This window comes from Oncorhynchus mykiss, chromosome 10, assembly GCF_057628025.1.
Source record: "Oncorhynchus mykiss isolate SJ-2025 chromosome 10, ASM5762802v1, whole genome shotgun sequence".
Lineage (NCBI taxonomy): Eukaryota > Metazoa > Chordata > Actinopteri > Salmoniformes > Salmonidae > Oncorhynchus > Oncorhynchus mykiss.
The window spans coordinates 35379639-35434598 of NC_143031.1; the positions used below are offsets into that span (position 1 = coordinate 35379639).

At 41.6% G+C, this 54960-nt stretch overlaps 2 protein-coding genes across 2 annotated transcripts; one reads left to right on the plus strand and one right to left on the minus strand.

Annotated features, from left to right (window-relative positions):
• The first annotated feature begins 4784 nt into the window (after nucleotides 1-4784).
• On the plus strand, nucleotides 4785-15746 carry gltpd2b (glycolipid transfer protein domain containing 2b). The gene is made up of 4 exons (XM_021618211.3): nucleotides 4785-5321; nucleotides 9295-9353; nucleotides 9516-9694; nucleotides 9894-15746. The coding sequence occupies exons 1-4, from the start codon at nucleotides 5252-5254 to the stop codon at nucleotides 10519-10521; spliced, it is 936 nt and encodes a 311-aa protein (XP_021473886.3). The 5' UTR covers nucleotides 4785-5251; the 3' UTR covers nucleotides 10522-15746.
• Nucleotides 15090-54648, minus strand: LOC110533731 (sodium/potassium-transporting ATPase subunit beta-2). Its single transcript, XM_021618212.3, has 7 exons — nucleotides 54186-54648; nucleotides 24790-24918; nucleotides 24512-24610; nucleotides 24186-24391; nucleotides 23874-23933; nucleotides 18839-18934; nucleotides 15090-18624 (listed from the first exon to the last, which is right to left on the minus strand). The coding sequence occupies exons 1-7, from the start codon at nucleotides 54274-54276 to the stop codon at nucleotides 18457-18459; spliced, it is 849 nt and encodes a 282-aa protein (XP_021473887.2). The 5' UTR covers nucleotides 54277-54648; the 3' UTR covers nucleotides 15090-18456.
• Nucleotides 54649-54960: the final 312 nt, after the last annotated feature.

A 54960-nucleotide genomic window follows, 5' to 3' on the forward strand; every position in this document is an offset into this window, starting at 1 on the left:
CTTGGCAAGGTCGATGAAGACGGCTGCACAGTACTGTCTTTTATCGATGGCGGTTATGATATCGTTTAGTACCTTGAGTGTGGCTGAGGTGCACCCGTGACCGGCTCGGAAACCAGATTGCACAGCGGAGAAGGTACAGTGGGATTCGAGATGGTCAGTGACCTGTTTGTTGACTTGGCTTTCGAAGACCTTAGATAGGCAGGGCAGGATGGATATAGGTCTGTAACAGTTTGGGTCCAGGGTGTCTCCCCCTTTGAAGAGGGGGATGACTGCGGCAGCTTTCCAATCCTTGGGGATCTCAGACGATATGAAAGAGAGGTTGAACAGGCTGGTAATAGGGGTTGCGACAATGGTGGCGGATAGTTTCAGAAATAGAGGGTCCAGATTGTCAAGCCTAGCTGATTTGTACGGGTCCAGGTTTTGCAGCTTGCAGCTATGCTAGCTTGCTACCGATGACCCGGCTAGCTGTCTGAATCGCTGTGACCCCAACCAACCTCACTACTCACTGGACCCTTTTGATCACTCGACTAAGCATGCCTCTCCTTAATGTCAATATGCCTTGTCCATTGCTGTTCTGGTTAGTGTTTATTGGCTTATTTCACTCTAGTCCTGCTCACTATACCTTCTCCAACCTATTAGTTCCATCACCCACACATGCGATGACATCTCCTGGTTTCAATGATGTTTCTAGAGACAATATCTCTCTCATCATCACTCAATACCTAGGTTTACCTCCACTGTATTCACATCCTACCATACCTTTGTCTGTACATTATACCTTGAAGCTATTTTATCACCCCCAGAAACCTCCTTTTACTCTCTGTTCCAGACTTTCTAGACGACCAATTCTCATTGCTTTTAGCCGTACCCTTATCCTACTCCTCCTCTTTTCCTCTGGTGATGTAGAGGTGAATCCAGGCCCTGCAGTGCCTAGATCCACTCCCATTCCCCAGGCGCTCTCTTTTGATGACTTCTGTAACCGTAATAGCCTTGGTTTCATGCATGTTAACATTAGAAGCCTCGTCCCTAAGTTTGTTTTATTCACTGCTTTAGCACACTCTGCCAACCCGGATGTTCTAGCTGTGTCTGAATCCTGGCTTCATCCCAAACTACAACATTTTCAGACAAGAAAATATGTTTAGTTTAGAATGCTAGGCAATCTAAACTGGAACATGCTTAACACCCCAGCCATCCTACAATCTAAGCTTGATGCCCTCAATTTCACACAAATTATCAATAAACCTACCAGGTACCACCCCAAAGCCGTAAACACGGGCACCCTCATAGATATCAGCCTAACCAACTTGCCCTCTAAATACACCTCTGCTGTCTTCAACCAAGATCTCAGCGATCACTGCCTCATTGCCTGCATCCGTAATGGGTCAGCGGTCAAACGACCTCCACTCATCACTGTCAAACTCTCCCTGAAACACTTCAGCGAGCAGGCCTTTCTAATCGACCTGGCCGGGGTATCCTGGAATGATATTGATCTCATCCCGTCAGTAGAGGATGCCTGGTTATTTTTTTTAATGCCTTCCTAACCATCTTAAATAAGCATGCCCCATTCAAGAAATTTAGAACCAGGAACAGGTATAGCCCTTGGTTCTCTCCAGACCTGACTGCCCTTAACCAACACAAAAACATCCTATGGCGTTCTGCATTAGCATCGAACAGCCCCCGTGATATGCAGCTTTTCAAGGCAGCTAGAAACCATTATACACAAGCAGTTAGAAAAGCCAAGGCTAGCTTTTTCAAGCAGAAATTTGCTTCCTGCAACACTAACTCAAAAAAGTTCTGGGACACTGTAAAGTCCATGGAGAATAAGAACACCTCCTCCCAGCTGCCCACCGCACTGAAGATAGGAAACAGTGTCACCACTGATAAATCCACTATAATGGAGAATTTCAATAAGCATTTTCTACGGCTGGCCATGCTTTCCACCTGGCTACCCCTAACCCGGTCAACAGCACTGCACCCCCCACAGCAACTCGCCCAAGCCTTCCCCATTTCTCCTTCTCCCAAATCCAGTCAGCTGATGTTCTGAAAGAGCTGCAAAATCTGGACCCATACAAATCAGCCGGGCTAGACAATCTGGGCCCTTTCTTTCTAAAATTATCTGCCGAAATTGTTGCCACCCCTATTACTAGCCTGTTCAACCTCTCTTTCGGGTCGTCTGAGATTTCCAAAGATTGGAAAGCAGCTGAGGTCATCCCCCTCTTCAAAGGTGGGGACACTCTTGACCCAAACTGCTACAGACCTATATCTATCCTACCCTGTCTTTCTAAGGTCTTCGAAAGTCAACAAACAGATTACCGACCATTTCGAATCTCACCATACCTTCTCTGCTATGCAATCTGGTTTCAGAGCTGGTCATGGGTGCACCTCAGCCACGCTCAAGGTCCTAAACGATATCTTAACCGCCATCGCTAAGAAACATTACTGTGCAGCCGTAATCATTGGTCTGGCCAAGGCTTTCGACTCTGTCAATCACCACATCCTCATCGGCAGACTCGACAGCCTTGTTTTCTCAAATGATTGCCTCGCCTGGTTCTCCAACTTCTTCTCTGATAGAGTTCAGTGTGTCAAGTTGGAGGGTCTGCTGTCCGGACCTCTGGCAGTCTCTATGGGGGTGCCACAGGGTTCAATTCTTGGACCGACTCTCTTCTCTGTGTACATAATTGATGTCGCTCTTGCTGCTGGTGAGTCTCTGATCCACCTCTACGCAGACGACACCATTCTGTATACTTCTGGCCCTTCTTTGGACAATGTGTTAACAACCCTCCAGGCAAGCTTCAATGCCATACAACTCTCCTTCCGTGGCCTCCAATTGCTCTTAAATACAAGTAAAACTAAATGCATGCTCTTCAATCGATCGCTGCCTGCACCTGCCCGCCCGTCCAACATCACTACTGTGGACGGCTCTGACTTAGAATACGTGGACAACTACAAATACCTAGGTGTCTGGTTAGACTGTAAACTCTCCTTCCAGACCCACATCAAACATCTCCAATCCAAAGTTAAATCTAGAATTGGCTTCCTATTTCGCAAACAAAGCATCCTTCACTCATGCTGCCAAACATACCCTTGTAAAACTGACCATCCTACCAATCCTCGACTTCGACTATGTCATTTACAAAATAGCCTCCAATACCCTACTTAACAAATTGGATGCAGTCTATCACAGTGCCATCCGTTTTGTCACCAAAGCCCCATATACTACCCACCATTGCGACCTGTACACTCTCGTTGGCTGGCCCTCGCTTCATACTCGTCGCCAAACCCACTGGCTCCATGTCATCTACAAGACCCTGCTAGGTAAAGTCCCCCCTTATCTCAGCTCGCTGGTCACCATAGCATCACCCACCTGTAGCACGCGCTCCAGCAGGTATATCTCTCTGGTCACCCCCAATTATTTATTTGGCCGCCTCTCCTTCCAGTTCTCTGCTGCCAATGACTGGAACGAACTACAAAAATCTCTGAAACTGGAAAAAACTTATCTCCCTCACTTTAAGCACTAGCTGTCAGAGCAGCTCACAGATTACTGCACCTGTACATAGCCCACCTATAATTTAGCCCAAACAACTACCTCTTTCCCTACTGTATTTATTTTATTTTATTTATTTATTTTGCTCCTTTGCACATTCTTCCACTGCAAATCTATAATTCCAGTGTTTTACTTGCTATATTGGGGTGGCAGGGTAGCCTAGGGGTTAGAGCGTTGGATTAGTAACTGGAAGGTTGCAAGTTCAAACCCCTGAGCTGGCAAGGTACAAATCTGTCGTTCTGCCCCTGAACAGGCAGTTAACCCACTGTTCCTACCTAGGCCGTCATTGAAAATAAGAATTTGTTCTTAACTAACTTGCCTGGTAAAATAAAAAAAATATTGTATTTACTTTGCCACCATGGCCTTTTTTTTTGCCTTTACCTCCCTTATCTCACCTCATTTGCTCACATCGTATATAGACTTGTTTCTACTGTATTATTGACTGTATGTTTGTTGTACTCCATGTAAAGTGTGTGTTGTTGTTTGTGTAGAACTGCTTTGCTTTATCTTGGTCGCAATTGTAAATGAGAACTTGTTCTCAACTTGCCTACCTGGTTAAATAAAGGTGAAAAAATACTAATAATAAAAAACAAAATGTGCGGTGAAATGTTGTTTTACAGGGTCAGCCATAGTAGTACGGCGCCCCTGGAGAAAACTAGGGTTAAGTGCCTTCGACAGATTTTTCACATTGTCGGCTCAGGTATTCAAAAGAACGACCTTTCGGTTACTGCCCCAATGCTCTAACTGCTAGACTACCTGATTTGCCTTAAAGCAGATGACCATCAAGTCCTACCACCAGCAGTTGAACAGAGTTTGCCACTTATGACCTGATTTTCATATCTGATGGGTTCATTTGCATCTAGTAGCTGACGCCGCGCCAGTAAAGCCGCTGAGCAAATCTCCTGACCGCACACCGTTATTAATTTGGAGGGCCACAGGCCTGCCAATTGCTCATTGCTAACTGGTATGCTCTTAGAAATTTGGCAAGCCTAGAAGTGGGATTGTATTTTTTTACAAGGGGGTGATGAGAGAAGTCTTGTTTGTATAAGATGGTGTGTATGGGTATTGCTTCGAAATGAACAGATTATGAGTTTGGAGAGAGTGAGGGGGTTACTGTCGGTCGGGTTGGTCGGTGGGACAGACTTGCTTGCTTAATCAGCCAGTGGCTGACTGAACACAGCTAATCTCTGGACCCTTCCATTGAGCAACAAGGTTGGAGACTGACACAGAGAGATCAACAGTTTGGTAAACAAAAGAGAGGGAGCCAGGAGAGAAGGACTGGAACAAAGTCAAAGAAGGAGAGAGCGGACAGAGCAGAGCAGGAGCAAGAGAGTTGAATTTGAAATAGAGGAGAGAAAACTGCAACAGCAAACATTTAAGATTAAAAGTTAAAGATTGATAGAATTAGTGTCATGGGTGTGGCCACTTAAAGCAGTGAGGCACAACAGCAGAGACAAAAGCAACTTTTGTCTGGTGGTTAGAGGGGGAGGGTGACAGATTGAGGAAGACAGGGTGGGTCAGAGGTAAAGGGGTCAATAGAAAGACTGAGAAAGACACAGTGGGAGCCGTTCAAGTAGAGAAGGCCAGAGAACTCACTCACGAGGCAGAGGCAACGGTATGGATAGATAGACGCTGGCAGACATAGTAGCTTATTAAGGGGGAGAGGGGACAGAGAGGGCTAGGCTGAGTCACATACAGGCAGTCGGCATGGGGATAAAGGGCAAGGCGGCTTTGGCCATTGTGGTTCTACTGTTCTTCCTCGGCTCCATGTGGCTCCGTGAGTAACATATTTGTCTCAAGCTAACACTGAGGGGAGGCTGTGTGTGTGTTTTAGAGAATGTGTGTTACTGTGACTTGAGCTAGCAGCATGTGACTGTCTTTGAGTGGCTGAGCATGTGGCCTATACAGTAAACATTCCATGTGTTAGCCATATAGTGTAGCTTTGTTGATTTACACATGCCTCATTTGTTTGAATATATAGAATAATATCACACAGTGTCTGCTGACCTGGGAATCTATAGACGTTTGTTTTCCTCTTGTGGTGGTTAGGCTACGGTCCAGGGCCAGCCCTAGCCTTTTGGGAGCTCTAAGTGTGATTTGGTTGGGGGCCCCCCACCTCACGGGCAAAACATTTGAGTGGCCCTCCTAACATTTGGTTTGGTGGTCCCCATCTTGACTGCGGAGATAGATTTGTGTTCTTTTAAAGTACATTTCCTTCAATTTTACACATTTTGCAATGGGGAGTAGACAAGTTGTTGCAGTTTAAAATCAAGTTTTCAGCAATTCTGCACATTTTGTCATGGGGTGAGAGACGTTTAACAATTTTATAAAAACTTTCTTGCAATTCTACTCATTTTGCCATGGGACAGAGAGAATGTCCAGTTCTACAGCAAATTGTCTGCAATTCTACACATTTTGCCAAGAAGTATACCATGTTAATGATGAGCGACTAACAAAATCAATGGAGGTCAGGGCCCCTGGGCACATGCCCTGCGTGCCCATTTGGTTTATGACCATAATAGCTGGTTAGATGAATTTACCAATCTAAAAATTGTAAACTGATTGAGTGACTGTCAGCGACTGACAAAACCAGATAAAAACTGCTGATGCACAAGCAAATTTAAAAATTGCATCTTGTGTATTCTACTATTTTCTCAAAAGTAAGTTTGAGACCCCAACCAAGTTCCTAACTTCAGAAAGTATTCACACCCCTTGACTTTTTCCACATTTTGTTGTGTTACAAAGTGAGATGAAAATTGATTTGAATTGTCATTTTTGACAACGATCTACATAAAATACTCTAATGCCAAAGTGGAAGAATTTTTTTATTTTTATTAATGGAAAAAAAAACAAATGTATCTTGATTAGGTAAGTATTCAACCCCCCGAGTCAATAAATGTTACAATCACCTTTGGCAGTGATCACAGCTGTGAGTCTTTCTGGGTCTCTAAGAGCTTTGTACACTTGAATTGTACAATATTTGCCCATTTTTATAAAAAAATATTCAAGCTGTGTTAAGTTGGTTGTTGATCATTACCATAGATTTTCAAACGGATTTAAGTCAAAACTGTAAGCCACTCAGGAACATTCAATTTCATCTTGGTAAGCAACTCCAGTGTCTATTTTGCCTTGTGTATGAGGTTATTGTCCTGATGAAAGGTGAATTTGTCTCCCTGTGTCTGGAAAGCAGCCTGAACCAAGTTTTCCTCTATGATTTTGCCTGTGCTTAACTCTATTCTGCTTATTTTTATCCAAACAATCACGAGCATACCCATAACATGATGCAGCTACCACCACCCGTGAAAATATTAAGTGCTACTCAGTGACGTAGTGTTGGATTTGCACCAAACATTATGCTTTGATGGCAGGACAATTCTTTGCAGTATTACTTTGGTGCCTTATTGCAAACAGGATGCAGGTTTGAAATAATTAATGTTAGTATTGTGGAGTAACTACAATGTTTTTGATCCATCCTCCGTTCTCTTCTATCACAGCCATTAAACTCTGTAACCGTTTTAAAATCACCATTGGCCTCATGGTAAAATCCCTGAGTGGTTTCCTTCCTCTCTGGCAACTGAATTGGGAAGGGCTCCTGCATCTTTGTAGTGACTGGGTGTATTGCTACACCATTCAAAGTGAAATTAATAACTTCACCATGAGGCTTCCCGGGTGGCGCAGTGGTTAAGGGCTGTGCCACCAGAGACCCTGGGTTCACGCCCAGGCTCTGTCGTAACCGACCGGGAGGTCCGTGGGGCGAAGCACAATTGACATAGTGTCGTTAGGGAGGGTTTGGCCGGTAGGGATATCCTTGTCTCATTGCGCACCAGCGACTCCTGTGGCAGGCTGGGTGCAGTGCACGCTAACCAAGGTTGCCAGGTGCACGGTGTTTCCTCTGACACATTGGTGCGGCTGGCTTCCGGGTTGGATGCGCGCTGTGTTAAGAAGCAGTAAATAAAACAATTTGGTTGGGTTGTGTAGCAAAGGACGCATGACTTTCAACCGTCGTCTCTCCTGAGCCGTACGGGAGTGATGAGACAAGATAGTAGCTACTAACAATTGGATACCACAAAATTGGGGAGAAAAAGGGGGTAAAATGTTTTAAATAAAATAACTTCACCATGCTTAACCTCTTACGGCCACTGAGACGCTAGCGTCTCTCCTAGCCAATAGCCTGGGGAAATGCGTAGCGCCAAATTCAAATAGTACTCGATAAAACTCAAACTTTCATTAAATCACACATGCAGGGTACTCAATTAAAGCTACACTCGTTGTGAATCCAGCCAACATGTCAGATTTTAAAAATGCTTTTCGGCGAAAGCATGAGAAGCTATTATCTGATAGCATGCACCCCCCTGAAATACCTGAAGGACAAAATATTCAATCTCAGCTTCTTTTTTTTTTTACCCATCTACCAATAGGGGCCCTTCCATTGGAAAACCTCCCTGGTCTTTGTGGTTGAATCTGTGTTTGAAATTCACTGCTTGACTGAGGTACAGATAATTGTTTGTGTGTGGTACAGACACTATTATTGCACACAGAGTGAGTCCATGCAATGTGACATGTTAAGCACATTCTTACTCCTGAACTTATTTAGGCTTGCCATAACAAAGGGCTTGAATACTTCTTGACACAAGAAATTTCTAAAAGCAATTCCACTTAGACATGATGGGTTATTGTGTGTAGATCAGTGACACATTCTAAATGTAATCCATTTGAAATTCAGGCTGTAAAGCAACAAAATGTGTAAACAGAAAAGTGGGTGTGACTAGTTTCTGAAGGCACTATATTATACGTTTTTGGGTCGGGGGCCCCCTAGTGGCCGGGTCCCTAAGCGGCCGCTTATGTCGCTTATGCCTGGAGCCGGCCCTGCTGCTCTCTATACCACATACCAACACATCTTGCTACTCTACACCATAATCAGGGCAAGCTTGTCTTCTCTTCTAACTTCATAAAGCACCATACCTTTAGTTGCAGTGAGGAAAACATGCACTCAACAAAGAAAGAGAGGAGGGAACCACAAAGAAACATTCCGTTTACAAGAAGTTGACTGCTGTTTATGCCGCAAGGATGTATGTGAATTCAACATTTGTTATTCACAAGTTTGCAATAATCAATTGTATGATGTATGTTGTTTAGATCAACAGGGTAGCCTATTGTCATGCATCTCCCATTATCATAGATGTCAGTCTCATGATATGAGATGGAATGCATGAGTGATCTAATTAGCCTTTATTACTCCCATTGGGCGCACCTTGCCCCTGAGGTCATGACCGTGTGTGACAGCTTGGTAGAATGTTCTAAAAGAAGGACCATCATATAACATAATGATTATAAATGATGTCTGTCTAACAGAGCCGAGTGAGGTTTTGTCACTATTCTGAAGGATTACATGTTTTGGTTGCACTTTATTTTACAGTAAAAAAAATGACCAGGTATTAACTTAGAAATGACATGATTAATGATCATTATCGTGTAATAACCTAAACATGTACATTAAATGTTTGATTCTTTGGGATTCAAAACATGTACAAATTGGCACAATTTTGTACTAGTTGGTTACAAATGCCAAGTACATGCCAGTGGATACAGTGCAGTAGAATAAGGTGCTGGTAATGTTTCTGAGTGCATTCTTTAGCAGACCATAGCTACCTCTCCTCCCACTTTATTGACATTGAGATGAGTTAACACATTTTCCCCTGATCTTTGAAAACATTGTATCTTAATCTTTGCAGTTTTCTTTCTCTTTACAGAAGGAAGTTTGGATTACCAGTGGGACTCTTGTCTTAAAGGTTACATTCAGATAAACAGTGTAAGTCAACAAGAGATAGAACTATGGTAAAATGCAATTACAACCTTATTCTAAACCTATTTTCACAGCTGGATTTTATTGGAATGAACTTAAGAGGGACCACCAAATTTACTCACATGAACCTCTCCTCTCCCTTTCCCACTCCTCTTCCCCCATGCCCAGCCTCGCCATCTGTCCAATGGCAGTGAGGCTGATAGTGATGAGGACAGGGCCATACTGGAGGTGTGTCCCGGTCAGAAGTTCCAGGTGTCGGAGCTGTTGTCTCACCTGCTGGCTGCGCCGGCACCCACCAACGATGTGCTGCTGCAGCCTTATCTGGCTAGTTGGGACGAGCTTATCAAGTAAGCCCATCAGACAGGACATGCAGACACAGAGACCAGACTCCAGCCAGTCAATACACTCACTGGCTGAATAGAAGGGACATTCACATCCGCTTGAATGAACCAGGCTGAATGAACTCTAAACAGAGATGTGGATTATTTGGGCTCTGTGTGGTTGTTGATTGCTTCTCTCCTCCTCCTGCTCCATCCTCTGTGACAGGTTCATGGAGGCTCTTGGACCGATGGTTGGACTCATATCTCAGGAGATTGAAGCCAAAACTTCCATAATCCGTGACCTGACCCTGCGGGAGGCAGGTAGCAGCGATGAGGGAGAAGTGGGCCTAGCCTTGGGGTTGGTGTCTGGTACCAGAGCGCATAGTGGTGGACAGGAGGAGACAGAGGCCTCAGTGGCAGCACCAAGCAGTACCTACCTGTCTTTGCGCTCTATGATCCACACTGAGTTGAGCCGGGGCCTGGTAGACTTCCAGCAGATGACAGAATCTGGGTGTCGTACTCTGCTCCGGCTGCACCGGGCCCTGTTGTGGCTGCAGGTCTTCCTGGAAAAGCTGGGGGAGGGGCCTGTGGGCGGCCGGCTGCGGAGCCCCTCGGAGCTCTGCCGTGAAGCCTATCAGCACACCCTGGCCCACCACCACTCCTGGTTTGTACGCAGGGCAGCGGAGATAGCCTTCATCGCCATGCCTGAGCGGAGCTTCTTCTACAGGCTGGTGTGTGTGACGAACCAGGAAGAGGCCAGCGTGGTGCTGAACAAGGTGGTCCGGGCCATCGGAGAGGTGTATGACAGAACTCAGGGGGTCCTGGAGGAGCATGGCATGCTGGACCTGCCGTAGGAGAAGAGCGGGGGGGGGGGTTCAGCCACATCTGGACCAGCCACATCTGGACATTACAGTAACACTCTTTTCACACTACTGAGCCGAACCAGGCTGAGCTGAGCTGTACTGCGCTGGCCAGGTTACGCATCCATCATGGTTGGAATTATACTGGTAAGGACAATGTGAAAATAGAATAGCAAAACCAGCACATTACTGTTCGGGTTTGCATAATAGCATGAATTAGGTCTTACAGTCTATCCCCTGGTGCCTTGTTCCATATGCTGTACTATCTTTTATCAGGCTAAAGTTCACATGTGTGCAAGACCAATGAGCTGCTCAATTAATCATGAGTGAGTGCTCTCAACAGAGTTTACCAAAAGGGCCAATTTGTATTAGGGGCCATATGACCAAAGTGCTGGAGAAAACAATCAACTGAAGCTAAATGTCTTCATTGTACAATTGATAAGTCATTGTTATGTCACTGTTTGTCTGTGTGAGATCACGCACTGGACTTGGTCTTGCACAAAACACAAAAACATCTGAACTCATCATGGAGGTCATAGTGTACTACACATGCACATCAGTTTCACTGAACCCTGAATGCTAATAACAGTTCGTGGCAGTCATTTATATGAACATTTGTGACGTAATCACTTCTAAACCACAAGAATTCACCCTCCCTTCGCTTGGACATACATGCTGCGAATGGCATAATGCCACCATTTTAAGAGATGTTTCAATGTAAACTACAATTACTTTTTTACCTACAAATATATATTTTTAATAAACTGTAATTTAAAAGACTAGTTAGATGAACCTCTGTCGTACAGTAATGTTATGGTTAGATACAATATTTATATATTATTCATGAGATTGAGTATGGAGTTCCATAAACATTTTAATGGAAAGAGTCCAAACAAGTATTATGAGGAAATTAACTGGGGGTTAATGAGCACAGGTGGATGCAAGCCCATCCACCTCATGTGTGCAAGACCAATGAGCTGCTCAATTAATCATGAGTGAGTGCTCTCAACAGAGTTTACCAAAAGGGCCAATTTGTATTAGGGGCCATATGACCAAAGTGCTGGAGAAAACAATCAACTGAAGCTAAATGTCTTCATTGTACAATTGATAAGTCATTGTTATGTCACTGTTTGTCTGTGTGAGATCACGCACGGGACTTGTTATGGTGTTGGAAGACCATAGACTGGTTGAAAAACAAGTAACGTATCATGTATTGTTGTAAATTCTGAAGATGTTGCCAATGTAATTCCATAGGTCAGTGATTGTTGTGTTGTTGTATATTGATGTGTAATTCAGCATTGCCATCATTGAATCAAAAGCCAATCACAAGGCAAAGGACTTTGTCCATGACCCACATCGTGATTATGTAATACTTTTATATGGGATCATTTGTGAAGATCTTCTAGGGCTGCTGGACACATCAGATGGACTTTATTCAGGGTTCTCAAAACCACATTTACAATGCAGTGATTCACTGATCTTAGCTACTGTTGTAGTTATGGTTTAAGTACGTATGCATTACTACAAAATTGACACTGCAGAAGTAATATTTTTGAGTCTGGATCTGAGTACCTCCCATACAATTTTGAGAATGGAAATACATTCTAGAACAGGGATGGGTAACTTTGATGGGGGTGGGGGCCACAAAACATCTGAACTCATCATGGGGTGCCGCAGTGGCTCACCGGTCTGCGTGTCGACATCCATTCCCAAACATGCAGTCAGAAACAGCCCTAAACTTTTGGGGGATCCTAGGTCAAATCTTCTTAGGGCGTGTGAGCAAAACAGCTAGAGGAGAGAAAGTTTGTTTTAGAGTTAATTTCCTGCAATTCTACACATTTTGCCATGGGGCAGAGATAAAATTCTGTTTTAAAGCAAATTCCCTGCAATTCTACACATTTTGCCATGGGGCAGAGATAAAATTATTTTTTAAAGCAAATTCCCTGCAATTCTACACATTTTGCCATGGGGCAGAGATAAAATTCTGTTTTAAAGCAAATTCCCTGCAATTCTACACATTTTGTCATAGCGTTTTTTTTATTTTATATATGATAGCTGACTTAGTGACTAACAAAATCCAGTGGGGCCCCCCCAGTTGGTAATTCGACCATGATTACTACAAGTTTAGATAGCTGGCTAGACTAACTTACCAACCTAAAATATGTTCGCTTACATGGGCTAATTGAGTGCATTGAGAGAAACTGATGATTTTATTTGGTTGGAAATTGATGTGTGGGCCCCGTTCTAGACCATCTGATTGGTCCCAGAAACCAATGGTTTGGGCCAGAGACAGAACACACGTGCAAAGTTTTCAAAATTCGTCTGGCTTTGATACTCTGATTGTTTAGAGATTATCCATTAGACTAAGGAATAATTTTTTACTTCTCAAACCCCGGACATGGTCTGTTTCACAAGGGAAGTCTCGCAATGTTGCACCTCTAGGTTTTAGAAACTCTGTGTTTGCAGCCTGACTGAACTATGTAGCGAACTAGTGCAGCGAAAGAATTATGTTAAGATTCATCAGGCAAACGTGTTATTATATCCTGGGCTTTTGATCTTATGTTGCAGTATTACAGTATATCCACCAGAGGTCATAGTGTACTACACATGCACATCAGTTTCACTGAACCCTGAATGCTAATAACAGTTCGTGGCAAAGTCATTTATATGAACATGAATCACTTCTAAACCACAAGAATTTACCCTCCCTTCGCTTGGACATACATGCTGCGAATGGCATAATGCCACCATTTTAAGAGATGTTTCAATGTAAACTACAATGACTTTTTTACCTACAAATATATATTTTTAATAAACTGTAATTTAAAAGACTAGTTAGATGAACCTCTGTCGTACAGTAATGTTATGGTTAGATACAATATTTATATATTATTCATGAGATTGAGTATGGAGTTCCATAAACATTTTAATGGAAAGAGTCCAAACAAGTATTATGAAGAAATTAACTGGGGGTTAATGAGCACAGGTGGATGCAAGCCTAATGTGTGAGAGAGCGAGAAAGCTGGTGCGTGCCTGGTATATCAGCCGCTTGCGTTACACTTGATCACACTATTTAAACCCACAAATGCCTCTAATGCTATGTAATCATTGCTCTCTCTTCCTATTGTCCTCCACTGGATCCCAATCGCAAAAAGGATAGATTGGAGGAGGGAGAGAGAGTCAAATTCTGTTGTAATCTTGTAAAGTGGTCAGAGCAGAGTGAATGCGTCAGAACCACTATGCCATATTAACAATCATAGAACAGATAGTCGGACTCTAGCACATTTACGTATCTTGTACTTCTTATGAAGAAAGTGCAAAAATGTAGTGGTTTTGGTTGATTTGTCTCGAGGTTAATATTATACATTGTAACGCAGGTGATCTACAGTACAGGCCAAAGTCTTCCATGAAGGGTATTTATGCTCGGGGTACTTGGCTAGATGTCAAGTCCAGAGATCAGGCTTGGTAGGTGGCCACAGTCTGCCAGAGGAGAGCAGAAAGCAAGATACATGAGTGTTGAAGTAGCTGCCTAGGGATTGTCATGGTGAATAAAATTACATTTAGATTACATCCATCTGCCTGATGGCACCGCTTGACTCCACCACTCCCTTACTTCCTCTTTCCCCAGAGCCTCACTCTATTGGGCAGATTCAACTTTATACAAAACCAGTTATCAGCCAATCATTTCGTTTGATTACTGTTTACGTTTACAAAACTAACTGTGAAAGTGTTTGTCCATTTGACTTGTGAATTATTCTGTTACAGGTGTCTCCTTTTACTCAAACTGTCAAAAATTAGAATACATAAACTTCCTCTTATGTCAGTGTTGTCATCCTGTAGACTAGAGGGTATTATTTCAGACTGTCTCAGACTGTCTGAATGACTGATTGACTGACTAAAGGATGGATGAGCGTATACAGGCACACTGAAATGTGAAACATAATCTGAGGTGAAATGATCGGAAACAAGGGAACAAAAACAGACCTATCTGGTTGTATCTGTCAATCACATTTATTGATTTCTCAACAAACAAAAAAAATACAATGAACATAAGCAAAAAAAATGATATGCATACATACAATAATATACATCCAGCAAAAAAATTATAGAATTTTCAGCCAATTCATTTTGGGTGAGAGACTATCCCAAAGTGTTTCAAAAGAGTTCTGCCTTAGATACGTTTTTAATAAACTGTCTGATTCAAGATTTTCAGGGACATAACGTTTTTATATTATTTTCCAGGAGGACCTTTAGTGAAAAGCTGTCTTGCTAGTTCACACTAGTTTCCACATGCAGTGGTCACAGGCAAGTATTGTGCTGTTTGGGGATAAATCCTTGGCAGTTACTGTAAATATGAAGCTTTCTATTGAATCAGTGTAACTGATCAAACCAATACCAGAAGAGGATGCCCTTCTTCATCTCATCATCTTGGTGCCCATATAAAGACATGCACTGTTCACCTAAAAGAGTAGCCAGTAGACAATGACTGAGAAAGCGTTTCAACAGGGCAACCATTCAATACTGCAAGGTTGAAAACAAGACAGAGAAAGTAGGGGTCAGACTTAGAAGAAAGAAAATGCTACTTGGCATGTGTTTAATTGTCAAGTTTTCTTCAGTCTCACTCAGAATTCTGAGATTACAGGTCGAAAACCTACCAGGTAGCACCCCTGTCTTAATACAATACAAAGCTAATACATTATTTCCTCTTTTCAACAAAATAACAATACAAATACTTTATCTCTTTTTGAAAACAAAACCGTTATGTTTCTATTGTTCAATCTTGAAGACGCGCATTAGCAAACATAAGTATATCTATATGTGAACGTAATATTTCCATGTTCTTTCTGTCTTCTTCCTCAAGCTCTTTATTATTTTTGTTACTATACATTTGTTGCAGTCTTTCCGAGAATAAAAACATACAGCCACACAGGCAAATAAATATGTTCCAAATGATCACTTAAAAAACGGATATATGGAGATAGTATTACATAACAAGTGACACTGGGGAACAACACGATCTGTCCACCAAGAGGCACTGTTGTCATTTAGTGAAACATGCTCCTTCTATGTGTATCATTATGTAAGAATAGGACTGCTCATGAAATTACATTCACACATCATTCTGAAACATGTTTTAAATGAAATCCTTTCTCTCAGAAAGATCTGTGGTCTGGCAGTTGCAGCACGTTTTTTCCATACTAATAAAATTCTCATGAATACCTTTGGTTGGAGGGAATGTGTCATGACTAATCTTGTATGTAGCAAAGAAAAGCATGACTTTTGCCAACAGGAATATATCCACATATCTGTAAGTGCGTGGCTACACACACCATGGATAGTATACACATTTACTTGTAGATTGAATTGTGAATGGAATGGGCTCATGAGGAAAAATGGCTTGTGGTACAACATGGCAATATGTGGGTCACATGGATAAAACCCTGATAATATTGTAGTGTAAAGTAACTGTGGAACTAAGCACATACCATAGTCTTTCCTAACCTTACATATTTTAACAGAAAGCATGGATGATTCATGTGTGAGAGAGAGAGAGAGAGAGAGAGAGAGAGAGAGAGCAAAAGACAGAGGGTTGACACAAGGTGGAACTACAAAGAGAGGATAAAGAAGGGGACCTGTTTTGGATTATTTTACCAGATTAAGAGATTACAGTGAAATGAAGCGTGACAGACTGAGTGGAGCAGGAATGATAAGGAATACGTAGCACTTGCACTGCTCAAAAACAAGGACTATTGGTAGGCTACATGCAGCATGCATGTTTAGCATGGAGTCAATTTACTTTGTTCAATCACTCCTATATACCTCAACATGTATTATACAGCACATCTATCAAATAAAACATAGTATTACTGTCAGTCTTGATGATGATATTACAGAGGCACCACTTCAATCCAAATGAAGGAGAATGTATTGATATACAATACTGACAGAAAATAATAGGCCCTAAAAGTCAACCCAATCCTTCATTTGAGTGAACAGATGCTAGTGTTCTGAAAGTGTTGCTATGATGTCATAGCAGGATCAGCCAAGGCGAGGTGCCTGGGTTCAGCAGCGCTCGCTCAGATCCAGATTCCTCAACTGAAGGATGGGCTTTTCTTATTATGTGTACCAAATCAAGTCAGCAGCACATCCAGGGTATCTATGCACAGCACATTGACCACCATGCTACAGCAAATTCCTAAACGCTCAATTGTAAATGTTTATAGTTAGAGTACAGCCTCCAACTCCAAGGTTGGTTGGTCTGTTGTACTCCCTTGTTTAAAGCAATGGAATGGCAGAGAATCCTACAAAAATCAAACAAATGACCGGTATTACCAAAACAGCCCTATAGACATTCTGGTCAATGTAATCAGAAATGTTGGAGTCAGTGCATCTCAGTTTGAAGGCTATCACAGCAGTAACAAGCCAGGTACAAAAGTTTAAACAAACATAGAAACAAAAACAAACTCTCTATTTGTCCTTCTCCACAGAACCATAAGCATCTCGTCTTCACAAGAAAAACACAAACCAGCGCAAATCAATACAAAATAAAATAGCATCTTATTTTTTTTACCTTTCCAGAGACATGAAACATATGTGATGTACATGCAAAAAGACCTAACCCTTTTGAGCTGGAGGGACACAGCTGTGAACACAAACCATGTGTGTGCACTGTAAGAACAATGTATATTCATGTTATGGGAGACTGATCCAATTCATGACTGATGTGCAATTCAAGTGTTTATAGCAAAAGAGTCCTGTTTAATGTGAAGAATGAATATGATTTGTCACTCTAATGAATATTGCACATTGCATATGCAACTTCCCAACCTACAGTATAACATTTTTCTTGCAAATTGAATTTTGTTATACAAACAAACACATTCTGTACACACACACATACAAACATACACATACAGTACACACACATACACACACAAACATACATACAAACATACACACACATACACACACAGTACACACACAAACATACATACAAACATACACATACAGTACACACACATACACACACAGTACACACACAAACATACATACAAACATACACATACAGTACACACACACACACGCAAACATACATACATACATACAAACACAGTACACACACACACATACAGTACACACGCACATACAAACATACACATACAGTACACAAACGCACGCACACATACACATACTCAAAGGTGTTGACCTCTATAACTCCCCATGTTGGAGATGCTATCTTCTTATAGCTCACATTTCATTCACACAATGGCTGTGTGGGGGGGGGGGGGGGGGGGCTAAACTGGATGATCACTGCAGAGTGCTGGTGACCAGTGGTTTAACATAACCTAATGAATAATTCCCACATAGCAGAGCAGAGAGCTGGGACACTAGGCCTCCCGCTTTCTTAGGACACGAAAGACAATACACACATGAAAAATGACTGTCTCTGCATTCATCCACCAATATGTTTTTTACATCATATGTTTAGCTGTTGAACTATTCAAGTGCAACAAAATAGACATACTGATATAAGGATATTATATATAAATAGATATACACGTTTTGTATTGGATTTAGTGTATATTCGTATATAAAGGGGCACTCTAGAGGGAGGCAGCAAGGAAGGACCCACAGTAAACTGGTAAGACGTGTTGATAAATAGACTTCAAGTCAAACTAACTTACAGAACAGAATCAGTCCCAAATCTCACACACAAAAACAGAGACAGAATTACCCCCTTTTTACTGCACCAATCTGACATCACTAAACTGGGCATACAATGCCCGACATTGAGGGTGAATGAAAGTTGTAAACATATTCTATTCGTCAAACTGAGGGTGTTAATTCTGTTATCTGTTTCTGTATGTGTGTGTGTACCTGTGCACAGCATGTCAGTGTGAATATTTGTGAGAGAAAGAGAATGTACATCTATTGTTTAGTGTTGATCCTCAGTTTGAAAGACACTTTTCCAGCAAACTTGTCTCTTTCACTCCCAGGAGGAATGTTGTTGGAGATGATCCTGCACTCAATGTTGATGTCTTCGTTGAGGGTGATGTTGAGGAACTTAATGGCAACCAGAGGCTGGGAGTAGTTCACCTGAAACAAGACAATAGATCTGGAAGTTATTGTTACATAAGCTTTCAGCACTGTTTTCCATAAACATTTGATCTATAGATGATTATTACGCAGATGAATGCGTAATAACAATGTAATGACATTGGATCACTAATATGAGTTATTCTAAACATAAAAATAGGATTATAAGGGATGCTTTGTGAGTGTTGCCTGGTTGGTGTCGCAGGATTCTCACCTGAGCTTTCTTGCCATAGTAAGGGTAGTACATGAGGTTGAAGGCACCATTTTCAGGGTAGTACGCCACCTTTCCAATCTTATCAGAGTCTTCTTTCTGCAGGGGCAGAGGATCAAGGCCATTAGTTGGGGAATGTTGGGTCAAAAGTGTGTGGGCGAGCAGGGAAGGACTGCCCAATCTGAAGGAGTGGACGAGCTTTGAAAGGACACCATGACGATTAGAGTAGACTTGATGGAAATGTATCTTTGGCATTTACTGCATGTCTATCTCTATACTGTCCTTGTGGACTTGCAATAGTAAACTACTATTTATTGGCATTTATTTTAGACAGAGTCTACCTGTACATGCTATGCTAGAACGTTATTGTATCTCTCTAGCTTGGAATATAAAAAGTTGAGGGTACCAGTGTATCACTAGTAACTATACAATACACATCTACTACAATACATATCTATCTGTCGCTAAGATCACTACAGTGGCACCCTTACCCACTCATGCCAACTTTGTACCTCTGAGAGTGGAAGGACAGAATGGATGGTAACAGAAAAGAAGAGAACAACAACTTACACATAGGGTATGAAAGGATGAAATTACATTGTATCACGCAACACAGACGAGCAAAGAAAGACACAGACATAAAGGAAGCTAATGGATGACATAGATGAGAACAAGATTTCAAGATGGCGTAGCAGTAGGAATGCAACCCGCAACCCGCCTCACCCAATGTGGTACGGATCTGTTATTTTTACACTTTCGAACTGGAACCACCTTCTGAAGCTAGCCAGCTAACTAGCTACTAGCTAGTAGTCAGTTAGCCACTGCTAGTGGTCATCACCGTTAACTCGGACTGCCAGCCTCAGCCCGGGCAACTCCTGCCAGCCTGCACAGCGCGATATCTACCCAGAGCATATCGGCCTGCTTTTCTGTACCACATCTCCGGATTCCCATCGCAAGCTCTGAAACTTTACTCCGGATTACCGGACCTGCTATCCGAGTGGCTACTCTTGTCTAACGTCTCTGTCCCGAAGCAAGCACCAGTTAGCCTGGAGCTAGCCTCGAACTAGGCCCATCTCCCAGCTAGCTGAAGAGATTCCATCAAGCAATCCCTGGGCTTCAATTACCTCTTGGTAATTGGCCTGGACCATTTGCTGCCAACACGGGCCCCGCTGATCCATCACGACTGGTCTGCCGACGTAACCGTCTGAGGGGGTTTCAGACTCTCCTGTTGTGACGTCCCCCTGAGGCCCATCTGCTAGCCTGCTGCTAGCCCCGGCCTGCTAGCTGTCTGAATCGCCGTGTCTCCAGCTAACCTAGCTACTCACTGGACCCGATGATCACTCGGCTACACATGCCTCTCCCTAATGTCAATATGCCTTGTCTATTGCTGTTTTGGTTAGTGATTTTTGTCTTATTTCACTGTAGAGCCTCCAGCCCTGCTCAATATTCCTTAGCTAGCCCTTATGGTGCCTCTAGAGACAAAACCTCTCTCATCGTCACCTGCTCCTTTTACTCTCTGTTCCGAACGTACTAGATGACCAGTTCTTATAGTCTTTAGCCATACCCTTATCCTACTCCTCCTCTGGTGATGTAGAGATTAATCCAGGCCCTGCAGTGCCTAGATCCACTCCCATTCCCCAGGTGCTCTCATTTGTTGACTTCTGTAACCGTAAAAGCATTGGTTTCATGCATGTTAACATTAGAAGCCTCCTCCCTAAGTTTGTTTTATTCACTGCTTTAGCACACTCCGCCAACCCTGATGTCCTAGCCGTGTCTGAATCCTGGCTTAGTAAGGCCACCAAAAATCCTGAAATTTCCATCGCCAACTATTACACTTTCCGAAAAGATAGAACTGCCAAAGCGTGTGGAGTTGCAATCTACTGAAGAGATAGCTGCAGAGTTCTGTCATGTTATCCAGGTCTGTGCCCAAACAATTCGAGCTTATACTTTTAAAAATCCACCTTTCCAGAAACAAGTCTCTCACGGTTGCCGCTTGTTATAGATCCCCCTCGGCCCCCAGTTGTGCCCTGGACACCATATGTGAATTGATCGCCCCCCATCTATCTTCAGAGTTCGTACTGTTAGGTGACCAAAACTGGGACATGCTTAACACCCCGGCCGTCCTACAATCTAAGCTAGATGCCCTCAATCTCACACAAATCATCGAGGAACCTACCAGGTACAATCCTAAATCCGTAACCATGGGCACCCTCTTAGATATCATCCTGACCAACCTGCCCTCTAAATACACCTCTGCTGTCTTCAACCAGGATTTCAGCAATCACTGCCTCAATGCCTGCGTGCGTACTGGGTCCGCGGTCAAACGACCAACCCTCATCACTGTCAAACGCTCCCTAAAACACTTCAGTGAGCAGGCCTTTCTAATCTACATGGACTGGGTATCCTGGAAGGATATTGACCTCATCCCGTCAGTAGAGGATGCCTGGTTGCTCTTCAAAAGTGCTTTCCTCTCCATCTTAAATAAAGTCCATGGAGAATAAGAGCACCTACTCCCAGCTGCCCACTGCACTGAGGCTAGGAAACACTGTCACCACCGATAAATCTATGACAATTGATAATTTCAATAATCATTTTTCCACGGCTGTCCATGCTTTTCACCTGGCTACCCCTACCTTGGCCAACATCTCAGAACCCCCTGCAGCAACTTGCACAATCCCCCCGTCTTATCTCAGCTCACTGGTCATCATAGCAACACCCACCCGTAGCATGCGCTCCAGCAGGTATATTGCACTGGTCATCCCCAAAGCCAACACTTACTTTGGCCACCTTTCCTTCCAGTTCTCTGCTGCCAATGACTGGAACGAATTGCAAAAATCTCTGAAGCTGGAGTCTTATATCTCCCTCTCTAATTTTAAGCATCAGCTGTCAGAGCAGCTTACCGATCACTGTACCTGTACACAGCCAATCTGTAAATAGCCCACCCAACTACCTCATCCCCATATTATTGCTTACCCTCTTGCTCTTTTGCACCCCAGTATCTCTACTTGCACACCATCATCTGCACATCTATCACTCCAGTATAAATGCTAAATTGTAATTATTTTCACTAGGGCCTATTTATTGCCTTACCTCCAAACTATTCTACATTTGCACACACTGTACATGAATAGAAAAATCTTTATTTTCTTTTGTGTTATTGACTGTACAATTGTTTATGTGTAACTCTATGTTGTTGTTTTTGTCGCACTACTTTGCTTTATCTTGGCCAGGTAACAGTTGTAAATGAGAACTTGCTCTCAACTGGCCTACTTGGTTAAATAAATGTAAAATATATATATATATATATATATATATATATATATATATATATATATATATACACAGTGCCTTGCGAAAGTATTCGGCCCCCTTGAACTTTGCGACCTTTTGCCACATTTCAGGCTTCAAACATAAAGATATAAAACTGTATTTTTTTGTGAAGAATCAACAACAAGTGGGACACAATCATGAAGTGGAACAACATTTATTGGATATTTCAAACTTTTTTAACAAATCAAAAACTGAAAAATTGGGCGTGCAAAATTATTCAGCCCCCTTAAGTTAATACTTTGTAGCGCCACCTTTTGCTGCGATTACAGCTGTAAGTCGCTTGGGGTATGTCTCTATCAGTTTTGCACATCGAGAGACTGAATTTTTTTCCCATTCCTCCTTGCAAAACAGCTCGAGCTCAGTGAGGTTGGATGGAGAGCATTTGTGAACAGCAGTTTTCAGTTCTTTCATCAGATTCTCGATTGGATTCAGGTCTGGACTTTGACTTGGCCATTCTAATACCTGGATATGTTTATTTTTGAACCATTCCATTGTAGATTTTGCTTTATGTTTTGGATCATTGTCTTGTTGGAAGACAAATCTCCGTCCCAGTCTCAGGTCTTTTGCAGACTCCATCAGGTTCTCTTCCAGAATGGTCCTGTATTTGGCTCCATCCATCTTCCCATCAATTTTAACCATCTTCCCTGTCCCTGCTGAAGAAAAGCAGGCCCAAACCATGATGCTGCCACCACCATGTTTGACAGTGGGGATGGTGTGTTCAGCTGTGTTGCTTTTACGCCAAACATAACGTTTTGCATTGTTGCCAAAAGTTCAATTTTGGTTTCATCTGACCAGAGCACCTTCTTCCACATGTTTGGTGTGTCTCCCAGGTGGCTTGTGGCACACTTTAAACAACACTTTTTATGGATATCTTTAAGAAATGGCTTTCTTCTTGCCACTCTTCCATAAAGGCCAGATTTGTGCAATATACGACTGATTGTTGTCCTATGGACAGTCTCCCACCTCAGCTGTAGATCTCTGCAGTTCATCCAGAGTGATCATGGGCCTCTTGGCTGCATCTCTGATCAGTCTTCTCCTTGTATGAGCTGAAAGTTTAGAGGGACGGCCAGGTCTTGGTACATTTGCAGTGGTCTGATACTCCTTCCATTTCAATATTATCGCTTGCACAGTGCTCCTTGGGATGTTTAAAGCTTGGGAAATGTTTTGTATCCAAATCCGGCTTTAAACTTCTTCACAACAGTATCTTGGACCTGCCTGGTGTGTTCCTTGTTCTTCATGATGCTCTCTGCGCTTTTAACGGACCTCTGAGACTATCACAGTGCAGGTGCATTTATACGGAGACTTGATTACACACAGGTGGATTGTATTTATCATCATTAGTCATTTAGGTCAACATTGGATCATTCAGAGATCCTCACTGAACTTCTGGAGAGAGTTTGCTGCACTGAAAGTAAAGGGGCTGAATAATTTTGCACGCCTAATTTTTCAGTTTTTAATTTGTTAAAAAAGTTTGAAATATCCAATAAATGTCGTTCCACTTCATGATTGTGTCTCACTTGTTGTTGATTCTTCACCAAAAAAATACAGTTTTATATCTTTATGTTTGAAGCCTGAAATGTGGCAAAAGGTCGCAAAGTTCAAGGGGGCCGAATACTTTCGCAAGGCACTGTATATATATATTTTTTTAAAGATACAGGATAGGTTAATTCTGAGAGGGGGGGACTGAAAGAGCGAGAGAGAGGCTCACCTTCGCTCCACAAGTGACAAATGGAGCCTGGCCATCCTTTCCTGGCAACATCCCAATGACCTAGAGGGACAGACAGACCTGTGTTATCCTGGCAGTTCCACCACCATCCCCACTTCATTTCTCCTTAAAGCAGATCCATTCAACTGAGAAATGTTGTGATTCTGAAAACAATAAAACAAACAATTCTAAACTTTTCCAAAGTTGTTTGCATTTAATTGGTATGATCTCTTCCAGGCTCCCAACCATTTCCTGCTCCATTCATCTCTCCCTTATGTCTCCAAGCAACACCCCCCCCCCCCGCTTCTACCATACCCGGTTCAGCTTGATGATGATGCATGGCTTGCCCGCCTGGTATCCATAGGTACGGTCATTGAGGCCAGAGCATTCTTGTAGAAGGGATCGGTTGAACTGGCAGGAGCGCTTGGGGATGTTCTTCACATCACCGCTGTCTGCCTGAATAAAATACTGGTCCGGTGTGCACTTGTCATTCTTTTCAGCCTGCAGAGAGTTGTTGTAGACTGGATAGGAGAGAAATACAGTTTAACATGTGGTTTTCCCCAATGGAAATTACATTAGAGAGAGAGAGAGAGGGGCGGGCGGGCGGGCGGGCAGGCAGGCAGGCAGGCAGGCAGGCTCACAGGAGAGGAAGTTGTCCAGGGTTTTGGTATACATGTCCCAGCTCTCAGTGTTGTGGGTGTTGATCTCCATGGTGTCTCCCCTGGGTCTGATCATCATGCCTGGTGAAAAGAGAGAAAGAGGAGCGGGAGGGATTTTAGCCTGTTTACAATACAATGTGTGATTGTCTGGGGTGTTCATGACTATACAGTAGCAATTTAAAAAATGTTGGTTTGTAATGTGAGGTTTAAGTGTATCAAAACCTCTTAAATTGTGGCATTGGTGTATTAGTGTATAATACCTGGTGTGCCAAGCCTGTCTTGCCAGGTGGGTTTGTGGTCATCCAACGTCTGCAGCATGACATACATGGTGAGGCAGAACATGCCTGCTAGGAAGATGTAGAACACTAGGTAGAAGAGCAGGATGAGGCCTGGGAGGGAGACACAGCCAGCACACAGACACAGTATTAATATCACACAAAATAAAATCCAGAAAATCACATTGTAGGATTTTTTATGAATTTATTTGCAAATTATGGTGGAAAATAAGTATTTGGTCACCTACAAACAAGCAAGATTTCTGGCTTTCACAGACCTGTAACCTCTTCTTTAAGAGGTTCGTTACCTGTATTAATGGCACCTGTTTGAACATGTTATGAGTATAAAAGACACCTGTCCACAACCTCAAACAGTCACACTCCAAACTCCACTATGGCCAAGACCAAAGAGCTGTCAAAGGACACCAGAAACAAAATTGTAGACCTGCACCAGGCTGGGAAGACTGAATCTGCAATAGGTAAGCAGCTTGGTTTGAAGAAATCAACTGTGGGAGTAATTATTAGGAAATGGAAGACACACAAGACCACTGATAATCTCCCTCGATCTGGGGCTCCACGCAAGATCTCACCCCGTGGGGTCAAAATGATCACAAGAACGGTGAGAAAAAAATCCCAGAACCACACGGGGGACCTAGTGAATGACCTGCAGAGAGCTGGGACCAAAGTAACAAAGCCTACCATCAGTAACACACTACACCGCCAGGGACTCAAATCCTGCAGTGACAGACATGTCCCCCTGCTTAAGCCAGTACATGTCCAGGCCCGTCTGAAGTTTGCTAGAGAGCATTTGGATGATCCAGAAGAAGATTGGGAGAATGTCATATGGTCAGATGAAACCAAAATAGAACATTTTGGTAAAAACGCAACTCGTCGTGTTTGGAGGACAAAGAATGCTGAGCTGCATCCAAAGAACACCATACCTACTGTGAAGCATGGGGGTGGAAACATCATGCTTTGGGGCTGTTTTTCTGCAAAGGGACCAGGACGACTGATCCGTGTAAAGGAAAGAATTAATGGGGCCATGTATCGTGAGATTTTGAGTGAAAACCTCCTTCCATCAGCAAGGGCATTGAAGATGAAACGTGGCTGGGTCTTTCAGCATGACAATGATCCCAAACACACCGCCCGGGCAACAAAGGAGTGGCTTCGTAAGAAGCATTTCAAGGTCCTGGAGGGGCCTAGCCAGTCTCCAGATCTCAACCCCATAGAAAATCTTTGGAGTTGAAAGTCTGTGTTGCCCAGCAACAGCCCCAAAACATCACTGCTCTAGAGGAGATCTGCATGGAGGAATGGGCCAAAATACCAGCAACAGTGTGTGAAAACCTTGTGAAGACTTACAGAAAACATTTGACCTCTGTCATTGCCAACAAAGGGTATATAACAAAGAATTGAGAAAAACTTTTTTTATTGAGCAAATACTTATTTTCCACCATAATTTGCAAATAAAATCATAAAAAATCCTACAATGTGATTTTCTGGATTTTTTTTCTCATTTTGTCTGTCATAGTTGAAGTGTACCTATGATGAAAATTACAGGCCTCTCTCATATTTTTAAGTGGGAGAACTTGCACAATTGGTGGCTGACTAAATACTTTTTTGCCCCACTGTATGTCCAAAATGGCACCCTATTACCTTTACACTGGGGCCATTACAGAATATGGCCATTCCATATTTTTCATTTATACAGATTAGGGTACCAATTAAGATTTTGCCCTATGTAAAAACAAAGCCTGAAAAGCTGAAAAGTGAAAAGGTCATGTAGAGTAGGTGTTATATTGTCTAAGACCCAAGACAATACTTAGTTTGGCCACTTTCTGTCTTCATCACACTATACCACTCTCTCTTTCTTCATCACTCTATACCACTCTGATAGGTGAGAATTGTCTGTTAATTGAACGATTACAATATTCCGCCCTGAAACATATAATTGTACGGAATTGATTAGAATGTATAAAATCATAATCAATAAATGTGTAGTCCTAGTCAGAATTAGGATAAAACAATGTCTTTATGGTATTTTAAACACAGACTGTCTCAGCTTGGTGCCAACCCGACTAGAGATTTGGGAGAGAACGGGCAGTACGTCTCAAGGACAAGGTCTATCTCTGTCGGCTGGGTAGTGAGACAGGCAGTGTGTGCGTAGCAGGACATGTGTGTGCGTATGTTTGTGTGTATGTGTGTGCGTATGTTTGTGTGTATGTGTGGGCGTGAGAAGTCAGTATAAAATTAATTGTTTTGTATTCTTGACTTTAAAACTTTCTCTTAATAAACTGTACTAACCTTTTGTATAAGCTGAGTCTTTGACTAATTATTATTATACCCATGGTCTTACAAACCTCGGGAATTGGTCAGAGCTATTGATTGATTGTTATTATCATTGGGATTGGAAATTCTCTTATCAAATTGGTCCTTCGAGCCGGATTTCAATACCTGTTTTCTGTCGTCCCATGGGAGCGCCGAAAAACGTGCACGGACGGATCAGAGATCCGTAAGTTAAAGACCTGACCTCTGGAAATTGAGGTTCCATTTCAGGCCGGTGGCAAACTGGTACACGACAGAACACGGTGACGAAATCCAACCAAAATTGAATTCTCAGCTGCAAGATAAGGGCTGTGATCTTTATTCATTCGTTTGGGGTTAAATTCTAAACATACAAAAAATTAGAGCAAGATAAATGTGAGGGAGGATTTTAACTGTAAAACTAACAGCAAGTAAGATTTGTATCGGTATACCGTCCATATAATCTAATGTAGAGAAAGTTTAAGACAAAAGTATCTATGTTAGTGTTGGCGGCACTGGGTCACAGATCTAATTAAGACATTTTGAAGTACAGTATCTAACAGTAAGACCTGAAAGTAAAACTGGTAGAAGTACGGTATCTAACAGTAAGACCTAAAAGTAAAACTGGTTGAAGTACAGTAGCCGGAAAACGTACTATAGAAGGCGAAATAAAGTAAAGTAAGATTTTAAAAAGAAACGGTGACGGGACCCCAGGACAGGATTTATCAACCTTATCGAGAAAGTTACAAGAAGGATATCAGCAGGGGGGGAAAGTATGTGTGTTTGAGACCTAATAACTTATCAAAAGTCATAATAGTAATTATTCCTCAATTCTGAGTAGGAGATAGAGAGAGTGACAAGGGTCAAGAGAGAGAACCAAGGGAGAGAGAGTAAGGAGAAGCCTCGCTGGGGAAACGCTTGGACCTTTAAATTATGACTATTTTCTCCCAACGCGGGAGACTCGGGTTCGTATCTCAGCCTTGGCACCGATAGACTAAAATTCATTCTGATTGTAATGCAAATACTGATATGTTTTTTTCCGGGAGAGATACTGTTAGTTAGTGTAGTGTTTGTTTAGGATATAAACTGAATGTTTTAATAGCTTGTTTAGGTTCAATTGAAAGACTAATCCATTCTAAATAATAGCGGGGCGATTTTGATGGAATGCGTTGTCTTGCCTAAATGATCTGCTGGAATAACGTATTGGGAATGGAGTCGTATTTAAATGACTGAATCATAGAAGAGACAGTTACCCAAGTCTAATGAATTCTACATAATAGCGGAGAGATAATTGCGATAGAGTGGTGCCCACCGAAATGTTTTTCATTCCTATGGATTGACTGACATACGTTATAAATTTAGCGAAGTACATGGTACTTTTACATGTTGGACATTTCATACAAGGGAAGCCGAAAGAGAAGAGAAAGTTGGAAAGTTTGGTTTCACTCTTACGATAGAATTCAAGCAGAACTCAGTCTGAATAGGGGTTAGATTTTTGCCTAGAGGCAGGAATAGGAGAGTTGGTTGCAGTGTTGCAAACTAATTTTCAGGGTAAAGTTGCTAGAGGAAGGTTGATTTGTTGCTAAATGATGTTGTGATAACATTGAGTGATAACGTAAAACTGCGTCATTAAGTAGAATACACAATAACGTTACTCAAATTGATTTGACAGTTGTTCAGGTAGAGACTCTCACTTTTTTCTGTACTTCTGGCAGTACAATATTGATTGAGAGATGTTGATTGATGTTGTAAGTTCTGTTCAAGATCAAACATTCGTGACCAACTTTATTCATTGGGTTTGGCTAGTCGAACCCGTACTACTGCTGCTGCAGTCAGCCAACAATGATTTGCAATTCGCTGAAGTTGCTGCTGCCTGGGCTCGGGCTGAGCGCCTGCTACTGCTATCACTCACAATGCACTTTTGCAGCCAGGCAGTGATGTTGTGACTGAGGGTGTGACAGAGAAAATTGTTTGTGTCATTTAGAGGGGAAATGCGTGCATTATTGCTTTGAGTCACTTTTCAAAAGTTGCTAAAAGTTCCAAATACATTTTTTAAAAGTAGCTGAATTTGTCAGGATAGTCTGAAAAGATGCTAAATCTAGCAACAAAATTGCTAGGTGGGCATCACTGGTTGGTGGGGCTCACTGGGCTATATTTGGCTGTAAGAGAGGGAGGTCTGAATAGTTGAATCGTAAAAGTTTTGTGATAGTTCCCGGTTATTGATTTTTGGTTTGATTGTTTAGGTAACACCAGTGAATTTGAACAGGATGTTAACGTATTCCAAACATTATAATCTGTTTCCATTACGTGGAACCATGTCCGGTCGGTAAAGGGGATTGCAGGTTAGTTCATTTTATTTTAAAGGGACAGTGCACGTTAATCCCAGTTGTGGGTATCTAATGGCAGGATATTCCTATTAAGAATTTTGGGAAACTGTCTGCAGACGGACTGAATGGGTTTCATATATCACCATTGAGGAAATCTAAAACGAATGATTGGAAGGAGTAAAATGGAATGATCATTAGGTTTTGTTGTAGTTAACGTTAGGGTTACTGAATTGGGGTAATTTGACAAAGGTTTTTTTGGGGGAAAAGTAATGCTTCATTGTCTTTCTGTGGAAATGTTTTCCGGGGGTTGTAATCTTGAAGGGAGCGAGTGAGTGAAATAGAGGCATGTTTCTACCAAAATTGAAAAGTCCTGGATATGTTGTGTTCGTTTTTAGCTTTAGGGTTTGTGGAGATTTCCATTTTTCTATAGACACGAAATCTTAAAGGGGTGCACACATGTGGAATATGATACGTTTTATTTGATGAGTTTTAATTAAACACGTGAATTCTTATGATACGGGAATGTTCTGGGAATATATCAATTGAGTAACACGACTGTAAAAGGGTGGTATGACTCTTGACCTCTATCATGGCTTTTTCCTTTGGGGTCTGATCAGCCTCAGGGGAGGGCCATTTGGATAATGATTTAAGGTAATTTGTGATACTGATTTTAAGCTAAATTGAGTAACTGATAATTATTTACGAGTTTATAGTTCCTTGACATAGTTGTAATTTGAACCAATGAGAAGAAAGAAATGGCATAGCCTTGGACTAAGGGCAGACATTCTTGAGTCTCTCTTCCAATGGCCACAAGGGTACAATAAGTTCTCTTGGTGGAGGGTTCCAGAGAAGTAACTGTGATCTGGTCATGTTATTTGAAAATTTAGTTTTATCTTTTGACCAGTTTTATCTTTTGACCAGTTTTATCTTTTGACCAGTAGTAGTATTTTTATATATATATATATATAGCTCCGGGAGAATATTTGGTTAAAAGAATCCCCGGCAGTGGAGGGACTCTTGGCCCCGTATAGTCAACAATTAAAAATTGCTTTCCTCAGTGGAATGCGTCCCGAGACAAGCCGTACCATGAAACAGAACTTGGTAGGGTGGGGGCGAGCCGAGCTAGGAGAGGTGGAGAGATAAGCAGTTCACTAGGTACAGCAAGTCTCAGAGGAGAAAGTGGAATTGAGACAGGACAAATTATGGGGAGCGGGGAAATACACTCTAGTGAGGAAGAGGTTCAAGATTCTGTAAACACTGTCTGTGAAGGTTTCGAATTGGCTCGTATTGATTTGGTATTACAACAGGAACAGAAATCCTATTCATCATCGATAATAAATAGGGGAAGATATGGTCCTTTGAGGTTTGGACAGGACATATTTTAAGCAAACAGGGCAGATACATTGAGATATCAATTGGTCCTTCGAGACGGATTCTAAGAGAATTTCCAATCCCAATGATAATAACAATCAATCAATAGCTCTGACCAACTCCCGAGGTTTGTAAGACCATGGGTATAATAATAATTAGTCAAAGACTCAGCTTATACAAAAGGTTAGTACAGTTTATTCAGAGAACGTTTTAAAGTCAAGAATACAAAACAATTCATTTTATACTGACTTCTCACGCCCACACATTCACACGCACACACACAGACGCACATACACATAAACAGACGCATACACATGTCCTGCTACCCAGCCGCCAGAGCTTTGTGACCTTGTTCTTGACACGTACTCCCTGTTCTCTCCCAATCTCTAGTCAGGTCGGCACCAAGCTCAGACAGTCTGTGGTTATAATACCATAAAGACATATTGTCTTTACCCTAATTCTGACTAGGAGGACACTAGGATGTATTGATTATGATTTTATATATTCCAATCAATTCCATGTTTCAGGGGTCGGAATATTCTAATCATTCAATTAACAGACAATTCTCACCTATCACACTCTCTCTGTCTTCATCACAATATACCACTCTCTCTGTCGTTTCCACCCTATACCACTCTCTCTCTGTCCTTTTCACAATATACCACTCTCTCTGTCTTTATCACACTATACCACTCTCTCTGTCTATCACCCTATACCACTCTCTCTGTCTTTATCACACTATACCACTCTCTCTGTCTTTATCACACTATACCACTCTCTCTGTCTATCACCCTATACCACTCTCTCTGTCTATCACCCTATACCACTCTCTCTGTCTTTATCACACTATACCACTCTCTCTGTCTTTATCACACTATACCACTCTGTCTTTATCACACTATACCACTCTATCTGTCTTTATCACACTATACCACTCTCTCTGTCTTTATCACCCTATACCTCTCTCTCTGTCTATCACCCTATACCACTCTCTCTGTCTTTATCACACTATACCACTCTCTCTGTCTATCACCCTATACCACTCTCTCTGTCTTTATCACACTATACCACTCTCTCTGTCTTTATCACACTATACAACTCTCTCTGTCTTTATCACCCTATACCACTCTCTCTTTCTTTATCACACTATACAACTCTCTTTCTTTATCACACTATACCACTCTCTCTGCCTTTATCACCCTATACCACTCTCTCTGTCTTTATCACCCTATATCTCTCTCTCTGTCTTTATCACCCTATACCACTCTCTCTGTCTTTATCACCCTATACCACTCTCTCTGTCTTTATCACCCTATACCTCTCTCTCTGTCTTTCTCACCCTATACCACTCTCTCTGTCTTTATCACACTATACCACTCTCTCTCTGTCTTTATCACCCTATACCACTCTCTCTCTGTCTTTATCACACTATACCACTCTCTCTGTCTTTATCACCCTATACCACTCTCTCTCTGTCTTTATCACACTATACCACTCTGTCTAAATCACACTATACCACTCTCTCTGTCTTTATCACACTATACCACTCTCTCTGCCTTTATCACCCTATACCACTCTCTCTCTGTCTTTATCACCCTATACCTCTCTCTCTGTCTTTATCACCCTATACCACTCTCTTTCTTTATCACACTACAACACTCTCTCTGTCTTTATCACCCTATACCTCTCTCTGTCTTTCTCACCGTATACCTCTCTCTCTGTCTTTATCACCGTATACCACTCTCTGTCTTTATCACACTATACCACTCTCTCTGTCTTTATCACACTATACCACTCTGTCTTTATCACACTATACCACTCTATCTGTCTTTATCACACTATACCACTCTCTCTGTCTTTATCACCCTATCCCTCTCTCTCTGTCTTTATCACCCTATACCACTCTCTCTTTGTTTATCACACTATACAACTCTCTCTGTCTTTATCACCCTATACCACTCTCTCTCTCTGTCTTTATCACCCTATACCACTCTCTCTTTCTTTATCACACTATACAACTCTCTTTCTTTATCACCCTATACCACTCTCTCTGTCTTTATCACCCTATACCTCTCTCTCTGTCTTTATCACCCTATACCACTCTCTCTGTCTTTATCACCCTATACCACTCTCTCTGTCTTTATCACCCTATACCTCTCTCTCTGTCTTTATCACCCTATACCACTCTCTCTTTCTTTATCACACTATACCACTCTCTCTTTCTTTATCACACTATACCTCTCTCTCTGTCTTTATCACCCTATACCACTCTCTCTTTCTTTATCACCCTATACCACTCTCTCTTTCTTTATCACCCTATACCACTCTCTCCGTCTTTATCACCCTATACCACTCTCTCTGTCTTTATCACCCTATACCACTCTCTCTGTCTTTATCACCCTATACCTCTCTCTCTGTCTTTATCACCCTATACCTCTCTCTCTGTCTTTATCACCCTATACCTCTCTCTCTGTCTTTATCACCCTATACCACTCTCTCTGTCTTTATCACCCTATACCACTCTCTCTGTCTTTATCACCCTATACCTCTCTCTCTGTCTTTATCACCCTATACCACTCTCTCTTTCTTTATCACACTATACCACTCTCTCTGTCTTTATCACCCTATACCTCTCTCTCTGTCTTTATCACCCTATACCTCTCTCTCTGTCTTTATCACCCTATACCACTCTCTCTGTCTTTATCACCCTATACCTCTCTCTCTGTCTTTATCACCCTATACCACTCTCTCTGTCTTTATCACCCTATACCTCTCTCTCTGTCTTTATCACCCTATACCACTCTCTCTTTCTTTATCACACTATACCACTCTCTCTTTCTTTATCACACTATACCTCTCTCTCTGTCTTTATCACACTATACCACTCTCTCTTTCTTTATCACACTATACAACTCTCTTTCTTTATCACACTATACCACTCTCTCTTTCTTTATCACCCTATACCTCTCTCTCTGTCTTTATCACCCTATACCACTCTCTCTCTGTCTTTATCACACTATACCACTCTGTCTAAATCACACTATACAACTCTCTCTGTCTTTATCACCCTATACCACTCTCTCTATCTTTATCACACTACAACACTCTCTCTGTCTTTATCACACTATACCCCTCTCTCTGTCTTTATCACACTATACCACTCTCTCTGTCTTTATCACACTATACAACTCTCTCTGTCTTTATCACCCTATACCACTCTCTCTATCTTTATCACACTACAACACTCGCTCTGTCTTTATCACACTATACCACTCTCTCTCTGTCTTTATCACCGTATACCTCTCTCTCTGTCTTTATCACCGTATACCACTCTCTGTCTTTATCACACTATACCACTCTCTCTGTCTTTATCACCCTATCCCTCTCTCTCTGTCTTTATCACCCTATACCACTCTCTCTTTGTTTATCACACTATACAACTCTCTCTGTCTTTATCACCCTATCCCTCTCTCTCTGTCTTTATCACCCTATACCACTCTCTCTTTCTTTATCACACTATACAACTCTCTTTCTTTATCACACTATACCACTCTCTCTTTCTTTATCACACTATACAACTCTCTTTCTTTATCACACTATACCACTCTCTCTGCCTTTATCACCCTATACCACTCTCTCTGTCTTTATCACCCTATACCACTCTCTCTGTCTTTATCACCCTATACCTCTCTCTCTGTCTTTATCACCCTATACCACTCTCTCTGTCTTTATCACCCTATACCACTCTCTCTTTCTTTATCACACTATACCACTCTCTCTTTCTTTATCACACTATACAACTCTCTTTCTTTATCACACTATACCACTCTCTCTGCCTTTATCACCCTATACCACTCTCTCTGTCTTTATCACCCTATACCTCTCTCTCTGCCTTTATCACCCTATACCACTCTCTCTTTCTTTATCACAATATACCACTCTCTCTGTCTTTATCACACTATACCACTCTCTCTCTGTCTTTATCACCCTATACCTCTCTCTCTGTCTTTCTCACCCTATACCACTCTCTCTGTCTTTATCACAATATACCACTCTCTGTCTTTATCACCCTATACCACTCTCTCTCTGTCTTTATCACACTATACCACTCTGTCTAAATCACACTATACAACTCTCTCTGTCTTTATCACCCTATACCACTCTCTCTATCTTTATCACACTACAACTCTCTCTCTCTGTCTTTATCACACTATACCACTCTGTCTAAATCACACTATACAACTCTCTCTGTCTTTATCACCCTATACCACTCTCTCTCTGTCTTTATCACACTATACCACTCTGTCTAAATCACACTATACAACTCTCTCTGTCTTTATCACACTATACCACTCTCTCTGTCTTTATCACACTATACCACTCTCTCTCTGTCTTTATCACCCTATACCTCTCTCTCTGTCTTTATCACAATATACCACTCTCTGTCTTTATCACCCTATACCACTCTCTCTCTGTCTTTATCACACTATACCACTCTGTCTAAATCACACTATACAACTCTCTCTGTCTTTATCACCCTATACCACTCTCTCTCTGTCTTTATCACACTATACCACTCTGTCTAAATCACACTATACAACTCTATACAACACTCTCTCTGTCTTTATCACACTATACCCCTCTCTCTGTCTTTATCACACTATACCACTCTCTCTATCTTTATCACACTATACAACTCTCTCTGTCTTTATCACCCTATACCACTCTCTCTATCTTTATCACACTACAACACTCGCTCTGTCTTTATCACACTATACCACTCTCTCTCTGTCTTTATCACCGTATACCTCTCTCTCTGTCTTTATCACCGTATACCACTCTCTGTCTTTATCACACTATACCACTCTCTCTGTCTTTATCACACTATACCACTCTGTCTTTATCACACTATACCACTCTGTCTTTATCACACTATACCACTCTCTCTGTCTTTATCACACTATACCACTCTGTCTTTATCACCCTATACCACTCTCTCTTTGTTTATCACACTATACAACTCTCTCTGTCTTTATCACCCTATACCACTCTCTCTTTCTTTATCACACTATACAACTCTCTTTCTTTATCACACTATACCACTCTCTCTGCCTTTATCACCCTATACCACTCTCTCTGTCTTTATCACCCTATACCACTCTCTCTGTCTTTATCACCCTATACCTCTCTCTCTGTCTTTATCACCCTATACCACTCTCTCTGTCTTTATCACCCTATACCACTCTCTCTTTCTTTATCACCCTATACCACTCTCTCTGTCTTTATCACCCTATACCACTCTCTCTTTCTTTATCACACTATACCACTCTCTCTTTCTTTATCACACTATACAACTCTCTTTCTTTATCACACTATACCACTCTCTCTGCCTTTATCACCCTATACCACTCTCTCTGTCTTTATCACCCTATACCTCTCTCTCTGCCTTTATCACCCTATACCACTCTCTCTTTCTTTATCACAATATACCACTCTCTCTGTCTTTATCACCCTATACCACTCTCTCTGTCTTTATCACCCTATACCTCTCTCTCTGTCTTTATCACCCTATACCACTCTCTCTGTCTTTATCACCCTATACCACTCTCTCTTTCTTTATCACACTATACCACTCTCTCTTTCTTTATCACACTATACAACTCTCTTTCTTTATCACACTATACCACTCTCTCTGCCTTTATCACCCTATACCACTCTCTCTGTCTTTATCACCCTATACCTCTCTCTCTGCCTTTATCACCCTATACCACTCTCTCTTTCTTTATCACAATATACCACTCTCTCTGTCTTTATCACACTATACCACTCTCTCTCTGTCTTTATCACACTATACCACTCTGTCTAAATCACACTATACAACTCTCTCTGTCTTTATCACCCTATACCACTCTCTCTATCTTTATCACACTACAACTCTCTCTCTGTCTTTATCACACTATACCACTCTGTCTAAATCACACTATACAACTCTCTCTGTCTTTATCACCCTATACCACTCTCTCTCTGTCTTTATCACACTATACCACTCTGTCTAAATCACACTATACAACTCTCTCTGTCTTTATCACACTATACCACTCTCTCTGTCTTTATCACACTATACCACTCTCTCTCTGTCTTTATCACCCTATACCTCTCTCTCTGTCTTTCTCACCCTATACCACTCTCTCTGTCTTTATCACAATATACCACTCTCTCTGTCTTTATCACCCTATACCACTCTCTCTCTGTCTTTATCACACTATACCACTCTGTCTAAATCACACTATACAACTCTCTCTGTCTTTATCACCCTATACCACTCTCTCTCTGTCTTTATCACACTATACCACTCTGTCTAAATCACACTATACAACTCTCTTTCTTTATCACACTACAACACTCTCTCTGTCTTTATCACACTATACCCCTCTCTCTGTCTTTATCACACTATACCACTCTCTCTGTCTTTATCACACTATACAACTCTCTGTCTTTATCACCCTATACCACTCTCTCTTTCTTTATCACACTATACCACTCTCTCTTTCTTTATCACACTATACCACTCTCTCTGTCTTTATCACCCTATACCACTCTCTCTCTGTCCTTATCACAATATACCACTCTCTCTGCCTTTATCACCCTATACCACTCTCTCTCTGTCTTTATCACCCTATACCTCTCTGTCTTTATCACCCTATACCTCTCTCTCTTTCTTTATCACACTATACCACTCTGTCTAAATCACACTATACAACTCTCTCTGTCTTTATCACACTATACCACTCTGTCTAAATCACACTATACAACTCTCTCTGTCTTTATCACCCTATACCACTCTCTCTATCTTTATCACACTACAACACTCGCTCTGTCTTTATCACCCTATACCTCTCTCTCTGTCTTTATCACCGTATACCACTCTCTCTGTCTTTATCACCCTTTACCACTCTCTCTCTTTATCACACTATACCACTCTCTCTCTCCGTCCTTATCACACTATACCACTCTCTCTGTCTTTATCACACTATACCACTCTCTGTCTTTATCACCCTATACCACTCTCTGTCTTTATCACCGTATACCACTCTCTCTGTCTTTATCACCCTATACCACTCTCTCTTTCTTTATCACACTATACCACTCTCTCTGTCTTTATCACACTACAACACTCTCTCTGTCTTTATCACACTATACCACTCTCTCTGTCTTTATCACACTATACCACTCTCTCTGTCTTTATCACACTATACCACTCTCTCTTTCTTTATCACACTATACCACTCTCTCTGTCTTTATCACACTATACCACTCTCTCTGTCTTTCTCACACTATACCACTCTCTCTGTCTTTCTCACACTATACCACTCTCTCTTTCTTTATCACACTATACCACTCTCTCTGTCTTTCTCACACTATACCACTCGCTCTGTCTTTATCACACTATACCACTCTCTCTGTCTTTATCACACTATACCACTCTCTCTTTCTTTATCACCCTATACCACTCTCTCTGTCTTTATCACACTATACCACTCTCTCTGTCTTTATCACACTATACCACTCTCTCTGTCTTTATCACACTATACCACTCTCTCTGCCTTTATCACCCTATACCACTCTCTCTGTCTTTATCACCCTATACCACTCTCTCTGTCTTTATCACCCTATACCTCTCTCTCTGTCTTTATCACCCTATACCACTCTCTCTGTCTTTATCACCCTATACCACTCTCTCTTTCTTTATCACACTATACCACTCTCTCTTTCTTTATCACACTATACAACTCTCTTTCTTTATCACACTATACCACTCTCTCTGCCTTTATCACCCTATACCACTCTCTCTGTCTTTATCACCCTATACCTCTCTCTCTGCCTTTATCACCCTATACCACTCTCTCTTTCTTTATCACAATATACCACTCTCTCTGTCTTTATCACACTATACCACTCTCTCTCTGTCTTTATCACCCTATACCTCTCTCTCTGTCTTTCTCACCCTATACCACTCTCTCTGTCTTTATCACAATATACCACTCTCTGTCTTTATCACCCTATACCACTCTCTCTCTGTCTTTATCACACTATACCACTCTGTCTAAATCACACTATACAACTCTCTCTGTCTTTATCACCCTATACCACTCTCTCTGTCTTTATCACACTACAACTCTCTCTCTCTGTCTTTATCACACTATACCACTCTGTCTAAATCACACTATACAACTCTCTCTGTCTTTATCACCCTATACCACTCTCTCTCTGTCTTTATCACACTATACCACTCTGTCTAAATCACACTATACAACTCTCTCTGTCTTTATCACACTATACCACTCTCTCTGTCTTTATCACACTATACCACTCTCTCTCTGTCTTTATCACCCTATACCTCTCTCTCTGTCTTTATCACAATATACCACTCTCTGTCTTTATCACCCTATACCACTCTCTCTCTGTCTTTATCACACTATACCACTCTGTCTAAATCACACTATACAACTCTCTCTGTCTTTATCACCCTATACCACTCTCTCTCTGTCTTTATCACACTATACCACTCTGTCTAAATCACACTATACAACTCTATACAACACTCTCTCTGTCTTTATCACACTATACCCCTCTCTCTGTCTTTATCACACTATACCACTCTCTCTGTCTTTATCACACTATACAACTCTCTCTGTCTTTATCACCCTATACCACTCTCTCTATCTTTATCACACTACAACACTCGCTCTGTCTTTATCACACTATACCACTCTCTCTCTGTCTTTATCACCGTATACCTCTCTCTCTGTCTTTATCACCGTATACCACTCTCTGTCTTTATCACACTATACCACTCTCTCTGTCTTTATCACACTATACCACTCTGTCTTTATCACACTATACCACTCTATCTGTCTTTATCACACTATACCACTCTCTCTGTCTTTATCACCCTATCCCTCTCTCTCTGTCTTTATCACCCTATACCACTCTCTCTTTGTTTATCACACTATACAACTCTCTCTGTCTTTATCACCCTATACCACTCTCTCTCTCTTTCTTTATCACACTATACCACTCTCTCTTTCTTTATCACACTATACAACTCTCTTTCTTTATCACACTATACCACTCTCTCTGCCTTTATCACCCTATACCACTCTCTCTGTCTTTATCACCCTATACCACTCTCTCTGTCTTTATCACCCTATACCTCTCTCTCTGTCTTTATCACCCTATACCACTCTCTCTGTCTTTATCACCCTATACCACTCTCTCTTTCTTTATCACCCTATACCACTCTCTCTGTCTTTATCACCCTATACCACTCTCTCTTTCTTTATCACACTATACCACTCTCTCTTTCTTTATCACACTATACAACTCTCTTTCTTTATCACACTATACCACTCTCTCTGCCTTTATCACCCTATACCACTCTCTCTGTCTTTATCACACTATACCACTCTCTCTGTCTTTCTCACACTATACCACTCTCTCTGTCTTTCTCACACTATACCACTCTCTCTTTCTTTATCACACTATACCACTCTCTCTGTCTTTCTCACACTATACCACTCTCTCTGTCTTCATCACACTATACCACTCTCTCTGTCTTTATCACACTATACCACTCTCTCTTTCTTTATCACCCTATACCACTCTCTCTGTCTTTATCACACTATACCACTCTCTCTGTCTTTATCACACTATACCACTCTCTCTGTCTTTATCACACTATACCACTCTCTCTGCCTTTATCACCCTATACCACTCTCTCTGTCTTTATCACCCTATACCACTCTCTCTGTCTTTATCACCCTATACCTCTCTCTCTGTCTTTATCACCCTATACCACTCTCTCTGTCTTTATCACCCTATACCACTCTCTCTTTCTTTATCACACTATACCACTCTCTCTTTCTTTATCACACTATACAACTCTCTTTCTTTATCACACTATACCACTCTCTCTGCCTTTATCACCCTATACCACTCTCTCTGTCTTTATCACCCTATACCTCTCTCTCTGCCTTTATCACCCTATACCACTCTCTCTTTCTTTATCACAATATACCACTCTCTCTGTCTTTATCACACTATACCACTCTCTCTCTGTCTTTATCACCCTATACCTCTCTCTCTCTGTCTTTATCACCCTATACCACTCTCTCTGTCTTTATCACAATATACCACTCTCTGTCTTTATCACCCTATACCACTCTCTCTCTGTCTTTATCACACTATACCACTCTGTCTAAATCACACTATACAACTCTCTCTGTCTTTATCACCCTATACCACTCTCTCTGTCTTTATCACACTACAACTCTCTCTCTCTGTCTTTATCACACTATACCACTCTGTCTAAATCACACTATACAACTCTCTCTGTCTTTATCACCCTATACCACTCTCTCTCTGTCTTTATCACACTATACCACTCTGTCTAAATCACACTATACAACTCTCTCTGTCTTTATCACACTATACCACTCTCTCTCTGTCTTTATCACCCTATACCTCTCTCTCTGTCTTTATCACAATATACCACTCTCTGTCTTTATCACACTATACCACTCTCTCTGTCTTTATCACACTATACAACTCTCTCTGTCTTTATCACCCTATACCACTCTCTCTATCTTTATCACACTACAACACTCGCTCTGTCTTTATCACACTATACCACTCTCTCTCTGTCTTTATCACCGTATACCTCTCTCTCTGTCTTTATCACCGTATACCACTCTCTGTCTTTATCACACTATACCACTCTCTCTGTCTTTATCACACTATACCACTCTGTCTTTATCACACTATACCACTCTATCTGTCTTTATCACACTATACCACTCTCTCTGTCTTTATCACCCTATCCCTCTCTCTCTGTCTTTATCACCCTATACCACTCTCTCTTTGTTTATCACACTATACAACTCTCTCTGTCTTTATCACCCTATACCACTCTCTCTCTCTTTCTTTATCACACTATACCACTCTCTCTTTCTTTATCACACTATACAACTCTCTTTCTTTATCACACTATACCACTCTCTCTGCCTTTATCACCCTATACCACTCTCTCTGTCTTTATCACCCTATACCACTCTCTCTGTCTTTATCACCCTATACCTCTCTCTCTGTCTTTATCACCCTATACCACTCTCTCTGTCTTTATCACCCTATACCACTCTCTCTTTCTTTATCACCCTATACCACTCTCTCTGTCTTTATCACCCTATACCACTCTCTCTTTCTTTATCACACTATACCACTCTCTCTTTCTTTATCACACTATACAACTCTCTTTCTTTATCACACTATACCACTCTCTCTGCCTTTATCACCCTATACCACTCTCTCTGTCTTTATCACCCTATACCTCTCTCTCTGCCTTTATCACCCTATACCACTCTCTCTTTCTTTATCACAATATACCACTCTCTCTGTCTTTATCACCCTATACCACTCTCTCTGTCTTTATCACCCTATACCTCTCTCTCTGTCTTTATCACCCTATACCACTCTCTCTGTCTTTATCACCCTATACCACTCTCTCTTTCTTTATCACACTATACCACTCTCTCTTTCTTTATCACACTATACAACTCTCTTTCTTTATCACACTATACCACTCTCTCTGCCTTTATCACCCTATACCACTCTCTCTGTCTTTATCACCCTATACCTCTCTCTCTGCCTTTATCACCCTATACCACTCTCTCTTTCTTTATCACAATATACCACTCTCTCTGTCTTTATCACACTATACCACTCTCTCTCTGTCTTTATCACACTATACCACTCTGTCTAAATCACACTATACAACTCTCTCTGTCTTTATCACCCTATACCACTCTCTCTATCTTTATCACACTACAACTCTCTCTCTGTCTTTATCACACTATACCACTCTCTCTCTGTCTTTATCACACTATACCACTCTGTCTAAATCACACTATACAACTCTCTCTGTCTTTATCACACTATACCACTCTCTCTGTCTTTATCACACTATACCACTCTCTCTGTCTTTATCACCCTATACCACTCTCTCTCTGTCTTTATCACACTATACCACTCTGTCTAAATCACACTATACAACTCTCTCTGTCTTTATCACACTATACCACTCTCTCTGTCTTTATCACACTATACCACTCTCTCTCTGTCTTTATCACCCTATACCTCTCTCTCTGTCTTTCTCACCCTATACCACTCTCTCTGTCTTTATCACAATATACCACTCTCTGTCTTTATCACCCTATACCACTCTCTCTCTGTCTTTATCACACTATACCACTCTGTCTAAATCACACTATACAACTCTCTCTGTCTTTATCACCCTATACCACTCTCTCTCTGTCTTTATCACACTATACCACTCTGTCTAAATCACACTATACAACTCTCTCTATCTTTATCACACTACAACACTCTCTCTGTCTTTATCACACTATACCCCTCTCTCTGTCTTTATCACACTATACCACTCTCTCTGTCTTTATCACACTATACAACTCTCTGTCTTTATCACCCTATACCACTCTCTCTTTCTTTATCACACTATACCACTCTCTCTTTCTTTATCACACTATACCACTCTCTCTGTCTTTATCACCCTATACCACTCTCTCTCTGTCCTTATCACAATATACCACTCTCTCTGCCTTTATCACCCTATACCACTCTCTCTCTGTCTTTATCACCCTATACCTCTCTGTCTTTATCACCCTATACCTCTCTCTCTTTCTTTATCACACTATACCACTCTGTCTAAATCACACTATACAACTCTCTCTGTCTTTATCACACTATACCACTCTGTCTAAATCACACTATACAACTCTCTCTGTCTTTATCACCCTATACCACTCTCTCTATCTTTATCACACTACAACACTCGCTCTGTCTTTATCACCCTATACCTCTCTCTCTGTCTTTATCACCGTATACCACTCTCTCTGTCTTTATCACCCTTTACCACTCTCTCTCTTTATCACACTATACCACTCTCTCTCTCCGTCCTTATCACACTATACCACTCTCTCTGTCTTTATCACACTATACCACTCTCTGTCTTTATCACCCTATACCACTCTCTGTCTTTATCACCGTATACCACTCTCTCTGTCTTTATCACCCTATACCACTCTCTCTTTCTTTATCACACTATACCACTCTCTCTGTCTTTATCACACTATACCACTCTCTCTGTCTTTCTCACACTATACCACTCTCTCTGTCTTTCTCACACTATACCACTCTCTCTTTCTTTATCACACTATACCACTCTCTCTGTCTTTATCACACTATACCACTCTCTCTGTCTTTATCACCCTATACCACTCTCTCTGTCTTTATCACACTATATCTCTCTCTCTGTCTTTATCACACTATACCACTCTCTCTGTCTTTATCACACTATACCACTCTCTCTGTCTTTATCACCGTATACCACTCTCTCTGTCTTTATCACCGTATACCACTCTCTTTCTTTATCACACTATACCACTCTCTCTGTCTTTATCACACTATACCACTCTCTCTGTCTTTATCACCCTATACCACTCTCTCTTTCTTTATCACACTATACCACTCTCTCTGTCTTTATCACCGTATACCACTCTCTCTGTCTTTATCACACTATACCACTCTCTCTGTCTTTCACACTATACCACTCTCTCTGTCTTTATCACCGTATACCACTCTCTCTGTCTTTATCACACTATACCACTCTCTCTGTCTTTATCACACTATACCACTCTCTCTGTCTTTATCACACTATACCACTCTCTGTCTTTATCACCGTATACCACTCTCTCTGTCTTTCTCACCCTATACCACTCTCTCTGTCTTTATCACAATATACCACTCTCTCTGTCTTTATCACACTATACCACTCTCTCTGTCTTTATCACACTATACCACTCTCTCTGTCTTTATCACACTATACCACTCTCTGTCTTTATCACCCTATACCACTCTCTCTGTCTTTATCACCCTATACCACTCTCTCTGTCTTTATCACCCTATACCACTCTCTCTGTCTTTATCACCCTATACCACTCTCTCTCTGTCTTTATCACACTATACCACTCTCTCTCTCTCTCTGTCTTTATCACACTATACCACTCGCTCTCTGTGTCTTTATCACACTATACCACTCTCTCTCTCCGTCCTTATCACACTATACCACTCTCTCTGTCTTTATCACACTATACCACTCTCTCTGTCTTTATCACACTATACCACTCTCTCTGTCTTTATCACCGTATACCACTCTCTCTGTCTTTATCACCGTATACCACTCTCTCTGTCTTTCTCACCCTATACCACTCTCTCTGTCTTTATCACCCTATACCACTCTCTCTGTCTTTATCACCCTATACCACTCTCTATCTTTATCACACTACAACACTCTCTCTGTCTTTATCACACTATACCACTCTGTCTGTATCACACTATACCACCCTCTCTGTCTTTATCACCCTATACCACTCTCTGTCTTTATCACCCTATACCACTCTCTCTCTGTCTTTATCACACTATACCACTCTCTCTCTGTCTTTATCACACTATACCACTCTCTCTCTGTCTTTATCACACTATACCACTCTCTCTCTCTGTCTTTATCACACTATACCACTCTCTCTCTGTCTTTATCACACTATACCACTCTCCCTCTCTGTCTTTATCACACTATACCACTCTCTCTCTGTGTCTTTATCACACTATACCACTCACTCTCTGTGTCTTTATCACACTATACCACTCTCTCTCTCCGTCCTTATCACACTATACCACTCTCTCTGTCTTTATCACACTATACCACTCTGTCTTTATCACCCTATACCACTCTCTCTGTCTTTATCACCGTATACCACTCTCTCTGTCTTCATCACCGTATACCACTCTCTCTGTCTTTATCACCCTATACCACTCTCTCTGTCTTTATCACCCTATACCACTCTCTGTATTTATCACCCTATACAACTCTCTCTGTCTTTATCACCCATAGTGGGAAAACAGGCTGCCTAAGTATGGTTCTCAATCAGAGACAACGATTGCCAGCTGCCTCTGATTGGGAACCATACCAGGCCAAACACATAGAACACAAAACATAGAATGCCCACCCCAACTCACGCCCTGACCAAACTAAAATACAGACATAAAAAAGGAACTAAGGTCAGGACGTGACAGTGTGCATAGGGTCATTGTCCTGTTGGAAGATTAACCTTTGCCCCAATCTGAGGTCCTGAGCGCTCTAGAGCAGGTTTTCATTAAGAATCTCTCTGTACTTTGCTCCGTTCATCTATCCCTCGATCCTGACTAGTCTCCTAGTCCCTGCCGCTGAAAAACATCCCCACAGCATAATGCTGCCACCACTATGCTTCACTGTAGGGATGGTGCCAGGTTTCCTCCAGACGTGATGCTTGGCATTCAGACCAAAGAATTCAATCTTGATTTTATCAGACCAGAGAATCTTGTTTTCATGGTCTGAGAGTCCTTTAGGTGTCTTATGGCAAACTCCAAGCAGGCTGTCATGTGCCTTTTACTGAGGAGTGGCTTCTTGGTCATCACCTTGACCAAGGCCCTTCTCCCCCGATTGCTCAGTTTGGCCAGGCGGCCAGCTCTAGGAAGAGTCTTGGTGGTTCCAAACATCTTCCATTTAAGAATGATGAAGGTCTTTGTGTTCTTGGGGACCTGCACACATTTTTGGTACCCTTCCCCAGATCTGTGCCTCAACACAGTCATGTCGGATCTCTACGGACAATTCCTTCCACCTCATGGCTTGTTTTTTACTCTGACATGCACAGTCAACTATGGGACCTTATATAGACAGGTGTGTGCCTTTCCAAATCATGTCCAATCAATTGCATTTACCACAGGTGAACTCCAATCAAGTTGTAAAACATCTCAAGGCTAATGATCAATGGAAACAGGATGTACCTGAGCTCAATTTAAGTCTCATAGCAAAGGGTCTGAATACTTATGTAATTAAGGTATATATATATATATATATATATATATATATATATATACACATCCATTTTAGAATAAGACTATAACGTAACAATATGAGGGGTCTGAATACTTTCCGAATGCACTGTATATGTCCACACTTACCATAAATTAGATTTGGTAGCTACTAGCTTGTCTAACTTAATGACCTGGATTTGTCTTTCTTTGCAATTAGTTTATGTTTGTTTTTGATCGTTAGCATTTAGCCTCTAACAAAAAAAAAGTTAACGTCGGAGGTGTGGATGGGCATGAGTCTCGACAGACCTCAACATGTGATCTTTAACCAGAGATCACATTTGTTTCAAATACTGAAACTATCTGGTGGAATCTGATTTGTGGCTACCCGAATGGGCAAGTGACATTTTGTCCCGATTTTTATTTATTTATTATTGTCTTCAAGACATGTTGAATTGCTTTGACTCTAGTGTTCTATTTGTAGGCCTACATGCGCATTTGCGTAGGAAAAAACAAAAACAAGTCAGGCATCACGCAGTTCTTCTCCATAAATTCCCTTTCCCCTCTGTGTCACACTCACTCAATTGCGTTCTACACACGTGTCCAGAGTGCACACACACACATTCAGTAAATGGCACATGACAGCCCGCCTGGAGTTTGCCAAATGGCACCTAAAGGATTCCGACCATGAGAAACATGATTCTCTGGTCTGATGAAACCAAGATTGAACTCTTTGGCCTGAATGCCAAGAGTCACGCCTGGAGGAAGCATGGTGGTGGCAGCATCATGCTGTGGGGATGTTTTTCATCAGCAGGGACTGGGAGACTAGTCAGGCTTGAGGGTCAGATGAACAGAGCCTCCCGGGTGGCGCAGTGGTCTAGGGTACTGCATCGCAGCGCTAGCTGTGCCACCAGAGACTCTGGGTTTGCGCCCAGGCTCTGTCGCAGCCGGCCGCGACCGGGAGGTCCGTGGGGCGACGCACAATTGGCCTAGCGTCGTCCGGGTTAGGGAGGGTTTGTCCGGTAGGGATATCCTTGTCTCATCGCGCACCAGCAACTCCTGTGGCAGGCCGGGCGCAGTGCACGGTGTTTCCTCCGACACATTGGTGCGGCTGGCTTCCGGGTTGGATGCGCGCTGTGTTAAGAAGCAGTGCGGCTTGGTTGGGTTGTGTTTCGGAGGACGCATGGCTTTCGACCTTCGTCTCTCTCGAGCCCGTACGGGAGTTGTAGCGATGAGACAAGATAGTAATTACTAACAATTGGATACCACGAAATTGGGGAGAAAAAGGGGTCAAATTCAAAATTAATTAATTAAATAAATAAATAAATAAAAGATGAACAGAGCAAAGTACATAGAGATCCTTGATGAAACCCTGCTCCAGAGCACTCAGACGGGGGTGAAGGTTCACCTTCCAACAGGATAACGACCCTATGCACACAGCCAAGACAACGCAGGAGTGGCTTCGGGACAAGTCTCTGTATGTCCTTGAGTGGCCCAGCCAGAGCACAGACTTGAACCCGATCGAACATCTCTGGAGAGACCTGACAGAGCTTGAGAGGATCTTCAAAGAAGAATGGGAGAAACTCCCCAAATACAGCTGTGCCAAGCTTGTAGCATCATACCCAAGTTGATATTATGGTTTCAATAAATCAATCTTAAAATGGCACTTGTTTTTTTATTGACTGAATATATATGTATATGGGGCAATTTAGCAATTAGGATTTGTTATCTGTAATGGTTATGATAGATTAGGCATTGATGTGCACTTGTGTTCTAAAAATATATTATAATGTTTATTTGCACGAAATGGTTAAAACAATTCACAAAAAAATAATACACGATTTTTTTACACACCCACTTTCAGATAAAGTCAGGTGCCCGTGTGTGTGTGTGTCTTTGTGTGTGATTGAGTATGGCGGGTTGATAAGGGAATTTATATGTTTAAGGTAATGACTAAAGAATTCCACCCTGAAATGTAATTATTAGGATGATGTAACATATATAATGAATTAGAATGATAAACTTCAGTCTAATAAGGTTTGGTCGAGACAAGTAGAAATGTGTGTGTGTGTGACTAAGATACAGAGAACAATTAAACTGTGTATGACCTGACCTGGTTAGAACGTACGACAGGACAGGGAGACAAGATAGTAACTACTAACAATTGGATACCACGAAATTGGGGAGAAAAGGGGGTAAAAAACATTTTTGGAAGAAAAGAGCCATATGCCATTAGACTGCTAAATAGCTAACAGAATGTATTTAATTATATGCATACTCACAGGACTCCACACACTGACACTGACTCTACACACACGCACTCACATACAATCATCATTTATGCTGCTGCTACTTTGTTTATCCTATATCCTGATGCCTAGTCACCTTACCCTATACATATAGAGTGATATGGTATTGAGTGATATGGTATTGGAACTGACTTTGTACATAGTATGCTTACTTTCTCGTGTTCTTCTTATTTCTTATTTTTATTTCATGTGTGTTTGTTCTACCTTATGTTATGTTCAGCACTACATTGATATTGATTACTGCATTGTTCGGTTTGGAGAAAGAAATTCATTTCACTACACTTCTGCACTTGAAATTAAAAACTTTAATCTTGATATGCGCACAATTATTTTCATGAACATTTGAAATAGTTTCAGGTCGGGTGTTTATGACGTAGCGGTCATCGTTTCAAATCTCGCATGTTAGATACATTACCATATATTATTGCAGATCTTGGTTGTGCAGATAATCGTGCTGATCTTGACACTTAGCAGATATCATTTCTCTTATCAAAATAATTCTTCACTGAAACAAAACCTGCATTGTAATATTGATTGCAACATAATAGCATGTAGTTGAAATCAATAGCACAAACCCACTACTTTTGCGTTTTGTATAGCCTTTTCGGGTTAATAACAGGCCTTATCAACGCTGAGGCTATTTGAAGTAGCAACTGGCCCTCAAATCTCGCTCTGCACCAGAAGACAGGTTAAAGTAACGAGTATTCAATCTAAAGAGGCCCACTGTAGTCTTTACAAAGTACAACAGAGAATAGTATTTTAAATGATGGTCAACGGCATATTAATTTAATTTAAAATACACTACATGACCAAAGGTATGTGGACACCTCATGGGCATTAATATGGAGTTGGTCCCCCCTTTGCTGCTATAACAGCCTCCACTCTTCTGGGAAGGCTTTCCACTAGATGTTGGAACATTGCTGCAGGGACTTGCTTCCATTCAGATTAGTGAGGTCGGGCACTAATGTTGGGCTCGCAGTCGGTGTTCCAATTCATCCCAAAGGTGTTCGATGGTGTTGAGGTCAGGGCTCTGTGCAGGCCAGTCAAGTTCTTCCACACCGATCTCAACAAACCATTTCTGTATGGACCTCGCATTGTGCACGGGGGAATTGTCATGCTGAAACAGGAAAGAGTCTTAGCCAAACTGTTGCCACAAAGTTGGGAACACAGAATTGTCTAGAATGTCATTGTATGCTGTAGCGTTAGGATTTCCCTTCACTGGAACTAGTGAAAATCTAGCCCGGACCATGAAAATCAGCCCCAGACAATATTCCTCCTCCACCAAACTTTACAGGTGTCACTATGCATTTGGGCAGGTAGCGTTCTCCTGGCATCCGCCAAACCCAGATTCATCTGCCAGATGGTGAAGAATGATTCATCACTCCAGAGAACGCGTTTCCACTGCTCCAGAGTCAAATGGTGGCGAGCTTTACACCACTCCAGCCGACAGTTCTTTTGCTGACGTTGCTTCCAGAGGCAGTTTGGAACTCAGTAGTGAGTGTTGCAACCGAGGACAGACAATTTCTACACTCTACGTGCCTCAGCACTCGGCGGTCCTGTTCTGCGGGCTTGTGTGGCGTACCACTTCACGACTTAGCCGTTGTTACTCCTAGACGTTTCTACTTCACAATAACAGCATTTACAGTTGACCGGGGGGGGGGCTCTAGCAGGGTGCCACCTTGAAAGTCACTGAGCTTTCCAGTATGGGCCATTCTACTGCCAATGTTTGTCTATGGAGATTGAATAGCTGTGTGCTCGATTTTATATACCTGTCTGCAACGGGTGTGGCTGAAATAGCCAAATCCACTAATTTGAAGGGGTGTCCACATACTTTTGTATATATAGTGTAGTTCCACTGCTTCAACCCTTATGTCCCAACCTGGTCACAGAGCATTTCGGATTATTCTGTACATAAATGTACGTAGGCCGTCGTTGTAAATAAGAAATTGTTCTTAACTGATTTGCCTAGTTAAATAGAGGTTAAATAAAAAAAATCTGATACACTCCATTTAATTTGTTTAATTTATTTCACCTTTATTTAACCAGGTAGGCCAGTTGAGAACAAGTTCTCATTTACAATTGCAACCTGGCCAAGATAAAGCAAAGCAGTGCGACACCAACAACACATAGTTAAACATGGGATTAACAAACATACAGGCAATAACACAATAGAAAAATATATATACAGTGTGTGCAAATGTAGTAAGATTAGGGAGGTAAGGCAATAAATAGGCCATAGTGGCAAAATAAATCAAATGTAGCATTAACATTGGAGTGATAGATGTGCAGAAGATGAATGTGAAAGTAGAGATACTGGGGTGCAAAGGAGCAACTAAATAAATAACAATATGGGGATGAGGTAGTTGGGTGGGCTATTTACAGATGGGCTGTGTCAATGATCGGTAAGCTGTTCTGACAGCCGATGCTTAACGTTAGTGAGGGAGATCTGACTCCAGCTTCAGTGATTTTTGCAATTCCTTGTAGTGGAATTGTAGAAACATGTTATGTTTCGTATGGCATGCATTCATTGGTGGATGTATGTGACAAATTTGCAAAATGTAAAACATGTTACAAATATTAAAAACGTATGATATGTTACGAATTCCAATTTGTTGTTGCTAATGTTAGGTAGGCTAGGGGTTAGTGTTAGAGGTTAAGCTTAGGGTTAAGGTTAGGAGTTAGGTTGAAGGATTAACTTTAGGGTTTGGGGAAGGGTTAGCTAAAAGGATTAAGGTTGGGGAAAGGGTTAGCTAACATGCTAAGAAGTTGCAAAGTAGCTCAAAAATAATAAGTAGTTGCAAAGTAGCTAAAATTGTGCAAGATGAGATTTGAACATGCAACCTTCAGGTTGCTAGATGTTTGCGTTATACGCCCACCCATCCACCCTTCAGTAACCTTTTGTCTTACGCAACCATACCAAATGTAACATATTATACTAATTTAAGTGTCCGGGATTTACCATTTACTATGTTTCGTCTAGTCTATGAAGTCAGGTTGTATGTCCAGACACATTGCGTATAAAACTCAGTGAAATTAATAAATACAAATAATAATGTAGGCAAAATTTCATGAGCTCACACAAGCTCAAACCACACATAATGGCACATCTGAGCTTCAGCACAGCCTTGCACTGGACAGCTGTCACGTTCTGACCTTAGTTCTTTTGTTATGTCTTTGTTTTAGTATGGTCATGGCGTGAGTTGGGTGGGTTGTCTATGTTCCTTTTTCTATGTTTTGGGATTTCTGTGTTTGGCCTGGTATGGTTCTCAATCAGAGGCAGCTGTCAATCGTTGTCCCTGATTGAAAACCATACTAATGTAGCCTGGTTTCACTTTTGAGTTGTCGGTGATTGTTTCCTGTTGTAATGTTTGTTTCACATTTCAGGACTGTTTCGGGTTTTCGTTTGTATCATTCACTTTGTTATTTTGTATTCAGTTTAATAAACTAAAATGGACACTTACCACGCTGCACATTGGTCCGACCTCTCTTACTCCTTGTCAGAAGAAGAGGAAAATCGTTACAACAGCAACCAATCTTATTAACTGATGCTCGGGTGAGGCAGAAGCTTTAAATTGCGCATTACAGGCTATGCTACAATCTGTTCACAAATTCTACATTTCCGCCTGGTCAAATTGACTACGCATTCCTAAGTGTACAATTAAAGGATGCTCATGACATCATTGTAAAGCCTATAGATAACGAGATGCTGCGGACCTGCTAATTTAAAAATTAAATAACTTTGACCATTTATTTCAAACTATGAAGCCGAAGTAGTAAAATTCTAACTAAATGCAGTAACTAAATGCAGTATCTGCATGCAGGCGGGTGTCCCGTGCCACTGTAAAAACATACATGTTTGCTGGGTTGTTATCTAGCGTGAGTGGGAACATTATCATTGAGTTTTTCTTTACTTCTCCACTGCAGCGTATTTCTGGAGGCTAGGACTGGAACTATATCGTGCACATTATGGGTTGGATTACTTAGCAGCCAATGTCATGACTGGCTGACAAAGTAGCTAGCTAATATCGATGAGACAACTAAAATGAGGAGCGTTTGTCAATTGTCATGACTCGTGCATGTTTATGCATACCTAACTAGCTATATATAGCTTGTGGCAATTCAGAAACAGTGTGTCACTCTTCATCAGCATAAATAAAAACATATTGATGAGAAAACGACATCACCAATAACATGTGTTTTACGGTCGGGACTGACTGCGCGGTCTAAAGTGACTGATTAAACTGCAAGCTTTTGAGCATTTTGAACATGACAACTTTCAAGCAACCCAAATACTACAAGTTAGCTAGTTAGCTAATTTATCTAATTAGGAATTTGTTTCATAACCCAAATAAGGTTACACGCTAGCTTAATCTAGCCGGCATAATACTTTAACTTTTTGTCGATCTGTAATGCTAGTTATCTATGCCATACCAACCTGCCTACACTGTGTGAAATTGCGGGCTATACTTTGGGGTGCTGTAAGTAGTTTTTGATAAAGAAACTGATGTGTGTGACGTCGGATATCCACTAGTCACTGCTCAACTCCATCGTAAATCGTTGAGTTTAATCCGCTAGCCGCCCATCCAACCAGCTAGCGATGGGCACCTAGCTAGCGAAATACTTACACTACAGAAAATACTGTAATGAAACAACAGGGAGCAGGTCTCGAACCCTCGACCTTTGAGCTCGAGGTCCGGCGCGCTATCGACTGTGCCGCAAAAGCATGCTCGTACGGCAGTCGATTTCCGCACGAGTTTATAAACCCAGGCTCGTTACAATACATTATTCAAGTCCAAGTTGAATATTAGTAGCGCTGTAGTAAATTATCTATTATACAGACATTTCAAATCGCACGAATACTTTTTAAACCTACAAATATAGCATGTTAATTTCAAGCAAAACACATGTAATTGGATTTCCCGATGTTTTGAAGCTTTCTTTACCCTTCGTGGTTGTTGCTAAACTAAACAATGGGCTTCACGCCATTGATGACAGACAGACCTGTCTTCCTCCATGGTTTTAGAGGTAGAGGGGCCATATGTGCTGCATTGCTGCAGGCGACCATCACCAGGTCAACGAGTAGACTCACCCCAGCTGCTCGCTGTCCTGCCACAAAATTCCCGCGTACTGGGGTTCCATATGGTGTCCTTCCAAGTGCTCTTCTCGGCATCTTTTGCCATTTCTAGATGTTTTTATTACCGGGCTTTATAGCCTAATGTAGATAGTTGTTAGGGTGATATGTGAAGTATCTAGCTGTGAGGTAGGCCTACACTACAAAACTTGTTACAGAGTTGCTCTGGAAACAAACGGGTGCCAATTACTCAGATAGAAAGCAGAAAACCGCTATCAAGTGCACAAATGAAGAGCTGCTTTGCAAGAAGGATGACAATCTGGCAGCTCCGTGCTAGGGTATCTAATTACAGTTAATGTTGACACTACACTCAGTACAACCCCGGCATCTGCCGTTCTCGTCAGCATGCCGCAGAGCTTTGATGAGTGACGCTGAAATGTAGTGATACTGCAGTAAAGCGCTCTCTCTTCATCTCTCTCTCTCTTTACCAGTCTCTCTCTCGCTCATCGTCACTCAAACCTCACCCCTACCCATCCCTCTCTAACCAATCATATGGCCCCCTACAACCTGTGTTGTTCAGTTAACGTCAGAGGAAGGACTTGAGTGACAAGCATTCCAGCTAATTATAAGCACTGGAGATTCCAACTGCAGCCTGTGCATGTGTCTAAAGACAGTGGTGCCACAGAAATATATTCAATATTTGGTGGGATTGAATGAGAGTCTTGAACATAGCTCATAGTCACATCCATCTGAATGAAATGTCTCCCCCCTCAACATCCCCTTCCTGAAACCC

What these genes read in the sequence shown, in the direction of transcription:
- LOC110533731 (XM_021618212.3), bottom strand. Translation starts at nt 54,276, where the DNA reads ATGGCAAAAGATGCCGAGAAGAGCACTTGGAAGGACACCATATGGAAC. An exon ending in TTGTCACTTGTGGAGCGAAG is followed by an intron (nt 18,935 to 23,873) that starts GTGAGCCTCTCT and finishes CTGCCCCTGCAG; the next exon opens with AAAGAAGACTCTGATAAGAT. An exon ending in ACTATGGCAAGAAAGCTCAG is followed by an intron (nt 18,625 to 18,838) that starts GTGAGAATCCTG and finishes GTCTTGTTTCAG; the next exon opens with GTGAACTACTCCCAGCCTCT.
- gltpd2b (XM_021618211.3), top strand. Translation starts at nt 5,252, where the DNA reads ATGGGGATAAAGGGCAAGGCGGCTTTGGCCATTGTGGTTCTACTGTTC. An exon ending in CCTCGGCTCCATGTGGCTCC is followed by an intron (nt 5,322 to 9,294) that starts GTGAGTAACATA and finishes TTCTCTTTACAG; the next exon opens with AAGGAAGTTTGGATTACCAG. An exon ending in AGTTGGGACGAGCTTATCAA is followed by an intron (nt 9,695 to 9,893) that starts GTAAGCCCATCA and finishes CCTCTGTGACAG; the next exon opens with GTTCATGGAGGCTCTTGGAC.